General features: G+C 41.1%; 3 protein-coding genes and 1 pseudogene across 5 annotated transcripts; 1 reads left to right on the plus strand and 3 right to left on the minus strand.

The window, feature by feature from the left end:
- Positions 1–328: 328 nt before the first annotated feature.
- ZNF432 (zinc finger protein 432) lies at positions 329–18,100 on the minus strand. Its single transcript, XM_014794308.2, has 5 exons — positions 17,958–18,100; positions 16,526–16,713; positions 11,131–11,273; positions 9,850–9,945; positions 329–4,393 (listed from the first exon to the last, which is right to left on the minus strand). Exons 2-5 carry the CDS (start codon positions 16,531–16,533, stop codon positions 2,676–2,678), a joined length of 1,965 nt encoding a protein of 654 aa, XP_014649794.2. The 5' UTR covers positions 16,534–16,713; positions 17,958–18,100; the 3' UTR covers positions 329–2,675.
- Positions 18,101–19,070: 970 nt separating this feature from the next.
- On the minus strand, positions 19,071–32,136 carry LOC101392393 (uncharacterized; annotated as a pseudogene). The gene is made up of 4 exons (XR_015549626.1): positions 32,047–32,136; positions 25,536–25,648; positions 25,161–25,255; positions 19,071–23,382 (listed from the first exon to the last, which is right to left on the minus strand). The product of XR_015549626.1 is annotated as an uncharacterized LOC101392393 (transcript).
- Positions 19,071–47,268, minus strand: LOC101392126 (uncharacterized). Its single transcript, XM_004439148.3, is given in 9 exon segments — positions 19,071–23,382; positions 25,161–25,255; positions 25,536–32,361; positions 32,364–33,962; positions 39,147–39,239; positions 39,522–39,648; positions 41,878–42,085; positions 46,555–46,682; positions 47,180–47,268. Coding segments are annotated over 5 exon segments (1,959 nt in total). The 5' UTR covers positions 41,893–42,085; positions 46,555–46,682; positions 47,180–47,268; the 3' UTR covers positions 19,071–23,382; positions 25,161–25,255; positions 25,536–32,236.
- Positions 47,269–51,472: 4,204 nt separating this feature from the next.
- LOC101391875 (uncharacterized) lies at positions 51,473–64,526 on the plus strand. 2 transcript variants are annotated; one of them, XM_087422048.1, is made up of 5 exons: positions 51,473–52,064; positions 54,463–54,646; positions 58,722–58,848; positions 59,139–59,231; positions 59,821–64,526. In XM_087422048.1, the coding sequence occupies exons 2-5, from the start codon at positions 54,632–54,634 to the stop codon at positions 61,467–61,469; spliced, it is 1,884 nt and encodes a 627-aa protein (XP_087278174.1). In that variant the 5' UTR covers positions 51,473–52,064; positions 54,463–54,631; the 3' UTR covers positions 61,470–64,526. The 2 variants fall into 2 exon arrangements, with proteins under 2 accessions (XP_087278174.1, XP_087278173.1); XM_087422047.1 differs by lacking the exons at positions 51,473–52,064; positions 54,463–54,646 and having other exon boundaries at positions 57,170–58,848.
- Positions 64,527–70,255: the final 5,729 nt, after the last annotated feature.

Here is a 70,255-nt window from a genome sequence, read left to right on the forward strand (position 1 = left end):
TGGTTGAAAGCAAAAATGATGACATTACCCAATGTGGTTCTCAATGTCCACAGAGGTGTTGAACATCATTTGCTGTTAGGGAAATGTAAGTCAAGGCCATCATTATATACTCCCACACACCTGACAGGATGGCTAGACTCAAATATGACAGTGCCAAGTGCTAGAAAGGATATGAACCAGTGAAGCATTCCTACACTGCTGGTGGGAATGTAAATTAGTACAGCCACTCTAGAAAAGTTTAGCAGTTTCTTATCAAGTTAAACACAAACTTAACATGTGACTCCTGGGTATTTAGCCCAGAGAAAGGAAAACTTACGTTCACACAAAATTGGGTACACAAATGTTTACAGCATCTTTATTCATAACAGTAAAACACTGGAAATAACCCAAATGTCTGTCATCAGTGAATGGACAAACCAACCATGGGACATCCATACCAAAGAATACCACTCAGTAACAAAAAGTAAATCTATATGCTCAACAAATTGGATAGATCTTAAGGGCCATTTGCTGAGTGAAAGAAAGCCTACCTCAAAGGTTACATACTGTATGATTCCATTTTAACAGTGTTCTTGAAATGACAAAATTTAGAGTGGTGGAGTACTCATCAGTGGTCACCATGGGTCAGGGTTGGGGGCAGAGTGTGACCATAACGGGGTAGCACGAGGATGTTTCTTCATGTTGGCACAACAATTCTGCATCCTGATTGTGGTGGGATTTACATAAATCTATATATGTGATAAAATTTCTTAGAACTCTACACCAAAAAACAAAACAGAAAAAACCTCACACAAATTAGTGCATGCAAAAACTAGTGAAATCCAAATAAGATCTATAGTTTACTTAACAGCATTGTACCAATGTCATATTATTGGTTTTGACTATGTAGTATGGTTATGTAAGAATATCACTGAAGAAGCTGAGCAAAGGTACTCAGCAACTTTGTATATTTTATAATTTCTTGTGAGTCTAAAATTATTTCAAAACAAATTTTAGAAAAATCATATTTAAAGTGCTTTTATAAACTACTTAATGCTACTTATAAACTTGGATAAATACATCCAAATATACTGAATTACATTTATGAATATACTTGTTTTTCTTTTGAAGTACATAGCAGACTGAAAGAGATGAATTTAGAGCCTAACAAATGCAAGAGCTAATCATATAATGATACGAGGTGAGCACAGAACACCCCTGCATCGTATATAACATTAAAATTTGGGGCCGGCCCCGTGGCTTAGTGGTTAAGTGTGTGCGCTCCACTACTGGCGGCCTGGGTCCGGATCCCGGGTGCGCACCAATGCACCTCTTGTTGGGCCGTGCTGAGGCGGCGTCCCACATAGAGCAACTAGAAGGATGTGCAACTATGACATACAACTATCTACTGGGGCTTTGGGGAGAAAAAAGGGAAAAAAAAAAAAAGGAGGAAGATTGGCAATAAATGTTAGCACAGGGCCAGTCTTCCTCAGCAAACAAAAGAGACGGATTGGCATGGATGTTAGCTCAAGGCTGATCTTCCTCACAAAAAAAAAAAAAAATTCAATCAGTGTTGAGAATAGGCTACTTTAAAATTATGGAATCATTGAGAATTTGGTTCAAGGTATCCTGTCCCAAAATGGATATCAGGTGATATCCTGGTAATAAAAAACTCAAGTATACATCATTTTCACAAGGCTTCTTTCCTTCAGAATTCTATGCTATTTTGCTGAAGTTATGCCACATTGAGTATGTTCATACAGTTTTATTTCTGTATGAATTCATGAGAAATGATGAGACAGAATGTATCACTGAATTCCTGGCATATTGATTGCCATCTGAAAATGTTTCTCTAGCATGAATATCAGGCAACTATTGGGGTTTTATTTCTAGGCAAAGGCTTTCCCATGATCATCTACTGTGTATGAGCTCACTGGTGATGTCTTAGGATCACTGATGAGATAGGCTCTTTATTTCCATAGAAGGCTTTCCTGCTCTCTCCCTTCATAAGATTTATCCTAGTATATACTTTTCAGACATCTAATTACCTAGAAATGTTTCTTCAAGCCTTTTCTGCATTGAATGTTTCAGTTTTTCTCTACGTAAATTTTAACATACAACATGAGGTAATTGATCACTGAAGGCACTAGCACATTCTCTGCATTCAATAAATTTCACTCCTATGCAAATTCCATAATTTCCCAAGGGTGAAAAATCTAGCAACAGGCTAATCTACACTGACCATATTCAAGTAGGCTAGGAGCATACTGATGTTTAATGAGTTCACTGAACCATCATGGTTTGTCCCCTGCAAGAGTTCACTTGTATGGAATGAGTTCAGATTCTCTGCAATGGATTATGTACCTTGATTTATACATTTCTCATATGTATTGTCATATTTTTATCAAGGCTTAACAAATGAGAGAAAGGTTACCTCCAATCGCTGAATCCATAGGGTCTCTCTCTTTAGTAAGTTCTTTGATGGGTGCTGAATTCACGTTGAAGTCTTTTTCACATTGATTACATACATACCATTTGTCTCCTGGGTAAATTCCCTGCTGGGTAATGAGACCAATACTGTAGGAACAGGATTTTCCACAGTCAGTACATATAAAGGAAGTCTATCCTCTGTGAAATCTCTGGTGTTACACAAGGTGTATTTTCTTCCTGAAGGTGTAACCATATTCATTGCATGGTTAGGGTTTGTTTCCATTATGAGTTCTCTGATGTACAAGGAGATTTCTCTTTGAGGAGAAGCCTTTTCCACATTCGCTGCATATAAAAGGTTTCTCTCCTGTATGAGTTCGCTGATGAACGATTAGACGGCTTTTCACAGTGAAGCCTTTACCACATTCATTGCATGCATAAGGTTTCTCTCCAGTATGAATCTGCTGATGTAAAATGAGCTCATTTTCCATGGCAAAGCCTTTTCCACATTCACTGCATATATAGGATTTCTCTTCTGTATGAATTTGCTGATGTACGATGAGATAGCGTTTCATGGTGAAGCCTTTCCCACATTCACTGCACATAAAGGGCTTCTCTCCAGTATGAGTTCGTTGATGTACCACAAGATTGCTCTTAAAGGCAAAACCTTTCCCGCATTTCTTGCATATATAGGGTTTCTCTCCAGTGTGAGTTCGCTGATGTAACATCAGTCCACTATTCACGATGAAACCTTTCCCACATTCACTGCATCTGTAAGGTTTCTCTCCAGTATGCGTTCGCTGATGTACAACCAGCCGACTCTTCAAGGGGAAGCCTTTCCCACATTCACTGCAGATGTAGGGTTTCTCTCCAGTATGAGTTCGCTGATGTATGATGAGCATGCTCTTCACAGTGAAGCCTTTTCCACATTCACTACATACGTAGGATTTGTCTACTGTATGATTTCTCTGATGTACAATGAGATTGCTCTTCCTGGGAAAGCCTTTTCCACATTCACTGCATACATAGGGTTTCTCTCCTGTATGAGTTCGCTGATGTTCAGTCAGGCGACTCTTCATGGTGAAACCCTTCCCACATTCACTGCATATATACGGTTTCTCTCCTGTATGATTTCGCTGATGTATGATGACATAGTGCTTTGTGGTGAAGCCTTTCCCACATTCACTGCAGATGTAGGGTTTCTCTCCTGTATGAGTTCGCTGATGTATGATGAGCATGCTCTTCCCAGTGAAGCCTTTTCCACAGTCACTACACACATAGCATTTCTCTCCAGTATGATTTCGCTGGTGTACAATGAGATTACGCTTCCCTGGGAAGCCTTTTCCACATTCACTGCATACATAGGGTTTCTCTCCAGTGTGAGTTCGCTGGTGTTCAATCAGACGGCTCTTCATGGTGAAGACTTTTCCACAATCACTGCATATAAGGGATTTCTCTCTTTTATGAATTCTCTGATGTTCGTTGAGCCTGGACTTTCTGGAGAATACTTTCGCACACAGATTGCATCCGTAAGGTTTCTCTCCTGTATGAACTCTCTGATGATCAGTGAGCTGAGACTTCTTAAAGAAGGCTTTCCCACATTCACTGCATACATTAGCTTTCTGTATTTCATGAGTTCTCTGATGCTTAATGACTTGGGACTTATTGCTAATGGGTTTTGCACTTACAGGGAATTTAACTGGAGAATGAAAATCTTCATGCTTTCCAGGAAGAAATAAGATCCCATCTCCATTAAATTTAATAGAGTTCTTCATTTCATAGCTTTTGCTCTGGTTGACTAAACTTAAATTTGATTTCAAAGTTTTTATATAGAACTTGAACCTATGATTTTGCCTGACAGGAAAATGACTTTTGCTTTGAGGAACAATATTTCCAAATGCATTGTCTTTGTGGTGTTGTTCCATACCTTTCAGCATTCTTTGACTTTCCCAGCAACCCTGCAGATGATTATCAACTTTGCCAGTTTCTACGAAAGAAGAAAACAATGAATGCTTTCATAATCTTGTTTAGAATAAAAATGTTTAAAAAATTCCTTGGTGTTTTAAAAAGAATGGCACTTCAGGGGGCTGGCCCAGTGGCGCAAGCGGTTAAGTGCCCACGCTCTGCTGCGGTGGCCTGGGGTTTGCCGGTTCAGATCCCGGGTGCGCACCGACACACCGATTGGCAAGCCATGCTGTGGTGGTGTCCCATATAAAGTGGAGGAAGATGGGCGTGGTGTTAGCCCAGGGCCAGTCTTGCTCAGCAAAAAGAGGAGGATTGGCAGATGTTAGCTCAGGGCCGATCTTCCTCACAAAAAAAAAAAGAATGGCACTTCAGTGACAACCCTATGATAACAGTATAAAAGAAATGCCACGTATAAATGTTCCTTATTTCTTACACATTGGTAAAAACACAATAATATCAACAAACACAAAGTAAAAGGCAGTTGGTGTACCAATTACCTATAAGGCTACACAGTTGACAATCTAAGTAGATTTGGCTGCTTTCTAAATAGGAACTTGCAAAACGTGCAGGGACAGTAAAATACAAGCAAGTCACTGTTCACAGCAAATGACAGGGTTTGGAGGAAACCATTCGACAGAACTTGGAAAGACACTAGATCAGAGGTGGCAGAGAGAACTGATCCAACATGACGGGGCTTGCATTTGTTCACTCCAACACTATACATTGAATGGTTCCCGTGTACAAGGCACTATGCTGGTGTTTGGAATATATAAAATATGCCCTACTTTCATTGATCTTAAATCTAGTTTGGAAAAACCGAATCAAGAAGAAGGAAAGAAAAAAAAGAAGGGAGTTGGAGATTGTTAAATGTGGTTTGAAGGAGCAATGGAGATGATGGAAAGTGGAGGAAATCAGGATATATCCGCATAAAGAAAAGACAAGGTTGAATAATGGGTTCAGTGGGGAGAGTGGTTAATGAAACTAAGGAATCCAGGATTACTCCGCCAACTAGATGACTTGAGCCACTGGGTGGGTGGAAGCATCTCAAATTGAGATGAGGAATATTACTGAAACCCAGAATGTGTAGAAAAAAGTACGCATCGTGGAACATAAACTTGGAGATGATTATTACATATGGAGTACAGACATCAAGATCCAGTTGGAGGTACAAATGGAGATAAAATGTGGAAATAATCAATATATACCTAATATTCAAGAAAAGAGGACTGGGTGATATGTTGGGAGGGCATGTAGAATGAAAGATTATGAAGATATAGAACCAAGGTTTTAGACAGTCCAACATTTAGAGTTTTGGGATTCTTTAAGTCCACTTAGAGGAACCAAATTTCAGATGATAGAGATCAGGGAAATATGCATATTGAGGTATATTGAATAAATATATTTGTGACCTAGCAGGTTAGAATGTATTTGAATTAAAGTGAGCTGAGACAGACTCTTGCATCATAATCCTGTTCCTAAATTTGCCCTTCTGTAGACCACCATCACACTAACTTTGCAAAACATCAGTCATTTTTAGTGGACAACTCCTATAATCAACACACCAACCTTTAGTCTAGCTGTGTGATGTTATCTTATGTTCCATTCATAATGAAATATGGCAACGATTGTTAGTAAATTTTGCAGCTGGCCAGTGTACCCTGCAGTCATCTTCAGAAGCCAATGTGCTGCTGCATGGGATATAGAAACTGTCACCTTTTTCAATCAAATTCTGCATTCATAGAGAAGTCACATCCAAATTTTTCCCATTTCAAGGTCCCTGATATACTGTTCCCTCACTTGCCACCAGCGGCATCTACTTTAGGAATTCTACATTTATGTCTCCGTTGGCAACAGTTAGGTTGTACAAAAGGATCAACTTCCTCCTTTAAGACCGAGGTAGTGTCAGCTTTACCTTCAGTTTTTCTTAGAGCATCTGGCTGTTCCTTATTATTGCTATACTACCACTGCCCAGGTGAAAGGTAGGACAACCTAGAGCTACAAAAATACAAAACCAAGCCACCCTCCACCATGCCACCTCAATTATTCACAAGTCAGATCCAAACAGTCATCCTGGCAGCACAAGTGGACATCACCATGAATACTCCACTTGTCTGTGTTTCCACTCCACTTCTCCTGTGACACATTCTAACACTGGCTTCCATTTGGCTGACTTCAGGCCACTCTTGAGAGTCAACCCCATGGCCTTGCTCATTTCCTGTTTCATGCCTTCTTTCCTAATTCATGGCACCATCTTCCTAATTCAAAATGTGGATATACCTCGTACATATCATGCTGTCACTCCCATTCTTACTATACAACCATAAGCTCTATTTCCTCTATATTTCTAAGTTAATCCCTTTATTGTTCATTTTCACAGTCACCTTCAGTGAAGATTTAACCTCACCCAAAGAGACGTCTGGCCCTAGCACTTGGCTACTGGGAGGTGATCTCTAGGCCCCTGGAATGTCTTGCCTGATAGGAGTGTCTTTGTTTGCCCAGGAGCTTTTGCCACCAGACAGTCTAACAGTGTGATTTATGACGGAGGCTTTGGGCCATGCTGTATCAGTTCCGACCTCTGGACCTTCGGAGGAACCAGGTAGTCTGACTTCAGGAGGGGCTAGAAACTAAAAGTCAGCCATGTGGGCAATATGTGATTGAGCCCCAATAAAAACTCTGGACACCAAAGACTCAAGTGAGTTTCCCTGCTTGGCAATACTCTGTGCGTACTGTCACACATCTTGGCTGGGAGGAGATAATGCTGACCCTGAGTCTAGAAGCACCATGTGTGAACCCTTCCTGGACTCCACATGACCCAAGAATTCCACTTCTAGGTATATACCCAAGAAAAATGAAAAGACATGTTCACAAAAAACTTATACACCAATGTTCACAGTAGCATAATTCATACAAGCCAAAAAGTGGAAACAATCCAAATGTCCATCAATAGATGAATGAGTAAATAAAATGTGGTCTCACGGCCAGCCCCATGGCATAGTGGTTAAGTTCGGCATGCTGGGGGCCGGCCCCATGGCGTAGCGGGTAAGTGCTCGCGCTCTGCTGCTGGTGGCCTGGGTTCGGATCCCAGGCGCACACTGACACACCGTTTGTCAGGCCATGCTGTGGCAGCGTCCCATATAAAGTGGAGGAAGATGGGCACGGATGTTAGCCCAGGGCCAGTCTTCCTCAGCAAAAAAAGAGGATTGGCATGGATGTTAGCTCAGGGCTGATCTTCCTCTCACTCACACACACACACACACACACTAAATAAATAAATTAATTAAAAAAAAAAGTTCACCATGCTCTGCTTCAGTGGCCCAGGGTTCACGGGTTTGGATCCTGAGCACGGACCTACACCACTCATCAGCCATGCTGTGGCAGCAACCCACATACAAAATAGAGGAAGATCGGCACAGATGTTAGCTCAGGGCTAATCCTCCTCAAGCAAAAGAAGAGGAAGATCAGCAACAGATGTTAGCTTAGGGCAAATCTTCCTCACCAAAAAAATAGTAAAATAAAATAAAATAAAATAAAATGTGGTATCTCCATACAATGGAATATTATTTGGCAATAAAAAGGAATGAAGTACTGATACATGCTACAACATGGAAGAACGTCACAAACATTATGCTAAATTAAAGAAGCCAGACACAAAAGACCACATATTTTATGATTCTATTATGTGAAATGTCCAGAACAGGCAAATCTACAGAGATAGAAAGTACATGAGCGGCTGCCTAGGGCTGGGGCTTGGGAAGAAACATACTTTGTGTGTGTGTGTGAGGAGGATTAGCTCTGAGCTAACATCTGTTGCCAATCCTCCTCTATTTGCTCAGGAAGACTGGCCCTGGGATAACATCCCTGCCATCTTCCTCTACTTTATAAATGGGACACCTGCCACAGCATGGCTTGGTAAGCGATGCGTAGGTCTGCACCCGGGATCTGAACCTGTGAACCCCGGGCCACCGAAGTGGAGCACATGAACATAACCACTATGCCACCGGGCCAGCCCCAGAAACATATTTTTTTAAGTGATGAAAATCTTCCAAAATCGCTTGTGGTGATGGTTACATAACTCAGTTAATATACTACAAAACACTGAATTGTTTGCTCTGAGTTGGCAAATTGTAAGGTATGTGAATTATCTCAATAAAGCTGTTAAAAAAAATAACAAGAATATAATGAGACAAACAAATGATTTATGGAAATGAATACAATGCTAAAACCTAAGATGAACCAAAGGAAAATCAGAAATATCAAATGTATGAAGGAAGTAAACTGAAGAAGAGATAAGCTATGATTTAGGCTAGAACTGATGTAGGATGTAAAACAGTCTTTTCTAGTTAAACAGTCAACAGAAAGAGCCCAGACCTTTAAGACAAGAACTCTGTAGGTAAAGAACATTCGAGATAACACCAGTGTGGACAGGATAAGAGATACAGTACTAAAGGAGAATCTAACATTAAAATAGGATGGTGGAAAGGGTTTTTTGTGGAGGGAAGATGATTCCTATTGCCTTACTCAGGAACTGGGAAATCTTAGGCCAGTAAAATATCTAGAACTAAAAGTGTATGCTCGACAGTATTAAGGAAGATATCAATTGGGAGTCTCATCCAGAGAACAGAAAGAGGTTAATTCATGACACTGAAGGAAAATTTTAAGGATTAGGAATACAGTAGAGAAAATGGAAAACAAAACCACTGAAGAACCTGAGAGTGGGGGAAAAAGAGAAACTAAGGAACCGGATTGATGAACAGTATGAGACTAGGTTACTGTGACAGCACAACACACAAGGAAGAGTTGGATGTTAGGAAGGGAAATCAGTATTTCTTTCTTTTCTTTTTTTTTTGAGGAAGATTAGCCCTGAGCTAACATCTGCCGCCAATCCTCCTCTTTTTTGCTGAGGAAGATTGGATAACATCTGTGCCCATCTTCCTCTACTTTATATGGGATGCTGCCACAGCATGGCTTGATGAGCGGTGCGTAGGTCCACACCAGGGATCCAAACCTGTGAACCCCAGGCCGCTGAAGCAGAGCACATGAACTTAACCACTACGCCACTGGGCCAGCCCCACAGTATTTCTCATTGGAGTGGGAAAGTGCAACAGTCAGAAAACAGTGATGAGTTCAGAGATCTCTCTTTAGAGTGAGGCCTGGAAGGTGGAATTGCATAGCTAGGGCAGTGGAAGTAATAGGGACAGACACTGTGACAGGTACAAAGAAGGGGTAGGTGACAGAACCCCAGGAAGGAGAAAACTAGGCACACAAACAAAAATCAAGATGTAAAATAAAATAAGCAAGGATCAGATCTCAGAAGAGAAAAAAGGGGTATATTTCCCTCCAGAGACCTACAGAAAAAGTTCTGCTGTGGGAAGAGATACCATGGAGGCACTGTCTCTGCATACTCAAACACCCTCCCAGCCTTCTCTGACTAGAATACGACCTCTTCAGCGCCCGCCCTGCTGGTTCTCTCTCACTCACCTGGACAGGTTCGGCTATGGATTTCATCTTCTATTGTCCACGGTTCTTCCCCTCGTTCCAACCTGGAGAGTGCATCTGGTTTGCTGGCTTGATACCCTGCTCATGAGAAATGAAGGAAGACTTGGACATATTGAATTGGGCTGGGATATGTCAAGATGGGAGATTATTACATTTAAGGGACTAGAAAGTTTTCACATTTGCAAAGAGGAGGCTTTTTTCTCAGGAGAGGGCACATGTGACATGGTGATATATATTTGGTCTTTGTCCATAGTACCTGGCACAGAGCTCCTAAAACCCTTGTAATTTCCTAAGTGAAAGGCAGGATAGGAGCATCTTATGTTAAAGTAGTTGGTCTAAGTTCCAGTTTCTGACACAAGAACTAACACCCTTGGACTCTCGGAGTGCTACATGTCTTCTGTGTCCTAATGAAATGACTGGTGGCTGGGCGCTCCTAGGTAGCTTCAGGATGGGGGCTGGTCACCAGAAAGATCAGGGCATGATTAGAGGGTTGGAACCTTCAGCTCTAACTTCCCTCCACCACAGGGAGGAAAGGGGCTGGAGATTGAGTTAATCACCAATGGCCAATGATTTCAGCCATCATGCCTACATAATGAAATTTCCATAAAAATCCCTACAACAACCGGGTTGGGAGAGCTCCCAAGTTGGTGAACACATCGAGGTGCTGGGAGGGTGACATGCCTGAAGCTCCATACCCCTTCCCCCACATCTTCCCCTGTGCATCTTTTCCATGTGGCTGTTCCTGAGTTTTATCCTTTATAATAAACTGGTAATGGTAAGTAAAGTGCTTTCCTGAGTTCTGTGAACCATTCTAGCAAACTATCAAACCTGAGGGGAAGTTATGGGAACACCCAATTTATAAACATGTCAGACAGAAGTGTGGGTACCATGGGCACCCAAGACTTGCAACTGGTGTCTGGAGTGAGGGCAGCCCTGTGGTACTGAGCCCTTACACCTGTGGAGTCTGACGCTAACTCTGGGTAGTTAGTGTCAGAATTGAACTGAATTGCAGGCCACCCAGTTGGTACCTGGAGAGCTGGAGAATTGGTTCTTGGTGTAAAAAAAAAAAACCCACACATTTGGTGTCAGTTGTGTTGGTAGTAAAAACAGTTCATAGCACATTATACCCTTTTATCAGGAGCCAGAGGAAGCACTGAGAATCTGCCATTCAGAGCGCTATAGTGGCTTCGAAGTGTAAGCAGCTGAGAAAGGAAAGGCCACTGACTGGGGACCCTCTGAGTGACACAGGGGAGCTGTCCTCACCCAGTGACACCAGATTGCTGTAGTTCTCCAACATCACGTGCCGGTACAGGTCCTTCTGAGCAGGGGCCAGGAGCTGCCACTCCTCCCAGGTGAAGTCCACAGCCACATCCTTGAATGACAGGGTTTCCTGTAATAATAGAGTCCTGTTTAATGTGAGTGTTTCCCTTTTATTGATTCATAAGGAACATAAAGGAAGTTGTCCTGCTCATATTAACTACGACTCTGATACCAGTTCTGATGTGTGTGTTTTTTTAACACATCACCAAGCAATTCTCTGACACCAGCTGGATGTCCTACAATTCAACTCAGTTCTGACACTATCCACCTGGAGATAGCCTCCGATCCCACAAGTTAAGTATTCAGTCCCACAAGACTGCCCTCCCATCCCCACTTCAGACACCAAATGCAAGTCCAGGTTGTCGCCTGTGCTTCCGACTAACCAGCTATACATTGGAGGTTCCAAAAACACCCTCCTTGGGTTTGATTAATTTGCTAGAGCAGCTCAGAGAACTCAGGAAAACAGTTTATTTACTGTTTACCAGATTATTATAAAAGGGTATGATAAAGAATACAGATTTCATCCAGATGGAAGAGATGCATAGGGCAAGGTATGTGGCAAGGAGTGTGCCAGTCTGCCAGCACTGCACATGTTCACCAACCCAGAAGCTCTCTAAACCCCGTACCTTTGGGATTTTATGGAGGCTTCATCACGTAGGCATGATTGATCATTAACTCTATTTCTAGCCCCTCTCCCCTCTCTGGTTAATGGGGGATAGGGCTGAAAGTTCCAAGCTTCTGATCATGGCTTGGTCTTGGCGACCAGCCCCACTCAAGGAGCCCACCACGAGTCACCTCATTAGAACAAAAGACAGTGCTATCACCCAGGAAATTCCAAGGGATTTAGGAACTCAGTGTCAGAAATCAGTGTCAAAGACCAAATATTAGAACATAGATGCTCCTAGTGTTCTAATCACTTAGGAAATTAAAAGAGTTTTAGGGGCTCTCTGCCAGGACTGGGATCAAAAACCAGAAGCTTCTCCCAGCCCCTCTATTTACAAGGGTTTTAGAAGCCCTACGTCAGGAACTGGGGGCAGAGACCAATGTATACATTTCTTATTATTTCACAAAAGGTTAACATATTAGATACACTGAAGAGATAATTAGTGAACTGGAATCTGCATTTTAAAAAATAACCAAAAAATAAAGCAGCCACACAAAGAGATGGGAAATATAAAGAAGAGTTTAATAAATATGAAGGATAGGGTGAGGTCTAACATATACCTATACATAGTTTTTGAAAGACATTATAGAAAAACAGAGAAGCAAGAGGAAGACCTCAGGAGGAGAAAATATCAGAACTGAGTCAACATCCTATAACTCAGACTTAGTAAGTCAGCAAAGCCAAACAGGAAATCTGCCTCTAGACACGTCAGATTGCAATTATGGAACACCAGTTGCATTAGTCAGATTATGAAAACAACCAGAAAGAAAAGACTCATTCCCATCAACAGAAAGACAAAACTGACTGAAATAAAAACAACAGAAGCCCTCAGAATATTGTGATAAATATATATTTGGTCTTTGTCCCTGGTTCCTGGCACACAGTTCCTAAAACCCTTAGAATCTCCACAGTGATAAGAGTGTCTTCTGTGGGCTAAGGAGATAACTGGTGGCTGGGGGCCCCTAGATAGCTTCAGGATGGGGGCCGGTCACCAGAAAGACCCCCAATCTCCAGGGAGGGAAGAGGGACTAGAGGTTGAGTTCAATCACCAATGGCCCGTGATTTAATCAATCCTGCCAATGTAATGAAGCCTCCATAAAAACCCCTAAACAATAGGTCTGGAGAGCTTCCGGGTTAGTGAACACATTGAGGTGCTGGCAGGGTGGTGCTCCTTGAGAAGACTTCCGCACCCTTTCCCCCAGCATCTCTACCATTTGGCTATTCCTGAGTTGTAGCCTTTATGATAAACCAGTAAACGTAAGTAAAGCACTTTCCAGAGTTCTGTGAGAATGTGAGCCATTTGGCAAATTACCAAACTAGACAAGGGGGCTGTGGGAACCTCCAAATTTAGAGCTGGTCACCAGAAGTACAGGTGACAACCTGGGACTTTTGACTGCCACTTAAAAGTAGGGGCAGTCTTGTGGGAGTGAACTCTTAATTTGTGGAATCTGAGGCTAACTGTAGTTTTGTCAGAATTGAGTTGAATTGTAGGACACCCAGTTGGTGTCTGGAGAGTTGAGGATTAGTAGGTGTGAGGAAAATACCCACACATTTGGTGTCAGAAGTCCTGTGAATAAAAACAGTTCAGAAGCGTGGAATATCTTCAATGTCCTGATCTTGTGGCCACGCAGCCAGGGCCCGAATGCCACCAAGGAATGAACTGAGACTTGCTTATCAACTGAACTTCCAGATCAGGGAAAAACTGATGGAATAACCTCTCCCCATGTTACTGCAGAGATTACTACAGAGAGAACACAGCAGACTTGGTAAATTCTTAACACTGCTGATCTTATCACATTCTGCATTATTTCCTATGAGATATAGATCCATTTGGAAAAACGAAAACTTAGGTTACTATCTCATGTCACACTCAAAAATACCTTTTCCTGTTTAAAGTCCCAACCATAAAACAATCTATAAAAGCAATAGAGGCAAATATGAAGTATATTCATGTTACAAGCCAAAAACTATTAAAAAAATAACAGGGCCGGCCCCGTGGCTTAGCGGTTAAGTGCGCGCGCTCCACTGCTGGCGGCCCGGGTTCGGATCCCGGGATCGCACCGACGCACCGCTTCTCCGGCCATGCTGAGGCTGCGTCCCACATACAGCAACTAGAAGGATGTGCAGATATGACAGACAACTATCTACTGGGGCGTTGGGGGAAAAATAAATAAATAAAATCTTTAAAAAAAAATAAATAAATTTTGTGAGAGGAAAATTAAAACATCTGCTTTGGAAAAGATATCATGGACAAAGCTAAGAGAAAAGTAACAAGCTTGGAAAATATTTTTTATAAACAAAAGAAAGGATCAACATCAAGTGGATATAAATAACTCCTATTAATCATTAAGAAAAAAATAGTTTTTTTAATGTAAAAATGATAAGGATAGGTATTTTGCAGGAGCAAATCCAACTGGCCAACAAATCTACAAGAAGGATTTCAACCCTGCCTGTGATGAGGAAAATGCAAAATAAGGAAAAAGAACATTGGACCATTCAGACTGTTGAAAATTATGCAATTCGATAATGTCCTGTTATTAAGTACTGGCAAAGATTTAAGGCATGGATGATCCCACACATCATTTACTATGTAGCAGGCACTCATCTAAATGCTTTACATAGTTTAACTTATTTTTCTGCATAGGACTAGAGACAAGTGGAATTTTATATAATTAATATTCATCAATCAACTGCAGTCATTATTCCTTTAGGTGCTTTAATTATACCATCTTAGGCCAACAGGGTATGTTCTTTGGAGTATGATTCCTCTGATGCACAAAATGTCATAATAAATGTGTTCGTGTACACAGATATGTAAATAAATCCACAGAGAGTTGTCAGTAGACACCCATATACACATGCACACACAGATTCAGTGACAGCAAGAACATACTACCTGGGCCGGCCCCGTGGCTTGGTGGTTAAGTGCGTGCGCTCCGCTGCCGGCGGCCCGGGTTCGGATCCCGGGTGCGCACCGAGGCACCACTCCTCCAGCCATGCTGAGGCCGCGTCCCACATACAGCAACTAGAAGGATGTGCAGCTATGACATGCAACTATGTACTGGGGCTTTGGGGAAAAATAAATAAATAAAATCTAAAAAAAAAAAAAAAAAAAGAACATACTACCAAACATTTGTTAAAGCAGTATGAGCAGATGAGCAAGAACGTTATGTAGAAGGAATTTACATTTTGCCCATGTGCACTCCATCATTGGAAATTTTTTCTTTAAAATGTATCCAGGAATAATTTGTATAGTTACAGAAAATAAAAGCAATAAAAGAAGAGCAGGTAAGAACTGGCTTTGAAAATGGGGTAAGACTCTGCAGTTCCTGAAATGACGGGAAGTTATAAAGCAAACACCCCAGAACCCAATAACTCAAGCCCTTACCAGACAAAATTTCTTGCAATTGTCTAATGCCAAATCTGTACTTTAACGCCTGTTCAGGAAGGACCACCTGAAAGCCAGGTGATCCTTCCATTTACCTAGACCATTTAGGTTTTATTCCTGGCTAAACCCAGACAGACACAAGGCTGAGTCCTCTGAGTGACTCTGCATTGGTCCCCTGAGAAATCGTGTCCACTGAGTTTGTTGGTCTATTCCCACAGGGGTCTCTGAGAAACCCTGTAATAAACAGCAGTAGGCAATCTGCTCCTGCCTTTATTAGGAGGCTACTGTTCAAAACACTGTCTATCCCATCACCTCTAGAAAGAATATAAAAATTTTTCTGAGACCCAAGTGCCATAAAATATTGACATCCCCTGAGGAACCTGTCTGCTTTCTCCTCACAGTCATTGCATATCATGTAACTTAGCATGATCCTATTGTTGTGTTGGCTGTCACAGATATTCAGTGCAAACTGACAGCTAACATAATCCAGCAGATCCTTCAGTGACACATTATGTTCCAATATTAGTCATTTACTAGAAATCATATGAGCACTATATATATATATATTTTTTTTTTCATGAGGAAGATCAGCCCTGAGCTAACATCCATGGCAATCCTTCTCTTTTTTTTTTTTTTTTTTGCTGAGGAAGACCGGCTGTGAGCTAACATCTATTGCCAATCCTCCTCCTTTTTTTTTTCCCCCCAAAGCCCCAGTAGGTAGTTGTATGTCATAGTTGCACATCCTTCTAGTTGCTGTATGTGGGACGCCACCTCAGCATGGCCAGAGAAGCGGTGTGTCGGTGCACACCTGGGATCTGAACCTGGGCCACCAGTAGCGGAGTGCGCACACTTGACCACTAAGCCATGGGGCCGGCCCCTGAGCACTATATTCTTGATCCTTCTTTGCCATGATGCTGGAGTTAGATTCAAAGTTTTGTTTTGTTTTTTTGGGGAGGAAGATTGGACCTAAGCTAACACCCGTTGCCAATCTTTCTCTTTTTGCCGAGGAAGACTAGCCCTGAGCCAACATCTGTGCCCATCCTCCTCCACTTCGTACATGGGACGCCGCCACAGCTTGGCTTGATGAGTGGTGCATAAGTCTGTCCCCGGGATCCGAACCCGCCAAGCCCAGGCCGCCGCAGCGGAGCGGCGCCCTTAACCACTACGCCACTGGGCTGGCCCCCAGATTCAAAGTTTATTTCTTTCTAGATACTGAACTGATTTTTCACAAGCCTCTACAAATCCATTAGAGAATAAAGGACAGAATAAAACAAGACAAGAGTCACCTGGGCATTGCTCATTTTCTTCTGTTTTGGGAAATGGCCAGCAACTGGGATGCTCTTCTGGATATGCCCTAAATTTGTAGTTAGAAATCTCAGTCGCCAGTCACAAGTGTCCCCAGAAATGACAATATCTAGGTCTTGGGACCTCCTCTTTCTTCATTCTTTTCTTGTCTCTGGCCAGGACCTGTGGGCTGAAGAGCAAAATTACTTTCATGGGTACATTCCCTCTTGCTGTACACTCACCTGTACACGTGGTCCCCAGTATTTCTGTCTCTTTATTTGTTTCCCCAGAGGATCACACCTCAGGCTAATGAAACATCAGATGCTGAACGTGTGAAAGCAGCATGAATGTGAAAGCAAAAGTGGCAAAGGAGAATGTGCACAGCACTGTGCCTCAGTGGCAGGTGATTTTCACAACAATTATAGAAATGAGGCCATATGGATAGTGAGGAACTGTAGATTTTTCTTTTAAATTCTGTTGCTCTCAGACCTTATTAAAAGTCTTTATATATCCTATTTATATACACACTTCAACATGACCAACAATGAGCACACCAAAAAAAAGGAGAGAGAAGGAATATGAGCTATAATTATAAATTTGAAAAACAATTCAAAAATATAAATGCTGGGAAAATAGCAGCCTTTATATACTCACATATAGAACCTGAAAGAAAATATGCAGTGAACTTGCAGAAGGAAAGATAAAAATAGAAACTTAAATAAAAAGCTTATTAATTTTAAACATGCTGAATCGTTCATCTCCCCAAAAACTTTCATTTCTGCGGGTTCAAAAGGATGAGATGATGTGGGGAGCCGAAAGGAATTAGAAAATTCGTCGTGAAGGAGGGATTTGGACCTGAAACTTTTGGGAAAGGTTAACGTTCAGTAAGTCTGTTCCAGCAGCCAAAGTCTGAGTTCAACACACGTACCAGCCAGGACTTCTGAGCCTCCAAGCCTTCTGCTGCCACACATCTCTGCACAAAAGACAGTGGCCTCTACCCCCCTGATTAATACCAAAACCAGACCAGATACACAGGTACACTGCCCTCCCTTAACGGTTCCTCTATGATTGAGCTCCAAATTATTCCAGAACCCGAACCAGATGCCATATTCAATGACAAACACCACCCCACCAGTTGTCAATCACCTACAAGAACAGTGACCCGCGAAGACCCTAAATCCTGACCTCGGGACTCTCGGTAGTTGATCTGTTCAGACCTCTAATTACCGGCCACCAGAGCCCCCCATGATTGACCCCAAAGACACCCAGATCACAGACACCGAGTACAGACTCCTTCATGCTCCTCTCCAAAAAAAAGAAAAAAAACACCCGCTCTGCGCTACCTTCATCGACTCATAGGAGCCACAATCTACGTGGGTGCCAACAGATCGCCCCCTCTCCCCGCCGTTTCTACAGACAGACCCACAAACTGACCTGATTCCCTCCTGAACCTGCATCGACCTCTTCTGACCCAAACTTACTTCCCTACACCTCTTTCAATTCTTGTTTTCTCGCCCACCCCTCTCTCCCGAAAAACGTCGGAGGACGTTCATCTGCGTTTCTGCCGCGTTTCTATGGAGAACGGAATACGGGCTTCCGGCTTGTACTTACAAGGTAATATATCCGCGCCGCCGTCGCCTCGGCGCTCTGGGGGCCGCCATCTTTCGGTGCTTAACGTACAGAAGGCAGGGCGGTCGCTTTTGCGACAGTGACGTGACGGTGAGAGCGCGCTGCTGAAACTGGCCGGTTTCTCCGCACCTGAGCCCTTATAGGGAAATGGAGAGATTTTTCAGGGACTCGAGCTCACGCAAGGCAAACATGACGTGGCGATAACCTTGAATGGACGGGGCCGCCTCGTACGGGTCGGTGAACAGCTCAAAATTTTCAAACGCCAGAGCCCATCTCGGCCAAAAGGACACAGCGTATATTCTGAGCGACTTTTAAAGCTGTGACGTCTATGCTCGGTGGGAAATTAAAATAACTTCTGAATTCCTCAATCACTAGTCTAAATGCGAAAAGATTTAGAAGTCGTAAAAAAACTTCAGCTTACTTGAGCCATACAGCGTTTGCGCCGTTAGGCAGGAGCACCATGGGCGCGGCCATCTTTGAGGAGGGGCGGTGGCCGTACGGAACAAACGCTGTCTGGGCAGCTCAGCGTGCACCTGCAGGTGGCAGTGCCTTTGGAAGACCAACAAGGTTTGGAAAAGCGAGATGGTATGGGGGATGCAGCGATCACAAAGTGAGTACAAACAATGAACGTTGTGAGCTTCTTTCCAGCCTCATCCCAACCATGCCCCTCACCTGGTCCCAGTACAAAACATGCTACATGCTGGGCACGATGAACCGGCTTCTGTCACTATAGATTAGTTTGCGTTTTATGAATAGAACCTTGCAGTATGTATTTTTTTTAATCTGGCTTCTTTCACACAGCATCAATGTTTTGACATTCATCACTGTTTTTACATATCAATATGTAACCAGACTGAAAAGTCTGATAGCGCAGGTTCTTGGTCAGTGTGAGAGGAATTCAGACACCGACACAACGGCAATAGCAAGCAAGCAAAGATTTATTAGAGGAAAGGTCAGACACACTCCAAGTGAAGAGCGGGCAGTGCCAGAGAACGCCTCTGCCCCCTTTCTTGAGTTAGTTTTATTTCTATTTGGGCTGCTTAGAAGGGAATTAGCATTGCATGGTTATTCACCAATAATGTTCTTTCCTCCACTCACACATTGGGAGGGGGAGTTCTTGACCTTCTAGGGGAATCTCCGGAACTGTCATGGCAGTCATCCCCCCCGCCCCGAGGAAGGGGGGGCTAATGCATATGGAACTTGTATGTAAATTAAAGGCCAATATCCTCTAGAGGTGTATAGCAGAAGGTTTTGTATGTGTTGTTTGTGCCCCCATTATTTTTATCGTCACAGTTGATGGCCTCAGGCTCCAGTGGTGGTGCCAGGCGGGTCTCAGTTCCCCTCTAGCTGCATCTTGTAGGATGCCAGCAAGACACTTCACTGATGCAGCAAGGTCACCAGCCATGACCCCCCGCTCATGTCTGGATGCCAGTAAGACCCTCCACTGATGCAGCAAGGTCTCCAACTATGATCCCCTGCTCATGTCTACCTAGCTACCTATCTCAAATAGTTCATTCCTTTTTGTTACTTAGTATCCCACTGGATGAGTATTCTAAAACGTGTTTAATCATTTACCAGTTGGTGGACCTTTGGGTTGTTTCCAGTGTTTTGGATATTGCAACTGGAACTACAGTGAACGTTCATGTGCAAAAAATAAAATGACCTCAAAGAACTGGATTTCCCATAGTTCTGCATCTGCATCACCTCACCAAGAGGTCTTGGCCAGCCATTTGCAGGCTTACTACCCATTTCTAGCCCTGCTCCAGCTCCTATTCTCCTCCTTCCCCTACCCCAGCCCTGAGCTAGAAGGCTCACTCACCCTGAGGAACCAGAGATCTTGAGAACACAGGCTGTGGCACAGATGCCAAGTTCACCTACTGTTCGCATTATGTTCAATCCCATAAGCCATTATAATTCTCAGAATGCACCTCATAAAATCACGTAACCACAGGTCAAAGCAGGAAGTCAATTCCATCCTTCCTCACTCTTCCATCATTACTATGCTGGCCCAATCTCTCACCTGAGAAACTAGAATTGTCCCTGCTTGCACCCTTGGCCTTTACTATCTCGTCTTCACACAGAAGGCAAGGTGTCCTTATAAAACAAATCAATCATGAAATGTTCCTGTTATCACTTATCTAATGACTGCATTACAGAATAAAATCTCAAGTACTGAGATGGCCAAGGTTAGGTGCTTAAAAACATATATTGGAGTGAATATATGTTTTTATATTATAATATAAAATAATTAGATCCAATAATCCAGGATCTTTGATGGAAATGTAAGACAGCTACTGCATAGCAAATTTCCACTTCTTGTTCTCTAAACAGGACTCAAATTTTACCAGGATATCTTTATTGGACCAAGGGAAAGACTCTGGAGAGAGGCCAAGAGCCCCACTCTTAAGAGTAAGAAGGAATGAAAAAGATAAGGAAAATCACATGTCCAATTAAGCGAGTCACAAAGGAGATGGGATCTCTGAAATGATAGCAACTGTCCAAGATGACGGGCCTGTGAACAAATAAATAGGTTTCTTCTCCAGTACACCCCCAGCGGATCTTACCTCCTTTCATCTCCTATACTTTCCTTCATGTTAGCCAAGGTTCTCATGTTTTTTATTTTACTTATCCTGAGGATCCTATTCCTTTTCTGCTCTCCTCCATTTATATTCAGACAGACATTGAGTCTCTCTAATAACACAGACACACAAAACATTTTTTGAACAACACCGTTCTTTAGAACTGCCTTCCAATTGCTCATTCTCTACAATGACAAAATACTTTTTCCTTTAGTCCATTCACCTTCATCCTCCAAATCAATATATAGTTATTTTAATTTTCCTACGTCATGAGGAATATATGATTCTATAAACCAGCACCATTCAACAGACTGTTCCGTGGTGATGGAAATGTTCTACCAATATGGTAGTCACTAGCCACATATGATTACTGAGCTCTTGAAATGTGGCCAGTGATACTGAAGAACTAAACTTTTAATTTATAATTAATTTCCATTTAAATAGCCACATGTGGCTAGTAGCTACTGAATTAGTGCAGAACTATCAGGGAATGTATAATCAACATGGGGAGATAAGACATGGACATTTTTTTAAAAAGCATTTATATCCTGGATTACTTACACATTGTTAATAGGAGTCCTTCCCCCCTCTCCATCTCAAATAAATAATACTCTCCTCAGGGAAAAATTTATTTTAGGATTTTTCTAACCCTACCTCATTCTAAATACAAATCCCTTGATCCAATTACTCCATGTCCATTTCACCTAATGTACAGTTTACATACTCTGAGTGTGTTAGATAGAGTCTGAAGATACCACTTACATATAATTCAGCTAACTCAATGCTCATTCAGGAGGGCAATGACATTTCTGTTTCTTTCACCACTGTGTCCTCAGTCCTCAGGTGCAAAGGAGGTACATACTTGATAAATATTCATTGAATGAACAACTAGATTCAGCATAAGGCTATTGTTTCTTAGGTACCTCTCAATGATATAAAGTACTGGTTTTCAATTAATACTTCACACTGTCGTTGGGAAACTGAACTGGTATTATGTATGTGCCCCAAACTCCATCAATCAAATACTGCTTTTTCGGACCAACCACTTATAAAGTTTTCCATTTCTAGCAACATCCAGATCCAATTGACTTACCTCTTTTCATAATCACAGTAATGTTTTGCTTCACTTAAAAGATCTCGGCATTCCAGAAATGAGCTGGCAAAATTGAGCAATCAGGATGTATGGGCCCCGGGGTTAACATCAGATCCTCTCTCTATATCAATGAATATATTTAATGTAGGATGAATTTATCAGGCCTTTCCAGTGTCTGCATTCATATGATTTCTATCAGTACACACTTATCAACTATGTAACGAGCTAGAATTTTTTTGCTCAATTTTTTTCTACATTGAGTGTAACTGAGTTTCTTTCCTATGGGTTGAGACATAAAATGTGATGGAACTGATCACTGAAGGCACTACCACATTTGCTACATTTATAAGGGTTTTTTTCCCCCATGCAAATTCTCTGCTATCTCCTAAGGGTGCACATGTAGCACAAGGCTGTTCTGAAAGGACCATGTTTCTATTTGCCAGGAACCCACAGATATTTAATGATGTCTGAGGGGTTACAGAAGGTGTTTACATAATCACCAAGTTAACAGGGTTTCACTTGTATATAAGGAGCTGTGACTCTCTGCAGGATTTTCCACCTTCACTGTGTCTTTGGTTTCTCCCAGGTGTGTATTTTCTTATGTTTAATAAGGCAAGACTACTAGGCAAAAGCTTTCTCACACTCAGTGCATTCAAAGGATCTGTCTCCCGTATGAGTTCTTCAATGGACAATGAACTGATGCTTCGTGGTGAAGGCTTCCCACATCCCTACATTTATGAGGCTTTCTCTCCTGTGTGAATTTTCTGATGTTTAATGAGATCCTGACTTCTGAGAACAGGATTTTCCACAGTCACTACATTGAAAGGGAGTCTTGCCTGTATGAACACCCTGGTGTGATATGAGGCCGAAGCTTTGTCCGCATTCACGGCATATATAAGGTTTCTCTCCAGTATGAGTTCACCAATGCACAATGAAACTGACCTGGGTAAAGCCCTTTCCACAATTATTCCACATATAGGGTTTCTCTCCAGTATGAATTTTCTGATGCAAAATGAGACACGAGTCAGCACATATATAAAGTTTCTCTCCTGTATGAATTTTCCAGTGTTCAGTGAGCCTGAACTTTGTGGTATATGCTTTCCCACATAATATTACATCCATGAGGTTTCTCTCCCGGGTGAATTCTCTGATGTTTAGTGGGCTGAGACTTCCTGATGAAGGATTCCCTACATTCACTGCATACATGGGGTTTCTCAATTTTGTGAGCTCTCTGAGGCGTAATAAATTGACCCTTAGTGCTGATGGGTTTTCCAATTTCAGGCAATTTTAGTATGAATTTGCTCATGCTTTGTAAGGAGAAAGGATTTCCCATCTCCATTACACTCAACAGGGTTCTTTATTTCACAGCTTCTGTTCTGATTGACTAAACTTAAAATTGATTTCAGAGTTTTTCCATGATTTTGCCTTAAAGGAAAATGATGTTGGTCTGGATGAACAATATTTTCAAAGGCATTATGCTCAAAGCATTGTTCTATTCTCTTTAGACATCTTTGGTTATGCAAGTGTCCCCACAGATGATCATCGACTTTCTCGACTTCTAGGAAAGAAGGGACCAATGAATGCCTAGGTGTGCATTGGCTCTTTCATGTTGACTGCATGATCTCAGTACAAAAGAAACTTTAATAATATTCCTTATTTCTTGGACATTGGTAAAAACACAATACACAAAAATCAAGTGGCAAAAACAGTAAGTATACAAACAAGCTTAGATAATTCACAATGAATAAATATAGATTTGGCTGCTTTCTAAAAAGTGCCTTGCAAAACATGCAGAGATAGTACACAACAAGAAAGTCACTGTTACAAGAGAAAATAGAGGTGGAAGGAAAACCTGATTCTACGTAGAGCTAGAAAGCATCCAACCCTCCTTCCACCATCCACCATGCTCTCTCAGTTACTAATACATAAATTCCAAACAGTCAGCCCGGCAATAAAAGTTAAGGCTGCCTTGATTACTCCATTTACCCATGTTTCCATTCCACCAGTTCCCCCACAAATACTATCTAGGATTAGCCTTCACATGGCTGGGCTCAGGCCAAGCTTTTGGCAGTCTCTCTCTCTAGTTAGAAGACTATGAATTTAAGGATCTCTGTTTGGAGTGAGGGCTGGACGGTGGAATTTCATAGCAAGGGAGATGGAAGAAATAGACAGAGACACTGCGACAGTGGACAAAAAAGGAGGAGATGTGAGAAACCTAGGAAGATGTTAAGGAAATACCTTTTTTCCTTCCTATGTGTTTCTTTCCTGTGAGTCTCTTTAACTACTGACACAGAACATTTTACTTCTGACACTTCTGGTCACCAAATGTGTGGAGGTTTTTCCCCACAACAGGCAATTCTCCAGACACCAGCTGGGTGTCCTACAGTTCAACTCAATTCTATCTACCTGGAGATAGCATCAGATCCCACAGGTTAAGGACTCAATCCCACAAGACTGCCCCTCTACACATACACACACACATTTCAGATGCCAGTCATAAGCCCAGGTTATCATCTGTGCTTCTGACCAACCTGCTATAGACTAGAAGTTCCAAAGACACCCTCCCCCCACCTTGGGTTCTATTAATTTGCTAGAGCAGCTCACAGAGCTCAGTGAAACACTTATGTTCATCAGTTTATTATATAATAAAGGATACAGATGAACAGCCAGATGAAGAGATACATACAGCGAGGTCTGGGAGAGTCCTGAGCACAGAAGCTTCTGTCCCAAGGGAGTTAAGCTGTGTCAACCTCCCAGTGTGGGTATGTTTGCCAACCTGGAAGCTCCCTGAACCCCATGCTTTTGATTTTATGGAGGCTTCATCATGTGGGCATGATTGATCATTAACTCCATTTTCAGCCCTTCTCCAAGAGAATAGGGGACAGGGCTGAAAATTCCAAGCTTCTAATCATAGCTTGGTCTTTCCAGTGACCAGTCCCTACCCAGGAGCCATCCAGGAGCCCACCCAGAGCTGCCTCATTAGAACAAAAGACACTCCTATCGCCCAGGAAATTACAAGGTTTTCAGGAGCCCTGTGCCGGGAACCAGGGGCAGAGACCAATAGACATATTTTCTGTTATCTCACAGAACACAACTAGGCAAACAAGAAAAAAAATCAAAATGTACATAAAATAAACAGGGATCAGATCTCAGAAAAAGAAAAAAGGGTAAATTTTCCTCTAAACTCCTACAAAGAAAAAGCTCTCATATGGGAAGAAGGATATGAGGAACTGCTGTGCAAATAGCCTCTGACACTCTCACAGCCACGGCACCTTCTCTGACTGATTAGAATCTGACTTTCTCGGCCGCCCACCTTGCTGGTTCTCACCCCCTCACCTGGACAGGTTCGAGTGTGGGTTTCATCTTCCATTGTTCATGGTTCTTCCCCTTGCTCCAACCTGGACAGTGCATCTGGCTGCTGGATTGATACTCTGTTCATGGGAAATGACAGAAGACTTAGACACATTGAATTGGGCTGGGACGTCAAGATGGGAGAATGTTACATGTTAGGGACTATACAGTTTCACATCTGCAAAGTAGTGGTTTTTCCCTCAGGAGAGGGAACTATATATATGCATTCTTGTCTGGTGCCGGAGAAGGGTCTGAGAATCTACCACTTAAAGGACTGTAGAGACTCTGAAGCATTAAGCAGCTGAGAGGAAAGGCCACTGATGAGGCAGCCTCTGAGTGACACAGGGGAGCTGTCCTCACCCACTGACACCAGGTTGCTCTAGTTCTCCAATATCACATCCCGGTACAGGTCCTGAGCAGGGGCCTCCACAGCCACATCTTCCAACATGAGCGACTCCTGTAATAATCCAGTCCTATTTAACATGAAGTATTTCCCTTTTATTGATACATAAGGAATGGTAAGGAAGTTATTCTGCTTATTTTTACCATATAGGCTGCATCAATACAAGCAGTTTTTAAAAAAAAAAAAAAAACTTTGTAGTAGAAGGAAAATACCACTGGAATATTCTGCAATTATACATTCATTATTCCATTTATTCAACAAATTAGAAATTTCTATAATGTGTAGCCATTAAATCCTCTTACTAACCAAGAATCATATATATATATGAGCACTTATTTGCCAAACACTATACACATTTGGGTGACGTCAAGATTAATAAAACATATTATTACATTCATCAAGGGCCTTCCCAAACTTGGTGGATCAGAATTAACCATGTAGAGACAACAGATGCCAGAGTTACAAGATACAACATGTTTAATAGTGTGTTTAAAATGTTGTAGGGAACAAAGTATTGTCTAAAGAACAGAAAACTATAAAGACACAGGCAGAGTTGAGAAAAAAGTATTTCTGAAAAAAGCAACAAACGCACATGCACGTGCGCGCACACACACACACGGGTGCATGCATATGTTAAAAGCATATTAGAGGCTTTGAAGGGACAATTAGTGAGCTAGAAATTACCCAAAATGCAGCACAGAGCTACTGGAGTTAGGGAGAATATTCCATAAAACCATGATAATTCACTAGAGGGACTGAGAACTCATCAAAAGCTCACGGTTACAGTTCATTACAGTTAAAGGATAGAGATTAACATCAACTAAGAGAAGAGGCACAAAGGGCAGAGTCCAGGAAAGTTCCAAACCTGGAGCTCCCAATTGTCGTCCCCCAGTGGACTCATGGGCAGTGTTCCTTTCTCTGCATGTGTGACAGCAGGCTGGGAGTACTGCCCACCAGGGAAGCTCACCTGAGCCTTGATGTCAAGAGTCTTTACTGGGGCTTGTCACGCCAGTCTGGTAGGACACCCAGGTGTCTGACTTCAGTCTCCAGCCCCTCCAGAGGTCCACTGACACCACGTGATCCATAGCCCCCACCCTCAATCACAGTGTGGGTGTGGTCTAAAGCCCCCACACTAAACACATTGTTCACATTTGGCTTGGCCCAAGGCCCCCACCCTAAACCACACTGTGGGTTTGGTTTTTCCTTTTTCCTTTGCTGATTTTAATCTCTATCCTTTCTATAATAAACAGAACCTTGAGTATGACAAGTTTTCTGAGTACTGTGAGTCCTCCTAGCAAATTATCAAACCTAATGGTGGTCTTGGGGAGCCCCAACACAAAAGGGAACTTGTTTGGTAAATATATCTATCTATATAAATATTAAATATATACATATAGGGGCCGGCCCAGTGGCATAGTGGTTAAGTTTGCGCACTCCGCTTTGGTGGCCTGGGGTTCGCAGGTTCAGATCCTGGGCGAGGACCTAGGCTGCTCATCAAGCCATGCTGTGGTGGTGTCCCACATACAACATAGAAGAAGACGGGCACAAGATGTTAGCTCAGGGCCAATCTTCCTCAAGCAAAAAAAAAAAAAAAAATTAGTGCTAAATATATGCATACATATGTTGCCTTTACTTTTTAAAAAATTGACCTACTTGATTCATGGATACATTTTAAAGATAAAAAATTCAAATGATTATATATATATTTCATATATATGCTAAAAGACTCAAATGATTATATATATATATTTTAATGAATAATCAATTATCAACTCAATCTCTAGGCCCTCTCCCTTCCCCAGAGTACAGGGGATGGGGTTGAAAGTTCCAAGCTTCTAATCATGCCTTGGTCTTTCTGGTGACCAGCCCCCATCCAGGAGCCATCCAGGAGCCCACAGAGAGTCACTTTCTCAGAAGAAAAGAAGCTCCTATCACCCAATTCCAAGGGATTTAACAGCTTTGTGTAAAACACTCCTATCAACCCATCAATCAGGAGATTACAAGAGTTTTAGGGGCTCCGTGTCAGGAACCAGGAGCAGAGAATAAATACATATTTCTCATTATGTCACACTAAGACTTCGGGATTAAATATCTTGCTCAGGAACACTCTGTGTTAGAGCTACAATTTGACCCCAGCTCTGCCTGTCTCCAAGCACATGACTTTAACAACAGTTGCATTCCCTTACCAGATACCCTCATAATAAAACTTAGCTCTCTGCTACTACCTTGTAGGAGTTTACCACCCAGAGTCCCCTTGGAGGATGGCCATATAGTCACAGACACAAGACTTGAGCCTCTGAAGTCATCTCTTACAATACTCAGTGGCACATGAAACACCATAAACATAGAAACACACAAACGGCAAGCTCCATGCTTGCCCCCAAAGCAGCAGATCCGACATCAGCACTCCCATGGCTTTCTACAATCCAAACTCGGGAGCTTGGGTGAAAGACTCCCAGGATAAACCACCGACTTCTTGGATCTTCTTGATCTCATCTTCCACCATTCACGGCCACAAACCATTCTCTGATGAGCTTTCTAGGACTCTCCTGCATCCTCTAAACTCATCTCTCATCCTGTATCTCAAATATCAGGGCAATTTGGTTAAGGCCCCAGAATCTTCATATTTGACTCCGTAACACCATCAGAGGAAAAGGTACACAGCCCAAATGCAGTGATACTCAGGGGCAGAAATCAGTGAATGCAACTTCTTAGAGGCATCCAGGGTATATTCCTTCAAAAGTCAACTCTCCTTTCCCCACAAGCATCCATGGTCCTCCACTGAGGGACGGCTGAAGAGCTTCCACTTCATTCTTCAGCCTAAAGCACTTTCAATATAATGGAATCTCTCCTCTCACCTGTGGTGGCTGCCTTAACATTGTCCCCAAAGGGACCAACTGCTTTTGCAGGAAATATGTGTTTGTGTGTATAATATATGTATGGGTGTGTGTGTGTGTTTGTGTATACAGTCATGCACCACATCACCTGTTTCAGTCAATGACAGGCTGCATATATGACAGTGGTCCCATAAGACTAGTACCATACAGCCTAGGTGTGTAGTAGGCTATACCCTCTAGGTCTGTGTGAGTACACTCTATGATGTTTGCTCAATGACAAAATCACCTAATGACACATTTCTCAGAAGGTATCCTCGTTATTATGCAATGCATGACTGTATACATAAATAGTCCTTGAAGAGGGATTTAGACTTATCTGAAGGACTAAGGGGAAACTAACATTCAACAGGTCTGTCCCAGCAGCTCAGAGGTCCTAGGTCTACAAAGCTTCAGCCTCTAAACCACAAACACACATGGGCCTCCTCAGATACTAACCATATGACTATCTTAATTGTCAAACCTAGAAAAGACACCACCATTTACTGACAACCTGCCAGCTCCATCAGTTAGCCCAATATAAACTTCCGAACTTGAACAGCATTCACTGAAAAGCAGCACTGTCATGGGCTGAATTGTGTTCCCCCAAAATCTATATGTTCAAGTCATAGCCTCCAGTACCTCAGAATGTGACTGTATTTGGAGATAGGGTCTTTAAAGAGGTAATTAAGTTAAAGTAAGGTCATTAGGGTGGGCCCTAATCCAATATAATTGGTGTCCATGTAAGCAGAGAAAACTTGGACATAGATACACACAGAGGGAAGACCATGTGAAGACACAGGAGGAAGACCCTCTACAAGCCAAGGAGCGAGACCTCAGAAGAAGCTAACCCTGCTGACACCTTGATCTCAGACTTCAAGCCTCCAGAATTGTGAGACAAAAATGTCTGTTGTTTAAGCCACCCAGTCTGTGATACTTTGTTATGACAGCCCTAGCAAACTAATACAATCACCCCTCAAATCCAGTTCTCCATCACTGAGCCATACAAGGCAGAGTGACCCTCTGAGACCCCAAACCCTGATCTCAGTACTCTCAGTTCTTAGCCATGTACAACTGCATACAGTATGTGGTTACCTGTACTAAGGAGAAAGGAACGAGGCTTCAAACATATATAAATGTTTCTCTAAAATACATGAAGATGGAAATGGAGCATTTGAGAGTACTAAATAACTAATTATTATAATGCAGTTAACATTTGGCAAAGAGCACACTTAATAAATGTTAGCAATTTTTTTTTTTTTTTGGTGAGGAAGATTAGCCCTGAGCTAACATCTGTTGCCAATCCTCCTCTTTTTTGCTGAGGAAGATTGGCCCTGGCCTAACATCTGTGCCCACTTTGCTCTATTTTATATGGGACACTGCCACAGCATGGCTTGACAAGTGGTGCATCGGTCCGCGCCTGGGATCCGAACCTGCGAACCCCGGGCCACCAAAGTGAAGCTCGCGAACTTAACCGCTACACCACTGGGCTGGCCACAGCAATAATTTTTATGAAGGCGAGGGAGTGGAGCAGTACAAGGTATAAGTTGGTACGGCTTTCTTAAAGAAGGCGAGCTGGAATTGTCTACCCCATTAACATTTTTTATTTACCTGGAATGCCAATGTCTGAAAGGTGAGTTCAGCACTTGGTCCTCAGGGGTTAGGGCAGGCCTGGGCACTCCATTCGGGGACCCTGACTGAAGGTTTCAGTGAGAAAGACACTACGCCTGCTATGATAGGATGTGCAGATTCACAAGACAAGAAGTGGAGTGGATCTGAAGTCTGAGTTGAAGAAGAATCCATTTCTGATTCTCTGCTGAAGAGCATCTGTCTCAAATCCATCCTTTTAGAGGCCATTACTTTGCGTGGTTACCAGTGTGAGCTGTGTCTACGACACTGACTGGCACAGTACAGATGCTCAAAAAAAATTTGTTGTAGTGAATTACTCAAAAACCCAGAGTTTGGAATTCAATTATGAGACAACCATTCCATAGCAAATTTCCACTTTTTTTCCTTATAAGCAGTAGTCACTGTTTTTAAGCTGGATTTTTCTTTATTGAAGCAAGGGAAAGAACCCTGTGTATAAAAGAGGACAAGGGCCCCATTCCCAGGAGAGTGAGAAGGAATGATGAGGCTAAATCACGTCTCAATTCATCATGTCACAGAGGAGCCAGGATATATGAAATGGTGGCAAGTCTAAAAGGTGACAGACCTGTGGACAAATGTAAGGGTTCTTCTCCAAGACATCTGAAAGGATCTCACCTTCACCAATCTCACATGCTGCCCTTCATTTTTAATGTTATTTTCTTCCATTAATTGGGCTTATTCTGTGGATCCTATTCCTTCTCTGATCTGTCCCTTTTATATTCTGACAGGAGCCTCTATTCAGGAATTTTTTTTGAATGTTTCTTGGAATAACACTGATCCTTAGAATTTCTTTTCAGTAGCTCCTTTCCTCCAGTGACAAAAATAATTTTGATTGACTACTCCATTATGTCATTCACTCATCTTTCAATGCTACACATAATTCATTTCTATTTTTCTGTGTGCTGGGGAATATACAATCTATAAACTATCAAAGAATTTATAATCTAGGTAGAGAGATAAGACACAAAACATTTTTTTTAAAGTATCCATACCCTATTTTATGTAAGTAAAATTAAGTGAATCCTTTCATTCTCTCCCTCCAAATAATATGCCCCACGAACAAGAAATTATCAGGACACTTTGTTCCTTATACTGTATGTCCCTTTCAACAAATGTAGGTGCATACATCCTTTGATTACATTTGCTAGAGGGCAAAATTGCTATATGCATGAAATCTAGCTTTAAAAAAGTTGCTAGCTCACAGGTAGAAAGGACTTTTTGTTTAGTTCATCACTGTCATCATTCATAGATCCTAGACAGTAGCAGGTAAAGGAAATAGTTGTTAAAGTTTTTCTGAGTGGTGTGTGTGCCGGATGGGAACTGTCTTCCAGGGTAAGAGCTTGGCTACTAGGTTACTCATGAGTTTTCAGCTTTGTTCCTTGGGGTAATAGTCATAAAGTTAAGCAGATCCAAAGATGCTATGTTACATTATTGAACTAAATGTATTCAGTTTCTTTTGAAGGACTTCTAGTCTGAAATAAATTGAATAAATTTAGAACCAAAGAAATGCAAGAGCTAACCATATAATGATGTTGAGTGGAAAAAGACTCATGCCCAAAAAAAGGGAGGGAGGGTGCGCTGTGTTATAACCTTAACCAATGATCTGCAACACAGACAACCTCCTTTGAATTAAGGAGACACTGACATATCAACTAGGAGTTTGATTCAAGGGATATTGTCCTAAAATGTACACTATGTATTTTATCTGATGTATGTTAGAATTTTGACAGAAATCTCTAAAATATTCTTCATTTTCACAGGGCTTATTTGCTTCATGCATTTTTTCTGATATTTTGCTGAAGGTTTCACAGTTGGTGTGTTCAGTTTTATTTCTATATGATTTCCTCTGCCAAGTGATGAGGCAGAATGTAACACTGACAACCCTGCCACATTCAGTGCCTTCAAAGGTCCCAGAGTTTCCCTCCTGTGTGAACTCTCTGACACCTACTGATGTCTTATTTCTGGCGAAGGACTTTTCCACGGTCATTACAGTTCTACCAAACAGGAGCTCACTGATGATATGTGACCTATGAAGCATTGAGGTCTATCTTTCCCCAAAAGGCTTTCCCATTCTCTGTATTCACACCATGTCTCTCAGTATATACTTATCAGCCATATAATGAGCTAAAAGCTTTTATTCAAGGGTTTTCCACCTTGACTGTACCACAGTTTATTCCTGAGTGTTTTTTGTGACATAAAATATGACGTAACTGATCACAGAAGGCACTACCACATTCACTGCATTCATAAGGTTTCTCTGTGCCAATTCCTTATCTGCTGACGATGGACATCTGGCATCTGGCTGTCCCACAATGGCTACCTTCCTATCTGCTAGGAGCCCACTGACATGGAATGAAGTCTGAGCTGCCACAGGAGGTGTTTGCCCATTCACCGTATTAACAGGGTTTTTCTCCTGTATGAGTTCACTTGAATATGAGGAGCTGTGACTCTTTAAGAAAGGATTCTCCAACTTGACTGAACCTACAGGTTTCTCTCTTGCATGAAGCATTCCCTTATGATAAACAAGGCATGACAAGTGGGAGAAGGCTTTCCCACAGTCGGAGCACCCATAGGGTCTCTCTCCTGTATGAGTTCTCCGATGTCTATTGAGGCATGACTTATCTCTAAAAGCTTTCCCACAGTCACTGCATGTATAGGGTTTCTCTCCTGTGTGAATTCTCTGATGATTAATGAGACCAGACTTGTGTGAACAGGATTTTCCACATTCAGTACATACAAAGGGAGTCTTTCCAGTGTGGAATCTCTGATGTGATATGAGGCATGTCTTCTGGCTGAAGCCTTTCCCACATTCAGTGCATACATATGGTTTCTCTCCAGTGTGAGTTCGTTGATGTATAAGGAGATTGCCCTTCTGAATGAAACCTTTTCCACATTCACTGCATATATAAGGTTTCTCTCCAGTGTGAGTTCGCTGATGTACAATGAGATTGCCCTTCTGAATGAAGCCTTTTCCACACTCACTGCATACATATGATTTCTCTCCCGTATGAGCTTTCTGATGTGCATTAAGCTGTGATTTCCAGCGGAATGTTTTGTCACATTCAGTGCATTCATATGGTTTTTCTCCCGTATGAGTTCTCTGATGCTCAATGAGCCTGGACTTTCTGGAGAATGCCCTGTCACACAGACTGCATCCATGAGGTTTCTCTCCTGTGTGAACTCTCTGATGATTAATGAGCCAAGACTTCTTCATGAAGCCTTTTCCACATTCATTGCATACATGGGGTTTCTCTCCTGTATGAATTTTCTGATGAATAAGTAGCCGTGATTTCTTGGGGAAGACTTTGTCACATTCAGTGCATTCATACTGTTTCTTTCCTACATGAGTCTTCTGATGTTCATTGAGCTTGGACCTTCTGGAGAAGGCTTTCCCACATATACTACATCCATGAGGTTTCTCACCTGTATGGACTCTCTGATGATCGATGAGGCGAGACTTCTTGATGAAGGCTTTCCCACATTCAGTGCATACATGGGGTTTATCTACCTTTTGAGTTCCTTGATGCTTAATGAATTGTGAATTTGCATTCATAGAATTTCCACATTCAGGTAATTTAATTTCAGTACGAAATTGCTCATGCTTTGCATGGAGGAAGGATTTTGCATTTCCATTAACTTCAACAAGGTTCTTTACTGCATAGATTCTGTTTTTGTTGACTAAACTTAAATTTGATTTCAAAGTTTTCCCGCGTAAGTCAGATATATCTTTTTGCCATGAAGGAAAATTACTTGTACTCTGATGAACGTTTCCACATGCTTTATGTTTATGGCATTGTTCCATTCTCTTTAGACATCTTCGATTGTGCAAGTGCACCTGTTGATGACCATCATCTTTCTTGATTTCTAGGAAAGAAGAGAAGAATGAATCTTCCCATGAGCTTGGTAGAGAATAAAATTATTTCACAAACAACTTTGTGTAGGTTGGTTTTATTGACAACACTATGACCTCAGTTTAAAGAAACTCCAAGTAAATATGTTCGTTATCACTTGGACAAAAGTAAAACACAATAATAGAAACAAAGAATAATAGAAATTAAAAATATATAAACAAAATAAAAGGTAAAAACAGTCAGTGTATAAACAAAGTTAGATCATTCAAAATGAGTAAATACAGATTTGGCTGCTTTCTAAATGTGACCTTATGAAGCATGCAGAGATAGTAAAATAAAATCAAGTTACTATTAGCACTAGATGACAGAAGAAAAAGGGATATTTGTTTGAAAATTATGTGGGACACATTCATATGTCCAGAAATCCTTATTAAATTATGACTATCTACTAAAAGCATTGTACTAGTGATCAGGATATAGAAACATATTCCTTATTTTCACTGAGCATATGTTCAAGTTAGGGAAAACTGAACAAGAAAGCAGGGATAAAGGCGGCAGGTACAAACTGCGAAAAGTGGTTTGAGGAAGCAATGGAGAGCAAAGTGCAGGAAATCAGGATATAATCTGGAGAGAGAAAAGACAAGGCTCACTCATGGTTTCAACATGGGGGGATTAACAAATGTGAGGAATCAAGTATTATTCCTAATTATTTGACCTAGGCCACTAGATAGGTGGGTTGTGGCTTTAATGAGATGGGAAATATTACTGAGGTTTGGAATATGAGGAAATTAAGTGTACGTTTCAAAGCATATCAACCTTCAGATGGGTTTTAGATATCCAACACAGACATGAAGAACTCAATTGGATATATAAATCTTGAGAAAGGTCTTAACCACAGATAACAATGTGGAAATCATTAGTATATAAATATTATATAAGGACAGAGGACTGGATAAGATCATGTTTGGAAAAATGTGTAAACTGAAAGAAGATGAAGGCATGGGACCAAGTTTATAGATACTGTAGCAATAAGAGTTTGGGTTTTAAAAAGCCCACTGAGGAGAACCAAACACTCTATACTGATATGGGAAATAAACACTCCTATACTAAGGAAACTACAGTCATGTGTGGTTTAACAACAGGGATACTTTCTGAGAAATGCATCCTTAGGTGATTGTGTGAACATCATAGAGTGTACTTACGCAAACCTAGATGGTATAGCCTACTACACACCTAGGCTATATGGTACTAATCTTCTGGGACCACAGTTGTATAGGCATATTTGGTCCGTTGTGGACCAAAGCATTGTTATGCAGCACATGACTGTACCAGGGTTTTAGGAGCTCTGTGCCACCAGGAACCAGGGCCAATGACCAAATATATATTTCTTATATCACAATATCACACTAGGGAACTGTCACCTTTTTCAGTCACATTTTGTACTTGTACACATGTAATATTTAAACTGCTCCCATTTCAATGTAATGATCCCCAAACCCACATCTTGCCATTAACAGCATCTTCTTTCAAAATCCTACATAGACATCTTGGTTTCCATCATTTAAGGGGTCCTAAAAGATCACACTTCTGATCCCAGAACAAGACTCTTAGCAGTTTTGCCTTCTATTTTTCTTAGAAACTCCTCAATGTACTTTACTATTGCTATACTGTTGCCACCCAGTTAAAGGGTAAGACTACATATCCAAGGAAAATACAAATCCAACTTACAACGCCATTGTTCTACCACAATTACTAACAAGGTCCACAAAAGTCAGCCTGGAAATAAAAGTTATGTTACCAAAGATCACCCCATTTATCCACATTCACACTCTACTCGTTGCACAACAAATACCTTCTAACATTGGCCTTTGTGTGACTGGCTTCAGACCAATCTTTTTTTTTTGACAGTCCCCACATGGGCTTGCCCATTTCCAACTTCACACCTTCATTCTTTGCCCTTCATCATCTTTATTCAAATCCTAGATATGCCTCCTCTCCATCATTCCCCCATTCTACATCACTCTAACCTCTGTTTCCCCTAAATTTCTAAAGAATTCCCCAACTTTACTGTTCATTTTGACAATTAACTTCACACAGCCCTGAACTGTAGCAAAAGATGCCTCATTTGAAAGCTAATCTTCTACATATTACACGTATATTTCTATTTGCTACTAAAATCTTATCTTAGACTGTATTGCTTTATTTCTCACTAAATTCAATCTCTTCTAGCACATATTAAGGTTGTGGTTCACCAACTGGACTCAAGAGGGCTTGCTTACAGCATTATATATAGACCAGCCCAGGCCATCACTCCAAATCTAACAAGAACACACTCTCAAAAGCAGAGGTCTTGATTCAAGCATTAGGAGACCATACATTTAACAAATTCTCATCTTTCTGACTGCTAGTTGTCCAAGGCTCTTCTCAATCTGTACTCATAGCATAGGAGATCTCACTCAGTCCATATTTCTATCTCTAGTCCTAAATTCTCCTTGAACTCCTCAGGTATATCCAAATGCAGCAGAGTGCTCCACTTGGATGTGAATAAGCTCATCTAAATTACAATGTGCAAAACAGAACTTATGATTTCACAACCCAACATCTCCTTCTCCACCTCAGGAAATGGCAACTCCACTCCTCCTGGGACTCATGCCAAAATCATCGTCCTTCATTTGTATTTTTCTTTCATACCCTATACCTACTTCAATAGGAAATTCCTTCTGTCCTCCTTTATAAACATGTTCAAAAGCTGACCAACCCTCACCCCCTCTACCCAGGCGGAAGACAAGCATTCTGTCTGCACTACAGCAATAGGCTCCCAACTGGATTTCAGGCTTCAACCTCTGACTGCTACTGTCTCTTTCCTACAAAGTAGCCAAAGTGATTGTTTTAAATATAAATTATTTCATGTCACTCCTCTACTGAAAACTCCCTGATGTTTTCTCATCTCATTATTTTAAAAAAATCAAGTCCTTGAAATGCCCTTGAAAGGTCCTATGTGACCTGTCCACTCCAAACTCTAGCTATCGCCACACCGACCTTATCTCCATCCACTGCCCTTCTTGCTCATTCCACTGTATTCACACTAGCTTCCTTGAAGTTCTTCAAACACACTCCTGCCTTGGGCCCTTGAACTTACTATTTTGTCTACTCTGGAACACAATTCACCTAAAGGACCTACTCACATCCCTCATATAGCTGCTTAAAAGCATTCCACCAGAGAGGCATTCCCATTCCTAGAGGACCTAAGATCACAGTGCCTACACTAGATTCCTAGCTGCTAAGAGCTGCTCCTGGCCCCCTCACACACTATTCCATTTTGCAGTTTTATTGATCTTCCTGGCACTTTCACCACAAGACATTGTATTTATATATTTATTTTGATGAATTTTGTGTCTCCTCCTTTTAGAACGTAACTCCAAGAAGAATTTTTTTGTTGTTCTTCACAACTGTCAGTGCCAGTGTGTGACAGGCTATCAAAAAACATTTAAGGTAATCAAACAATATTTAAAGCAATGAGCCAAGGAAAGATTCTCATGTATGGAACACACTGGAGAGACTCCTTTAAAGATAGTTGACTTTGAGTTTAGAAAAAGGAAAGCAAACTCTGTATAAGTGAGATGATACCATATCATGGAGGTCGCTGACAGAAGAGAAATTTCCATTTTACATGATTGGTAATATGATTAACTGGGACTTAATGTCATCAGACTATCATAAGGAAAAGGAAAGCTTCAAGGGAATGAATCCAGCCCACCAGTATCATTTAAGATAAACTAAAATAATGACCAGAACTAACAATTACACAAGGAAGTTAAAGCACAGCAGACATGAGGTTTAATGATGTGGTTTGAATTAGTAACAGAGAATGAGAAATTTTAAGAAATGAACAGAAATAGAAAAGAAACGAGCTGAGGAGGTAGGGAAGCATCTAGGAAAAATCACACTTCACTCGCCCCCGGTTTCTGACACTGTGCAACTAAAACCCTTGCAATTTCCTGGGTGATAGAAGTGTCTTTTGTTCTGATGAGGTGAATCTTGGTGATGATCAGAAGCTTGGACTTTTCAGCCCAACCTCCATTCTCTGAAGCAGGCAGAAGGGGTGGAAATGGAGCTAATGGTCAATTGTGCCTACATGATGAAGCCTCCGCACAGTCCCAAAAGTATGGAGTTCGGGGAGCTTCTAGGTTGTTGAACACATGGAGATTCGTGGAGAATGGTGGGCCCGGAAAGGGCATGAAAGCTCCAAACCCCTTCTCACATACTTTGCCCTATGCATCTCTTCCATCTGGCTGTTCCTGAGTTATATCCTTTTATAATAAACCAGTCATCTAGTCAGTAAAATGTTTTTCTGAGTTCTGTGAGTCACTCTAGCAAATTAATCAAACCCAGAGAGGGGGCTGTGGGAACCTCTGATCTATACCCAGTCGGTCAGAGGCACAGGTGACCACCTGGACTTCTGATTGGTGTCTGAAGTGGAGGTGTGGGCAGTCTTGCCAGGCTGAGCCCTTAACCTTGGGATCTGATGCTGTCTACAGGCAGCTAGTGTCCGAATTGAATTAAATTGTAGGACACCCAGCTGGTGTCACAGAGAATTGCTCATTGTGGGGAAAAACCCACACATCTGGTGTCAGAAGTGTTGTGAGTGTGGTAGTGGTGTGAGAGTGAAGGAGAAACACAGATGGAGGACTGTTTACCTACACAGGCAGGATACGTGATGTAAATAACAGAAGGTACTACAGACTCAAAGTTTATGTCCCCTACTAAATTTACATGTAGAAATCCTAACCCCTAATCCAAGACAGGGCAGATGTTAGGGAGGGAAATCAACATTATCCAAAGGAGCAGGAAGGTGCAGCAGCCATAAGACAGTGCTAACATCAAATATCTCTCACTGGAGAGAGGCGGAAGGTGGAATTCCATAGCAAGAAAAGTAGAAGGAATAGGTAGTGATATAGTGAAGAAGGGGGAAGAAGGATAGTAAGATTTGAGAATTCTAAGAGGAAAACAAATTGAGACCTAGATGAAATAATAAGAGGTGAAATCCTCTAAACACCTAAAGGAAAAAGAGCTCTTCTATGGGAGATTTGTGGAGGCTCAGTTTACATGTCCTCAGACACTCTCACAGCTGTGACACCTCTGAATAACTAGAATATGACTTCCTCAGCACCCTCCTTGCTGGTTCTCTCTCACTCACCTGGACAGGTTTGACTGTGGATTTCATCTTCCATTGTCCATGGTTCCCCTCGTTCCAATCTGGAGAGTGCATCTGGTTTGCTGCCTTGATACCCTGTTCGTGGGAAATGACAGAAGGGGTAGGCTCTTTGAATTGGGCTGTGGCCTGCCAACATGGAAGAGTGCTATATTTTAGGAACTATGCAATTTGCAGGTTGGCAAAGTAAAGGCTTTTCTCTCAGGAGAGGGCACATTATACTCTCTAATCTGGGACCAGAGAGGAGACTGAGAATCTACCACTTCAGAGTACCACAGACACTCCAGAACTTTCAGAAGCTGAGAATGGAAAGGCCATTGACTGGGGACCCTCTGAGTGACACAGGGAAGCTGTCCTCACCCACTGACACTAGGTTGCTGTAGTTCTCCAACATCACGTCCCGGTATAGGTCCTTCTGAGCAGGGGCCAGGAGCTGCCACTCCTCCCTAGTGAAGTCCACAGCCACATCCTCCAGTGTCAGCAATTCCTGTAATAACACGGTCCTGTTTAATATGAGTGTTTCTCTAGTTACTGAAATAGAAAGAATGTGAAGGAAGTTGTTCTGCTCATTTTCACCATATAGGTTGCAGCATCTATATACTTAGGTGTTTTGATTTTTTTAAACTACATTGTTAAAGAAGCCAAATCTATCCATGTTCGAACCTACGTCTAGAAAAATATTCTGTAATTGTGCGGCCAACCATCATTCAACAAATCAGAAGTGTCTGTAATTAGCATTAAATCCTCTTGCTAAACTAGAAACATCTGCAATATATATATTTGAAGCATTTGCTATATATATATTTTTTTGAAGCAAGCAAATATTTGGTAGCCATTAAATATATTCTAGTGATATCAGGATGAATAAAACACATTCCTGTATTCACCATGAATCTTCATAACCATTATCAGAATCAACCATGAAGAAACTCCAGACACAATAATTACAAGATAGTATATATTAAATAAGTGTGTTATATGTTAGGAGGAATAAAAGCATCTTCCCAAAACATGTCCAAAGAACCAGAGACTACTAAAGAACATTAAGCAAGCTAAGAAAATAAACAGCATCCTTCAAAAAACATATAAATACATATACACATATAATTTATATTTACATTACCAGGCAGGTTCACAGCATATCAGATACATTGAAGAGATAATGAACTGGAAGGTAAATCTGAAGAAATTACTCAAAATGCAGCACAAGGATGAGCCAGCCCTGAGGGCCTAGCAGTTCAAGTTCGGTGCACTCTGCTTCAGCAGCCTGGGTTCTATTCCCAGGCGTGGGACCACACCACTCATCTGTCAATAGCCATGCTGTGGCGGCAGCTCACATAGAAGAACCAGAAGAACTTACAACTATACATAACCATGTACTGGGGCTTTGGTGGGGGCGGGGGGGAGGAAGGAGGAAAACTGGCAACAGATGTTAGATTAGGGCGAATCTTTCCCCGTGGAAAAAAAAAAACTTCCTGCTCAATTGTTGGTAATAGAAAACCTCATGCTGCACAATGGAGCTTATATTAAAAAAAAATGCAGCACAAGAACAAAATAATGGAATATAGAAAAGAGAGAATAATAAATATAGAGGATACAGTAAGGTCTAACGTTTCCCAATTCAGTTTATGAAAGAGCAAATACAATAATGGAAAGGCACTACCCAAAGATCTAAGGGCTGAGACAGATGCATCTGTCAATATCTATACAGACATAGATGGACACACAGTACAGTGACAGGAAGTACACACTACTGTCCATTTGTTCAGCCACACTAGAGGACTAGAAAAGAAGTGTATGACGAGGAATTTTACTTTTTTGCTCTATGAACTTTGTAATCCCTGGAGTTTTAAAAATGAATCCAGGCACATTTGTATGATTACATTTTTAAAAGGCAATAGAAGATGAGCAGTAGGGTTGGCTTTGATTACAGGTAAGGAGAGTGTACTATCTTAGATAGGGAGAAGTTCTACAGCAAATCCTCTGGGATGCCAACAACTTTAACAGACAACAGCACTTTCAACTCCTCACTGCCAAATCTGAACTCAAATACCGGGTCAGCCACCTGTTCATACAGGACCTTTGAAAGTCATGCAATTCTTCCCTTTTCTTAGGTCATCTAGGTTTTATTCCTAGATTAACCCTGACCACCACAAGGCTGGATCCACGGGTCACCTTATGGTCCCATGAAGAACTGTGCCTACTGAGTTCTCTTGGTCTGTTCACAAAGGGGTCTCTGAGGAACGTGGCTCTTGCATTTACGAGAAGGTTGAAGTTAAGGACATTGTCTACCATATCACCTCTAGGAAGAATCCTTTTTAAAAAGTCCTGAGACCTAAGTGCCATGAATTACACAGTGACATCCTCTGAGGAACTGGTCTGCTTTCTCCCCAGAGTCAGTGCATATTCTGTGATCATCATAATTCCCACAGGATGTGATGGCTGTCAGAGAAATCAGACATAAGTTGACAGCTAATACAACCCGTAAGATTCTTTAGTCACACATGATGTGCCAACATTAGTCACTTAGTGTAGATCCTATGAACTATATACCCACGATCCTACTTTGCCTTATGTTGAAGTTAGAGTCTAAATTTATTTCTGCACCAATCCTACTTTACCAATTTATACTCTTCCAATTAATTCAATTGACTTTTAAAGTCCTCCAGAAATCAACCACAGAATGAAGGAAAGAATAAAACAAATCAGAAGTCACCTGGTCCTTGATCATTTTCTTCTGTTATTGGGAAATGGCCAGTAACTCGGATGCTGTGTCTCTAGTCTTTTCTTGAACTGCCCTAAATTTCAGGTTAGAAATCTTAGTCTCTGGTCAATGGTGTCCCCACAAATGATGATATCCAGGTCTTGAAATCTCCTCCTCACTTCACTTGACGTATCTTGCTCCTGGATCCGGGACCTGTGGGCTGAAAAGTAAATTCACTTTGAGTGTACAGTTCCTCTGGCCCCAGATGTTGTCACTGCTACTGTCACTCACCTGATTTGAAGGCCATCTGTCCCTTTATTCGGAGCCCCAGAGACTATTATACTCTGGAGCAATAACACATAAGATTCTGAATCTGTCTTCTTTCTGTGAAGTGGAAGTGGGGTGACCGTGAGAGGGGAGATGGAAAAGGAGAACTAGCACAGCACGATGCGCCCGCCGCAGGGGGCTTCCCACACAGAGCAGTTTTGGGGAAGAGAACATATAAAAGGTGAGGATCTGGACATCTATTCCTTTATTTTTTATTTTTTTGCTGAGGAAGATTAGCCCTGGGCTAACATCCGTGCCCATCTTCCTCTACTTTATATGGGGACGCCGCCACAGCATGGCTTGACAAGCAGTGCGTCGGTCCGCACCCAGGATCTGAACCTGCGAACTCTGGGCAGCCCGAAGCGGAGCACACAAACTTAATTGCTATGCCACCAGGCTGGCCCCAGGACATCTATTTCTTTAGAACCAGGTGTGCTCATGTACCTGTTCAGAAGTCTTTGTACACCTAATGTGTAGACGCACCTCAGTTTGAAGACAAATTTACTAAGCAAAGCATTATCTAACAGACCATCTTCACTAATCATTATGTGAAAGAAACAAAGGAAAACTAATAGAAAAAAAATTAAAACATATAGAACAAAACTATCATTTGTGCATATACACGTTTAGTAAACGTGAAAAACCATGCATTATATAAAACAAGTTCAAGAAAGCGGTTATTTCTGGGGAGGGAAGAAGGAGATGGATGACAGGATATAACTTAAGTTGCATTTGTATCAGTTTCTTTCTTTAAAAAAGTGCCAATGACAAAAAACAATCAAGCACATCATGGAGGAAAATCTCACTGAGTGAAAATGGCAGAGTAGGAAGTTCCAAGGGCTCATCCCTCCAGAGAAACATCAAAATATCAAGTAAAAACTGTCAGAACGCTGAAAAACAGTCAAAGTGTTCATAGCAACAGAGTGAACTCTGAATGAAGAAAAAGGCAACTTAAAAATGGTAGGAAAGGGGCCGGCCCAGTGGTGTCGTGGTTAAGTTCGCGCTCCACTTCAGTGGCTGGGGTTCGCAGGTTCAGATCCCAGGCGCGGACCTACACACTGCCCATCCAGCCATGCTGTGGCGGCATCCCACACACAAAAAATAGAGGAAGACTGGCAGAGATGTTAGCTCAGGTCCAATCTTCCTCATCAAAAAAAAAAAAAAAAGAATGGTAGGAAAGCCCTGTGCCATTTTGATTTGCCTTTTCTTCACCCCCTCCCCAGTTTGGTGGTGGTCTTGGAGATGGCAGCCGGCCTTCCCAGAGTGAGACCCTGGTTAGGTCCTAGAAGGAGCAGAGCAGACCTTATTCGAAAAGAAAGGTGTTTGTCTCTTCTAACCTGTCTTGGGCCTACCTGAAGGATGGATGCAACATGCTCATCCCTGTTTCACCTAATTTGGAATTCACTCAGGGAGGAAAAGCAGCAGGCATTTCTCAAAAACCTTCTAAGGCAGACGAACAACCTGTAGCTGCCTGGAACAAAAGATTATAGTTGAGGCACAGCTGAAAGGCTGGGAAGAAGAGAGTTTCTTTGGGAAATTAGGCTATTCAAAAGCACCAGTGTACACTGGGGAATTCATAAAGCCACGTACACACACAGGGCAACGCCTGCTCAGAAAAGACCTGAGAAGATCCTAAGCTTTCCCTCTGGCTGATCTCTATGTTCAGTGTAAGCAGGAAATGAAGGCTAAGACAGGGTTGTAAATGGCCTAGCTAAGCACCAAAAGAGTACCCCAGGACATAACATACAACTAGGAAAACAGTATGCCAAGTGAGTGAAAGAAGCCAGACACAAGGGTCACATATTATATGATTCCATGTGTACGCAATATCCAGAATAGGTAAATCCATAGAGACAGAAGGCAGATTGGTGGTTGCCAGGGTCTGGGGAAGGCGGGGATGTGGAGTGACTGCTTAATGGGTACAAGATTTCCTTTTGGGGCGATAAAAATGTTCTGGAACTAGATAGAAGTGGGTAGTTGTACAATACTGTGAATGCACTAAAAGCCGACTTCAAAATGGTTAATTTTATGCTTTGTGGATTTTGCCTTAATTTAAAAAAAAATCAAATACATCCTACAAACGTCCAGTGAAACAATATAAGTACTTTGTCTAAAGCCAAAAGCAAGGCAAGGATGAGCAGTATCGCCACCATTATCTATAACTATTCTGGAAATGCTACCCAGTTAATTTGATAAAGAATCAAGTAAAATTAGTCAATATTAGATAACAGGGAGCAATTATAAGAAGTTCCCCCAATATGATTGAGCAAGAGTCAGAGTTTCAGAGATTCGAGTCAACATAGATCAAAAATAAGTTTTAGTCAGATGGCTAATTATAGAATTTATATCTAAAAACTGATAGCATTTCAAAACTCACACTTCTTATAGCAGTGTTGCATGACTGAATATTTTTGGAAAATAGTTTAACACTTTGTATTGAATACTTTCAACAGAGTTATTACTAGAATCCAAAAATCTACTCCTAGGAATTTTTGCAAAGGAAATAATGGCACATACATGCAAAGTTGATGTGAAGGTATTATTTAAGTCTACTAATAAAGGATTAATTGAATAAGTACAAGTACACACAACCAGTGAAATACTATGCAGTTATTAAAAATGCTAACAATACATATTTAGTGAAAAGATATGTACTTCAAAGTTACGTATAGCATAAGCACATGAAAAGATGCTCAACATCATTGGTCTTCAGAGAAATGCAAATAAAAACCACAGATACCGCTTCACACCCACTAGGATGGCTATAATAAGAACATGAAAATAACAAGTGGTGGTGAGTATGCAGAGGATCTGGAACCTTCATACACTGCTGGTGGGAATGTAAAATGGCGCAGCCACTTTGGAAAACAGTCTGTATTTCCTCAAACAATTAAACATATTTACTCCATGCCCCAGCAATTCTACTCCAGGTTTATACCCAAGAGAAGTAAAAACATGTCCACATGACAGCTCACACACAAATGTTTTATAGCAACATTATTTATAATAGCCAAAATGTGGAAACAAGCCAAACAGCCATCAGCTGACGAAAGGAAAACACAATGTGCTGGATCCACACAATGGAATATTATTCAGGTATAAGAAGGAATGAAGTACATATACGTGCTACCACAGATAAACCTCAAAAACAAGAAGCCAATCACAAAAGACCACATGTTATGTGAAATGTCCAGAATAGGCAAATCCATAGAGACAGAAAGTAGATTTGTGGTTGCTTGGAGGTGAGGGGAATAGAAGGATAAGGGGTGGTAACTAGAGGGTTTCTTTTTGAAGTGATGAAATTGTTCTAAAATTGACTGTAGCGATGGTTGCACATAACTGTGAATATACTAAAACCCACAGAATTGGACACTTTAAACGGATGAATTTTATCATATGTGAATAATAAAGCTATTACTAGAAAAAAGCTATGAGTAGAACTCTAATTATAAGCTTAAGGAAGTATTTGGGGGAAATGTATGAATGTTTTCAACTTATGTTGAAATACACTAAAAAATGTAAAAAGATAGACTAAAGACAAGTAGAGGAGTAACATATGGATAGATATGTGATAAAGGAAACACAATAAAATCATGATGATAAAATCTAGGTGATAGGGATACAGATATTCAAATGTAAAATTCTTTAAACTTTGCTATGTGTTTGAAAATTTTCAGAATAAAGTCATGAGGAACCGGGAAGCTCATAACAAAAAGAGTTCAGAAACAAAATAAATATTTTTAATGCAATTGCTCTTCTATGTAATAGTAAATTGAAAGAAGAGAAAAAAAAGGTCAAAGGTAAAAAAGACGCCATTCACAATGGCAAAAAAATTAAAAATTAAGGTGGAGATGAGAGACAGGGAACCACACCCCTGAGTAAATGCAGAATCATAACCTGCTCCCAATAGTGATAACTTAAGTACTTAAGTGATAATCTTAAGTACTTAAATTCTATCTAAACGAATGCACATATTGAGTGATTCCGCTCATAATGGCACGGTTTGCCTCTTAGTATACTGTTACAGAAATTTACAAAAAAAATTTTTTTAAAGAAAAAATTTTATTATATCAATATTTATGATATGAAATTAAATGGACAAGGCTAATTTTACCAATATTTCAGCAGTTTATTGGAATTGTGAAAATCAAGCATAGAAAAATGAAGACTAAAAGGGAAATATATGAAAAATTTAACAAATGTTACCATTGGGGAACAGAACTGGGTAAAAGACGTTATTTTACTTGTATTAGAATGATGCTGAAATATGTACAAGAGTGTGTGTGTGTGCGCGCGCGCGCGTGTATACACACAGTAAACTTGCAGGAAAGACAAAATCCTCATTATTAGTAGAAACCTTACCACTTTAGATGTGCTTAATCCTCGATCTCCAACAAAGCTGTCATATCTACACAGTGGAGAGGAAGAGATGTGGGAAGCCAAAGGCGATTTGCAAACTAGGCCATGAAGAGGGGCTGGGACCTGAAGGACTGAGGGAGAAAGGAACGTTGGAACTTCAACCCACCCACCAACCAGCTTCAGCCCTCCCAGTGACTGACACACCTGGACCTCCTCAAGCAGCAGTCACACCCCTTAGGAATAATCCTGAAACCTGGACCAGACACCGGCGTGTACTGACCATGAGCCCCTCCTCCTGTCACCGAGCCTCATATTTAATCCCGAATCCAACCACTCACAGCTTTCACTGACAAAACTACTCCCCACCCCAGTCCTCAATCACTACACTACAGACAGTACACCAAACTCTCCCCACGGACTTAAAATCGTCGATCTCCACCGGCCTTTAATCCCTGACCACCAGAATCTTTCAGGACTGACCCCAAAGGCACCCCAACCAGACACCCCAGCCGCCAACTCCCACTTGCTTCCTCTCCGCCCACGGACTCCACGGTCCTCTACCCTACCCGGACACTCACAGACGCCTTGGCCCTCTCACCCTGTTCCACCGAGACAGCCACACACTGACCTGATCTTCTCGTGACCCCAACGCGACCTCCTAGAAGCCGCACTTCCGTGAATTCTTACTCAACTCCGCCCTCGCCCAGCCTCCGCGCCGGCCTACGGCGGCCGACGAGGGTCTCAGGCGTTGGTACGGAACACGGACACCTGGATTTCCGGCTTCGCCTTAGGGGGTAATATGTCCGCGCCCAACTCGCCGCGGACGCTGGGGGCGGCCATCTTGCAATGTTTGACGTACAGAAGGGGAAGTGGCAGCCTCCGACCGATGAGAAGCCACTGAGACTACCCCATTTCTCAGCACTTTAAACCCTGCGCCGCAAACTGTACCGATTTTCAGAAGCTCGAGGTTACATGAGACAAACATGGAGTGGGCTATGTCCACCTCAACGGGCTGGGGAGAAAAGTAATCCACATTGCACAAAGGAGGAGTTGGGACCGAAACAGTGGGCGCAGCCATCTTAGAAATTAGTGTCCGTACAAAATGCCTTTTCAGCGCGGGAAAAAGAGCAAACCTACACGCCGAAAGGCAAATTCCTCCGAACGCTTCTGGCTGAATGTGAAGGGCAGGAGGAAGATTCTGAGGACGGAAAAGAGCCTGGAGAAGCACTCCCGGTAGGGGCATACTGATAAGGCCATCAAAGGAAGTGAAGAACTGCGATTGAAAGAAACCTAGCTTAACTTTGGGGGGTAGGACGTGGTTACCAGCGAATAAAGGTGAGGGGAGCAGTCAGGAGCCAATGGGGAGAGAGAATCCGATGAGAGGTGGGAGTTTCTCCACACGTGGTGCCAGGCTTCTCCTGTGCCATGGGTGAAGCCAATATCAAGGGCGGGGCTTCCTCAGAACCAAAGGCCAGAATTTGTGGAAGGAATAAATAAGAACACCAGGGAGATTAAAAGGTTGTGCAAAAAAGGAAAAGTGAACATAGTATTTGTAGACTGAAATAAAGAGTCTGGGTAAAGGTTAATTAAGGGAGACTGTTTGATAATCAAAGTGAGGAATTCCAATCCCAGGAAATAGTCCAACAGAGGATTCTGAGGAACTGCTCCAAGGTCCACAGATAACGAGTGTAGTTTATACACCTTTTTTAACAAAGCAGTGTATGTGCCAAAGAGGGCTCACACATTTAGTACCTCCATACTTTAAAGATAACATAAACAAGAGCTTTTTGGTTATACATCCAACAAGGCTTGGAGTGTTGGTGTTATCTATGTGTGGAAGGAGGCAAGGGCCAGGGTCCTTACTTTTTCTCTCAGTTTCTAAGACATGCAGCTGGGAAGCGTGAGAGCGAGGTAGCGTTTATCATTTCCTGTGTGGATCTGTCCACCTGGAATCTTCAGTCATGAGGGGTGGGGTTGCAAGATCATTCTAACACAAGCTTCACATGGCCTGCACGGCTGCTTCACAGTACAGCATGGATTTTTATACTGACTTTACCTACGTGGCTTGCTTGCTAGATTCACCTGTTAGACCAGGGAGAGGGGTCCCAGTTTCCTTTACATATACTACATGATGAGCTATAAATAGTATTTACATAGTCATCATAATGTAAACACTAAATCTCATGCAACCAAAATTCACAAATAACTGTATTGGAAGAAAGGGAAAAGGAAATGCATGAGTGTGGAGGACTGTGTTTGTAGGAGAGTTGTTTTGACCCTTCCTTCATGACAAATCTATACACAGTGCCCCCAAATGAAAAATCCATTATCAGTATATCCATGTTACTTAAAATATCAAAATCTTTGAAAGAGTAAAAAACTTTACAAAACTACCTCCTAAACTTTTGAATTGCAAAATAAAACTGAGAACCCTATGAGGCAGCAATTCCACTCCTAGATATTTACTCAAGAATACTGAAATATAATCTCACAAAGACTTACACAAGAATGTTCATAGCACCTTTATTCATAATAGCCCCAAACAAGAAACAATCCAGGTGTCCATCAATATACGAATGGGTAAGCAAACTGTGGTATAATCATACAATGGAATACAGATGCATGCAACAACATAGATAAATCTCAAAAACATCACACTGAGGAAAAGAAGCCAAACAGGAAAAGTACAAACTAAATGATTTCATTTATATGAAAAAACAAGTGTTGGTGAGCATGTTGAAGAATTGGAAACCTTATAAACTGACGAAATGCAAAATGTTGCAGTTGCAAAGTCATTTTGACACAGGCTGAAGGTGACCTGCACGGCTGCTTCACAGTACAGCAAGGATTTTATTGTACTGACTTAAAGTCTATGCAATTTGCTTGCTAGATTCACCTGTTAGACCAGGGAGAGGGGCCAAAAATCTGTCCACAGTTTATATTCAAGAGAAATGAAAACATATGTCCACACAAAAACTTCTACACAAATGTTTATAACAGAATTGCTTATAACAGCCAAAAGTGGAAACCATTCAAATATCCATTAACTGGAGGGAAAAATAAAAAGTGCTATATCCATACAATGGAGTATTATTCAGGTATAAAAAGTAATTAAGTACAGAAACATGCTATAGCATGGATGAACCTTGAAAACATTATGCCAAATGAAAGAAGCCAGTCATAAAAACTACATGTTATAGGATTGCACTTATAAAATATCCAGAATAGGCAAATCTATAGAGACAGAAGTAGACTAGTGGTTGCTTAGAGATGGGGAGAATGGGGGTACAATTAATAGGTATAAATATCCACAACACGATTAAGAAAAAGACATCAACCAAAATAGAATAAAAAGGAAGGAAATAAAGAAGCAATTTATAAAATAATAAAACTAAAATAAGATTTTTATTCATCCTTAAGATGGGCAAAGATTAAAAGATTGATGAGGTGGTGAGGAAACAGGCATTCTGATAGCCTTTCTTTTTTTATTTTGTAAAGTGACAATAATATTCATGTCCACCATCTATAGCTTTCAGAGTATTAAAATAATGTAATTATTACACTTGAAATCGTTCCCTGTTTAAAATCTTATACACTTGAGGCTGGCCCAGTGGTGTAGTGGTTAAGTTCATGCACTCCGCTTTGGCGGCCTGGGGTTCGTGGGTTCGGATCCCGGGTGCAGACCTACACACCACTCATCGAGCCATGCTGTGGCAGTGTCCCACATACAAAATAGAGGAAGACTGGCACAGATGTTAGCTCAGGGACAATCTCCCTCAAGCAAAAAGAAGAAGATTGGCAACAGATGTTAGCTCAGGGCCAATCTTCCTCACAAAAAAAATAAATAAATAAGAAAAACTGTGTATATACTTAATAAAAATTAGCTATGTGAACAAAATCTGGGACCCTCTCCCTGGTCTCATAGGTAAATCTAACAAACAAACTGCATAGGCTTAAGTCAGTACAAGAATCCATGTTGTACTGTGAAGCAGCCATGCAGGCCTGTCTAAGAATGTATTTTATAATTCCTGACCTCATGATTGAGGACGCCAGCTGGAGACATCAGCAACAAGGGTAGATAAAGGGTACCTATTTCCTACATACCCAGCTGCATTTCTTAGAGATTGAAAGAATAGTTAATGACCCTGGTCCTTGCCTCCCTCCATACATAGATAACATCAGCATCCTAGGCCTTGTTTGAGGCCAAGAAATTCTTGTTTAGGTTATGTTTAATGTATAATCTAGAGAAAAACCAGATGTACTCTATCACTTTTGACATAAATGAAAATTAGTTGTAAGGTTTTTTTCTTTTTCGCACGTACACTGTTTGTAAAAGAGATATAAGCTGGACTTAAACCCAGACACCTTGGAGCAGTTCCATCAGTGCACTCTGTTGAACTGTTTCCCAGAACTCGAACTCCTCACACTGATTATTGAATAAACTCCTTCACTAATATTATCTGGACTCTTTATTTCAGTCAACAGCCATTAGTTTTAAGTTGGAGTTCTTGGGGGAGGAAAGATAGCAGCCAGTAAAGTATTAATTAATAGAACATTTTTGGACAACAATCTGTAATTACCCAATTAAAATTTTTCATTCTCTTTGACTCCACGACTCCACATTTCCAATTCTAATAATTTCTTCACTAGAAATTATATGTGAAAACATTTGAGCTGAGATAAAGCCTGCACAAAAATTTCTACCATTTCTGGGCTTCTATTTTTTCCCATTTCACCACTCTCCACCTTGGTTAAAAGTATAGCCCCGCCGTGTCTATTAGCTCTACCCTCCCACTAGCTCTTTCCCTTCACCTTTCGCCCTGGTGATGTCACCTAAACCCCACTACCAATCCTGGTTGGAGAAGATCTTTTCCTTCAACTAAATTTGCTTACTCTTTGCCCACAGTGAGGCATGCTGCGTTCTCCGTACCACCTTGGCTTCTTCAAACCCTATACTGTTCTCCAGAAGCATTCCCCGCGTTAGCTCCACCTGCTCCCAACCCGCTTCGGTCGACTTCCTTTCCTGTACGGATATGTGCACCTTTTCCAAGATGGCCGCGCCCACTGTAAAGTTGGGCTGCTTCGCACCTACCAGCGGCAAAGCGCAGACGGACATCTTTGGGCTTGGTGCGCCTTGCTGAAGGGCATGGAACCCTGGTCACGCATAGACGGGCACGCACATCCCCATTTGGGGCGCTAGTGATTGACGTAACGCGGACAAGAAACGTTTTCTTCGGCAGGAAAAGGGAGTGTACGGACGGCCTTCCAAGATGGCGGCTCCCGCATAAATCCGCTAACAGGGTGCCGCCATACTCTCTCATAGTGTCTTTTGTCTAAAGGACCCGAAAGCTGAACCGAATCTTCGTCTGTGGAAGGACACCCCGGGGTGGTGGTTGGCAGCCTGCAGACTCGGGTGCTGCAGAGGTTAAACTTGACCAGTGAGGTGGAACAGCAGGGTTTCTTGAGTCTGAAGCGGAAGTGATGGACCGTGGCTCTTTCTACCCACCCAGCTGGTGCGCGAAGACTCTGTTAAGGGGTCTCATTTTCCCGTTTTGGGAGCGGAATCAGGTTGAGCTGGGTTTGTGGAGATTTGTGGTTTGTGGTAGGGGAGGGCTGTGAGGAGTCCCTGAGACGAGCAAGCCGCTGTGGGGCGGGGATGCCTTCCGTGACTGAGGGAGAGGAATGGTCAGGGATTGGAGTGGCCTGGAGAAAGATTGGAGTGGCTTCGGGTAGCCTCTGGAGGGGGTGAGTGACCTGGGCGGTCTTGGAGGCAAATCAGTGATTGGCGTGACCTAGGGGGTGGGTCAGTGATTGAGATGCACTTAGGAGATAGGTCGATGGTTGGAGCCTCTTTCAGGGGAAGGTCAGTGAAGGGGGGCGAATGACAGGAGGTCAGTGATTGGGGTGTCCTTGAAGGAAGTCAGGAACTGGGGTGTCTTTGAGGGTGTGTCAGTGCCTGAAAAAGTCTTCTGGGGGAAGATCAGTTCTTATGACGGCCTTGGGGGGGATGTCAGCGACTGGAGCATTCCTGGAAGAAGGTTAGTGACCGTCAGTGATAGGGACGTCCGTGGGAGGGTTTACTAATGGGAGTGTCCATGAAGGGAAGTCAGTGACTGAAACATCCTTGGTGGGTAGTTCAGTGTTTTTGATGTTTTTGGCTTAGGTCAGTGTTTGGGAAAGGAAGTCAGTGATTGGGGGGCCATTGAGGGTGGTCAGTAAATAGGGGGGCCTTGTGCTGTTGATAGCTGCCTGGGCAGCTTTATTTCTTGTGTTTAAGGGTCTCCAATGGTCACTGAGAGTCATGGGGGTCTGAGTGTTTGGGTCTGGGTCTGAATAGGCCAGTGATAATCTGATGGAACTCATGAAGTATGAACTGAAGTAGCCGGTGGCCCATATTTTGGGTATGTTAAGCATTGACACCTGAGAGATTTATGGGAGTTGGAGCTTGACAAGTGTCTGCATTTTGGGGTTTTAAGGCTCATTGACTTCTCATAGGTTATATTAGTGCCTTCTTCAAAACTTGCTTTCTAACTTCCTCTGTCCTCTAAATCACCTCTTCCTTTCACTGTCTCCACAGTAATGAAAAATGCTTTGCAATGATCAAGGTCTAAACAAATCTAAGGTAAAATGTTTATTATGAAAGATGTGGTGTCAGGCCCTCTGGTCTCCAAATTTACTGCATATTTCTCTGGGATCTTCCCTTTTTGGTCCTTACATACATGAGAGGACATTCCCACATCCAAAATCCTGATATTCAGAGATACACATTTTAAAAATTTTGGTATATTTCCTTTTCTATGACTCATTTTATTACAAAGATATGATAACACTGCATATGTAGTTTGTAATATGTAGTTTGTAATTTGCTTCTTAAAAGAAACAGCCTTGTATGATGAAATTGTTCTAGTATTACTGACTTTTGGTACAAAGTCTTGTTGGTAGCTGCATAGTATTCAATGTTGTGGATCTCCTTGCAACGTTGACTGAAGTTTTGCAATAATTTGGATAGACATGACATGTTAAAATATTCATATAGGTCTGGACATTGCTTGTTAGGTTTATTTCTTAGAGCCTATGTATGTTTGCTACCCTTGTAAATAGCTTCTCTTTCCCTTGAACTTTTTATTATTTTTTATTTTCTGGTGGGTATAAAAGGAGCTAATTTTAAAAACATTTTATCTTTCATTTCTGAGCATTTTATCTTTCATTTCATTACTGAACTCTTATTTTCTAATGTGTTTCACTTGATTCTTGTAGGTTTTCCAGGTAAGCAGTCAGAACACCTGCAGGTAAGTTTAGCTCAGAGAAAAGAGTATGGACTTTGGATATGGGCAGGTTTTTATCCATATTCTGCCACTTCCTGTGTGAAGTTGGGCAAGTTTCTCAACCTCTCTGAGATTCTTTTCCCATTTGTTTAAAAAAAATAGTCAGTACTAATTATTCAGACAGTTAGTGTACCTAGCACATAGCAGGTACCCAAGACAGGTTAGCAAGCATTATTCCAGTATTTATATCTGTTTTTCTGGATTTTTTTGGCTTTTAAAAACTTCTCATTTGACTTTTTCCCCCCTATTTCTTTATAACAGTCTTTCTCTAAATGTAGATTTAGGTTTGAGTACAATTTTGGTAAAATTACATAATATAATGAAGAAAGCTTTGTATTTCTTTATTATGAACTAATTATATGTTTATTGTAAAATAAACCATCAGGCAATATGTATTACTTTTTTTTCTTTAGCATATCATATTAGCCTACCCCCTGAAGAAAACACAGTTAAATTTTAGATATTTATATATGTGTGTATATTTAAAATACATACACACATACAAATAAAGACTCACACAACTCAAAAAAATCTGTTGTGCTCACAGTTACAGTTTATTACAGCAGTGAATTTCTGTCCTCCCCAGGTCCTGGCTTCCTGGGATAAAATAGTTCCTATGAGGGAAGAAAGTGAAAGTACCAAGATCAACACTATATCCTTGACCAGAGACCTTGAACTAGAGCTTCAGAGAAGAGCCCAGAATCAACAACAGAGCAGATATTAGAGTTTCTGGCTGTGTCCAAGGGCTCCAGAAAATGTTCAAGTCCCAAGTGAGTTGTCTCTCTATACGTTTATTTTCCATTTGGCTTTCCAGTAGGTTTGAGGAGGTTTAATAATACATATATTAAAAGAATATGTTTGGGGCCGGCCTGGTGGCGCAGTGGTTAAGTGCACATGCTCTGCTGTGGTGGCCCGGGGTTCGCAGGTTCGGATCCTGAGCGCGCAGCAACACACCGCTTGTTAAGCCATGCTGTGGCAGCATCCCATATAAAGTAGAGGAAGACAGGCACAGATGTTAGCCCAGGGCCAATCTTCCTCAAGAAAAAAGGGGAGGATTGGTGTCGGATGTTAGCTCAGGGCTAGTCCTCCTCGCTAAATAAATAAATAAATAAATAAATAAATAAATAAAAGAATATGTTTATTCAATATTTATGAATACTACTCTATACCAGATACAGCATGAAAAGATAAATGTCAGAATTCAGGAAGAAATATTGAGACAAAAGATCAACTTCACAGCCAGGTTGCAATGAGAATGCATATGTGTATACAATCATTTAAAGTTAGAACATAGATTATATCCTGTGAGGTTCTAAATAGTTAATAAAATTGAGCTGCAAACTCGTCTCTAGTATTCGTTGTTCCAGTTATCTATTGCTACATAACAAGCCACTCCAAAGCCTAGTGGTGAAAATTTATTGTCCTCATCCTCATGGATTCAGTGGGTCAGGAAGTGAGCCACATGGTGATGTCTTGGATATTTTTGGGTTCCCAAGACCACCTTCAGGGTCAGTGATTTGCTAGAAGAACTGACAGTACTCAGCAATGTTGTTATAGTCATGATTATAGTTTATTACAGCAAAAGGATACAGATTAAAATCAGCAACAGAGAAAGGTGCATAAGGCCAGGTCCAGGAGACACCAGGTGAAAGTTTCCAATTGTTCTCTCTCAGTGGAGTCTTGTAGACAGTGTTTAATTTTCCCAGCAGTGATGTGTAACGACACACATTGAGTATTGCTTTAGTGTCCAGAGTTTTTATTTGTGGTCAGTCACATAGGCAAAGCTGATTACATGAATGGCTGACCTTAGTCTCCACCCCTTTCAGAAGTCAAGCTGCTACAGTGTGGCCCAAGGCCCCCACCATAAATCATATTGATAGCGTAGACTATCTGGTGTGGCCCAAGGCTCGCAGGTAAACAAAGATATTTCAAGGGCTTAGAGGTTACTTCCCACAAACAGGCAAGTGCCAGACCTTTCTTTGGCATGTGCTAGGTGTGGACAACCCAGACTCGCTGTGTTAATCTTTTACTGCAAGCTTGTCTCTACATCATGATGTCTGGAACCTCAGCTTGGAAACTTAAAAGTATGGGGACTAGAATCATCTGGAGGCTTCTTCATTCCCATGTCTGCTATTCAAGATGGCATGACTCAAATGCTAGGCTAAACTGAGGCTGTTGACCAGACTACTTATGCATGACCTCCCCATGTGGTGTGGGCTTCTCACAGCATTATGCTGGATTCTGAGAGAACCAGACTGAAGGTGCACAGCCTTTTCTGTCTTTGCCTTGGAAGTTATGACTTGTCACTCTTGCTGCATTCTGTTGGTTATGAGCAAGTCTCTAAGACCAGCCAGATTCAAGGAGAGGGGAATAGGCTCCATCTCTTGATGGAGGTGTGGCAGAAGGTTTGCAGAAGGTTTTTTGGAATGGGAAATACTATTGTGGTCATCTTTGGGAAATATAATCTACCACATGGCCATAATAAAAAATCATTGGTGATTTGCTTTGCCTTAAGGAGAAAGGTCCTCTAGGAAAGTAAATAGTTCATGTCATTTGAGTAGGAAGAAATTTCTGTGATGGATCATTATTTAGATCATGTAGTGCTCAGTGCCCTCAATAGCAAACCACTAATAAATAAAGTGATAACTTTCCTTTGGTTATTTCTCAGTAGTCCTCAGATAAACCAGTGGTGTCATACCAAAGCCACATTTAGTGATCAGCGTGCTTCAGGGTTTCAAAACAGTATTGCCCAAATTAGAGCCTCTTGGTGGTCCAACTTTATCCAGGGATAAAACCTGGATTATCAAGAAGAATGGATGGATTCTATGACCATCAAATGGTCTTCCACACACAGCCCTCAAAATTCAGTTTTTTATTTAAATCAGTGGTTCTCATTTGGGGATGATTTTGTTCCCCCAGGGGACATTGGACAATGTATGGAGACATTTTTGATTGTCACAACTGGGGAGGGATGCTAATGGGATCTAGTGAATAGAGGCCAGGAATGCTGCTAAACCTCCTACAATGCACAGTACGGGCCTCCACCACAAAGAATTATCCAGCCCAAAATGTCAATAGTGCTGAGGTTGAGAAATTCCAATTTATATTGATTAGCAAAGAATTCCAAGTTAGATTTACTAGTAAAATCTTAGAATATCCCCTTCATAATCTCTTCACACCCAAAAATGCAGCATCAACTCTCAGTACATAGTCAATACTTACCTATTTCTTCTATTTAAAAAAATTTCCAATTATATTATTGAAGCTTAGAGTATTCTCAATGTCAAAGTTTCAAATAGTACAGAAGTTAAAGAGCAAAACCTAAAAGTTCCCCATCAATCCTTTTCCACCACCCTCAAGGTAAACAATCTAAGAACTTTTATGTGTTTTCTTCTGACTTCACTTCTCAGCATTTATATATGTAAATGTGAATTTGTATGAATTTGAGCTGAGAGTCCCTGGCCTATCCTCAGTTTCAGTGATTCTCTAGGACTCAACTCACAGGACTCAAAAAAGCTTTTATACTCACAGTTATGGATTATTACAGTGAAAAGATACAGATTAAAATCAGCAAAGGCAAAGACACGTAGAGTCCAGGAGAGACGAGGCATGAGCTTCCGCTTACTCATCTGGAGGCTTCCAGTAGCATGAACACCACTTAATTCTCCCAGCAATGATGTGTGACAACAGGTGCAAAGTGTTGCCAACCAAAGAAGCTCTCCTGAGCCTTGGTGTCCAGGGATTTTATTGGGAGTCAGTCAACACAGGCATTCAGCATACATGACTGACCTTAGCTACTCAGTCTGCAGCCCTCCAGAAGTCAAACTGATACAGCATAGCCCAGGGCCTCAGGAATATGAAAACCCTTTTATCAGGCTGGATATTACAGGGGTTTAGAGGTTCTCTCCCAGGAGCAAGTCAAGGGCTAGTCTTCTTGAAGAGAGGCCTTTCTTTGGAACGTGCAGGGCATGGGCATGCCAGGGCTGCTGGATTAACCCTTTACTGAACAGAAGCTAAAAATCTACATTGTCATAATCGAGGTTACAGTTTATGTACTTTTCTGTAACTTATATGCGCTTAATCCTGTACCTTGGAAATCTCTCCATATCAGCATATAAATAACAAATAATAATAAGTGAAAATTTTGAGTGCCTACAATGTGCACTACCTGCTCTAAATTCAGTCATTTAATTTCACAACAACTTCAGAAGAAACATTTGCAGTGTTCTGAATGCTCATTGTTTCATTGTGCTGTTGTTCATGTTACTTCTTTCTGGAATGCTATGCCACCTCTCCCCTCTGCAACTCATTGTAAAACATAAAGTTGATCTCAAGAATTAGCTCCAAATTCACCTCAGTGAAGTTTAACCTTTATAATTTTCTTCCTTCCCATTGGCGCCCACATGGCATATATTTCTTACTTGCCCCGTAAAAGTGTATTGTACTCTTATGCACTTACATTTCTCTCTTTGCAAACTAATATGCTCCTTCGGGGTAGGAGTGAGTCTTATTCATAAAGGATTGCCTAATACAATGTCTGACATATAGGTGCATATACATGGGTTGTAAATGGTTTCTAGATTAAAGGATTTAAGAATGCTATATTCTGTTTTGCTTTTGTGAATGAATGAACATGTGAGTCAGTGAATGATTGGATGGAAGCACAGAGATAGGATGTTTTAACTAAAAAATTAGTATTTTGTACAAAGTATAATGCAAAACTGGTTATACAGAAGGCAGTCAAATACTTACCATGGGAAAAATTATTATAAGAAATTCCCATTTATCTTTATAGTATTAACCAATGATAATCCCTTTAGAATGAATAGGAATGTTCTGTTACAGGGGTCACTGTCATTCAAGGATGTGGCTGTGGTTTTCACCCAGGAGGAGTGGCAGCTCCTGGACCCCGTTCAGAAGAACCTGTATCAAGATGTGATGTTGGAAAATTATAGCAACCTAGTATCAGTGGGTAAGCAGAGCTTTCCTGGGGTAATGTAGGGAATCAATTGCCTTTCCTTTCTCAATGATGAAGGGATGGAGCCTTACAAGAGCCGTACTTTTTAGACTTGTGTTTAATACATCATAGATTTTAGTACATCTCTGGCTAACAGTATTTTTCTCTCACTTCCAAAGAAAAAGGCCTTTACTTGGCCAAGATTCAAAGTATTCAGCCCCTTAAATGTAATCTTCCCCATTTTTCAGAGGCCTTGTAGCCCAAGTATTTGGGCCCATAGGTTGTCTATAATTTTCCTTGAGTAGGGTATCAAGTTACCAAAGCAGAGGCATTCTACCAGATGGAGCAAGGAACGCCATGGATAATAGAGGAAGAAATCCAGACTCAGATTCATCCAGGTGAGTGAAAAACCAGCCATGGGGAATAAATGGAAGTAAAATCTCAGTTGGTCAGAAATAGGGAGGCACCTCTGAAATGTCATTTAGAGTAATCTTGACGTTTTTAAGCTCTAAATGTGACTCAGAACAGTTGACATGAGCTTCCACATACCTTAATATTGACTCGACTTTTTAATCTCTCCATATTAAGACTCTTTTGCTTGGTTTTTGAAAGAATACATTTCCTTCTTTTATGTATTCTAATCAGATCCCTCCTTAGTTCACCTTGGAACTTGCTCTCCTAGTTAATCTTTCTCCCTGGCATCCTCAGTTTACCTGCCTTCTCCTTCTCTCCATCTCCCTAGTCCATGGTTATAGCTCTCTTTTCTTACATACTCAGGCATTCATAAATTCTCCCCTCTTCTTCTCATTTTGTGTATCTCCCATACCTCTTGTAGTTTATCCATTTTTTTCCTCCTTCCACTTATAAATGTCTCAGACTTTCATTATATACCCACAGTCTCATTTCCTCTTCTCTCCTTGGCCTTTTCTATGAGATTCTACTCCTTCTATTACATGGTCATTGTGGATTCATTGGTCTCCTTTCTAGACAACACCTGGCAAGTTAATAATCAGATAGACTGGCACCAAGAAAACCAAGGCAACCCTGAAACTCTGGGGAGTCACCACAAAAATAATGCATTTGGAAAAACATCTTCTCTGAGCTTAAACCTTGATGTGCCTTTAGCACAAAGATCTCATACCTTTGACATACTTGGGAAACATTTGAAACCTAATCTTGAGTACATTACTCAGAATAGAAGCTATGAAAGAAATGAAGTTGAACTTAATGGATATAAAAAATTATTTCTTTATACTAGGCATGAGAAAATTTATACCACAGAAAAATACAATGCATATAATGAATGTGTAAAGGCTTTCAGACATAAAACACAGCTTATTAAACATTGGAAAACTCAGACAGAAGAGAAACACTATAACTGCAGTGACTGTGGGAAAGCCTTTTCCCAGAAGTCAGACCTCATTAAGCATCAGAGAACACACACGGGAGAGAAACCCTATGGTTGCAGTAGATGTCAGAAAACCTTCAGCCGAAAGTCCCACCTCATTTTACACCAGAGAACCCATACAGGAGAGAAACCTTATGAATGTAATAAATGTGGGAAAGCTTTTACTGATAAGTCAAGCCTTAATAAGCATCAGAGAACTCACACAGGAGAGAAACGGTTTGAGTGTCGCATATGTCAGAAGGGCTTCAGTGATAAGTCACAACTCACTTTACATCAAAGAACTCATACAGGAGAGAAACCCTATGCTTGTGGAGAATGTCCGAAAAGCTTCAGCAACAAGTCACAGCTCATTATTCATCAGAGATCTCACACGGGAGAGAAACCCTATGGTTGTGATGAATGTGGGAAAACCTTCCCCCTTAAGTTTAGCCTCATTTTACATCAAAAGACTCATACAGGGGAAAAACCCTATGGATGCAAGGAATGTGGGAAAGGCTTCATCCAGAGATCTGAGCTCATTAGACATCAGAGAACTCACACAGGAGAGAAACCTTATAACTGCAGTGAATGTGGGAAAGGCTTTAGTGTAAAGTCACTCCTCAATACTCACTGGAGAACTCATACAGGAGAGAAACCCTATGGATGCAGTGAATGTGGGAAAACGTTCTCCATCAAGTTTAGTCTCATCCTACACCAAAGAACTCACACAGGTGAGAAACCCTATGAATGCAGTCAGTGTCGGAAAGCTTTCACCCAAAAGTCACACCTCACTATTCATCAGAGGTCTCACACTGGAGAGAAACCTTATGAATGCAGTGAATGCCACAAAGCCTTCAGCCGGAAGTCATATCTCCTTATTCACCGGAGAATTCACTCGGGAGAGAAACCTTATGAATGCCTCGAATGTGGGAAAACTTTCTCTCACAAGTTTAGCCTCATTATTCATCGGAGAATCCATACAGGAGAGAAACCCTATGGATGCAGTGAATGTGGGAAAACTTTTCCTATCAAGTTTAGCCTCGTTTTACATCAGAAGACACACACCGGAGAGAAACCCTATGAATGCAGCGAATGTCAGAAATCTTTCGCCCAGAAGTCACATCTTATTATACATCAAAGAACTCACACAGGTGAGAAACCTTATGGATGCAGTCACTGTTGGAAAACTTTCTCCCACAAATTCAGCCTCATTTTACATCAGAAAACTCATAGAAGAGAGAAATCATGAATGAAGTAAATATCCAAAAGTTGTCATTGAGAGTGAATAGCTCATTACACCAGAGTTTACATAGGAGTGAAACTTTGAGACTGCAGCAGATGTGGACATGCTTTCTTTTCAAATTCACACCTCATTACTTATCAGAGAATGGTACTGGCTAGAATGCCAGACAGGAGGAAATACCTTTCCCAATAAACGTCAACTGAATGCAGCCCAGAGGGAACAAATAGGAAGGAACATCTCTGTATGTATTGATTGTGGGGATGTTGTTGTGAAATTCAGCTACATTGGTATCAGAGAATTGACAATAAGGAAAAAATTCTATGCTTTAAAGAATCTGGGGAATCATGCTTTCATGGATATCATTTTGTAAGGGAAGTCATTTTCTGCAATTATGACATAATAAGCAGCATTATAGAAAGTCTTAAATATGTAAATAAATATTATATCAGAACTATGTGATAATAAGTGTTTTGTGTCTATTTTTGTTATAAAGATGATTGTTCATATTTGGGAATTGCATGTATTAGCATAACAATTGTGACTCCTTGGTCCATGTGCTTAAATGTCCATAAACCTTTTCCATAGAATATCTGCATTGAGTCTTTGTGTCATTATAATGCTACATAAATTGTAACTGAACTACACGGTTCACTATTTCAGTAAGAAATCTTAATAAAATCCTGAATATCTGCCCCCGCCCTCCTCCCGCTCCACTGTTTGCTGGTATTAGTAAATGGGCCTGGAAGATTTTGAGCCTTTCTTGAGTAAAACATTTTCATTGACTCTAAGAGGGAAATTTTGTCCCATATATAAACAATGCTGTTAAAATGCTGCATACAGTTGATGACTTAACATATGTAAATGGAGAACTTGGCACTTAAAATAACAGTGCATCAAACAACCAAAAGTATCTTAGATGAGATGAAATAAGTAGAAGTCATCTTCTTTTTATAAAGAGTTTTGTTTCTTCTAAACCAGCCAGATATTTAGGACTTGAAATTAATGACACTTCACAGGTTTTATACCCCTTTGAATTCTAAACAGTTGCGAGATAGCCCCTGCTATCAGAAGATGGAAATTTAGTATTAGCTTTAGTCCTAGTATTGCTTGATTGGACAATGTGGCTTGTTCCTAAGGCCAAATAAAACAAGCTTCTGTTTCCCCCATACTGCACAAGGTGTGCTTCCCTTTGAAAGAGGCTGTGCCAAGATTTATTTTTATTTATTTATTAATTTCCTTTTTTTTGTCTATGTGAGGAAGATCAGCCCTGAGCTAACATCCATGCCAATCATCCTCTTTTTTTTGCTGAGGAAGACTGGCCCTCAGCTAACATCCATGCCCATCCTCCTCCACTTTATGTGGGATGCCGCCACAGCATGGCCTGACAAGTGGTGCATCCGTGTGCGCCTGGGATCTAAACCTGGGCCGCCAGCAGCAGAGCGCATGCACTTAACCGTTATGCCATGGGGCCAGACCTTGCCAAAATTTAGAGATGTGTTTTTTTCTTTTTCTGAGGAAGATTTGCCCTGAGATAACATCTGTGGTCAATCCTCCTCTTTTTTGGCTTGAGGAAGATTAGCCCTGAGCTAATATCTGTGCCAGTCTTCCTCTATTTTGTATGTGGGTTGCTGCCATGGCATGGCTGATGAGTGGTGTAGGTCTGCACCTGGCATCCGAACCCACGAACCCGGGCCACTGAAGCAGAGTGCACCGAACTCAACCACTAGGCCACGAGGCTGGCCTCTGGAGATGTTTTTATTAATCCCTTTCTAGAGTGTAGCTGGAAAGTCTCATAAATTCTTTTCTTAAATGAAGATTAAACTCTAACATATGATGGGCTTCATTTTAATTTTACAAAAATAAGTTTCCTTTTTGCATTAAAATGGGGGAACTGCAACCACAGCAGTCACCACTTTAAGGTGATTGACTGGACTCCTGAGACTCCATGGGTTACACTTACATAAACTTGAAAAAAGACAAAAACTACAATGCAGCATGAGAGAAACAACAATAAAATAAAACACAGGAAAACATCAAAGTGTTCTGCAGCATGCAGGCACAGATTGCAGGGACCTTCTTCAGTCACATAGAACACTACTCGTCTCCAAATCACAAGCCACCAAAATATATGTGCAGTATCTCAGTTTCAGGGGAACCAAGGCATAAGTTGGCTGAGAGGTCTTTTATGCTCACTGGTCACATCGCCAAAACCAGCCTTTGTGAAGAAGCGTAAATCATCTATCTCCATATTTTCAGTAAGCAATGTAGACAAGCTGGTATATGCACCTTAAGCAATACAATATAGCATGAGAAAAAAAAAAAAACAGAAATAAGAAGGGCTAACATTAATCCCAGGGACACTGACAGACTTTACATTCCAAACCCAGAAACCAACAGTCTTGCATATGGGGAGGGTTTGAGAATCTTGGGGGTATGAGGGGTGATAATGAAATCTCAAGTACAGTGTGACATATTGGTTAGCAAAAGACTAGAGATTTTAAGTAGTTTTTAGGGATATCTAAACACTCCTGTTCTGTCTGCATTTCCAAAGGATTTGTTTAGGAGTGACTGGGAGCTCTCCATTGTCTTGAGTGTAAAGCCCAGGAAGTTGACTAGGGCACTGTACTATTGAAGACAGAGACTCTTACCTGTGAGCAGCTAAATCATTTTAGTGTATCAGGAGTCTTCGCACACCTTGTCCCTCACCAGCTCCCACCCCAAACCACTTTCCAACAAGAAAGTCACTGTACCTACAGTGAGATAAGTACTTCTCAACTTCCCCTTGACATGTTCATAATAAGAAAAGGGGTCTCAGTGGGAAGAACTTTTCCACTGGAAAGGTGGAAAATATCTGATTCATCTTCTTTCCTCATCCTTGCTCACTCTCCATCTCTCACATTCGCCCTCAAACCCTATTTGCAGGGAAGTAACTGCTATAGGATAACAATGAAGTGTTATCCTACTCTCTCCAGGTTACATTTTAATTCTAAACCTAAACTCACTCAAATATTTAAAGTCTCTACTTGATCTTGTGAGATTGACTGTTAAATAAACTACCTCTTGCTTGGCAAACTCATTGGCCTTCTGTCATTTGTAACTCAATCCTGTTTCACTGTGATGTGAGACTGGTAGCTAATGATCAATCATATTGCTGACCCCATCAGGTCTCTCCTTAGTAGCTATGGCCTGTCTGGAGTGCAAGGAAGAGATAACAATGAGAAGACTATTATGAGTTACAGAATCTTAACCTTTTTTCACCTTATGCTGACTATCAGCAGTGTGGGAGCTGGTGGAAAAGCATGCCAAGGCCATGTCACAAGGAATAAATATTTTAAAGTTTTCTATGATTTTTTTATCACTACGTGGTACAGGCCCCTCCAAGTTTACCTCCCCATCCTATCATAACAGGTAACAACCCTAAAATTGGCAGTGGGTTTTCAGGAGAACTGGCATGTTGAAGATGTATCTGTAGAGGATTTATCTGGTGATGGTCTCCTTGATAGTCTCCACAACAATGGCCCAATCCATTGTTGAATGGATTCAGGTGATCTTGGCATTTTGCCATCAAGACTTGTCCTACACTCAGCATCAGATTACATAAACCCAAGGATCACTGGTTTATCTCATAATCCCTCAATCACAAAAATACTCTTGATGAATAGAAGGGATGATATTGATGCTGGGTGGTGGGTACACAGGAATTAAGAATTCTTTCTATTTTTTATATGACTCGAATGAAAATGAAATTTTTGTAATGAAAAATAAAAACAAGGAACATTTACTTGATCCCAGAGAGCTGTAGAAACACTACCGGAAGACAAAAGGCAAAGGTACACATTTGATTTTGCTGATTAAACCTCCATCCCTTGAGCCAGATATCCAGGTTGGCTCACCCAGTGTGAGTGAGGCTACCCCATGTATGTGGGTTCAGATGTTGCAAAATATTGTGTTAAAATCAATGACTTGTCCTTTAATCCAGCAATTTAACCATAACATCCCTGCTTTTGTCAGTGTAACTACAGATGTGTTTCCAACACCTGTCAGACCCTCTGATTTAAGTGCTAGTAAACTTTCTGTGACCTGCAGCCCTGTGCACAATTGTACCTCCATTCCTGCTGCCATTTTCATTTCCATACTCCCAATAGTTCAGTCTTTGTGAAGTGCTGTCTTAGTCATTAGGGCTGTTCATAAATATTCCAGACCTTTCTTCTTCTGGGTACATAGAAGGATCATATTTCTCCATCCATTTGAAGTTACATATCACTGTATGATTTGCTTTGGTCAATGAAGTGAGAGGGGAAGTGATTGTCACTTCTCAATAGAAGCCTTAGGAGCCAGAGTGTAGTCTTCTATGTTCTGGTTCCATCTCTCTTAGTAACCAGTAATATTCCAGGTAGGGGTTGCTCCTTCTACCTGGGTCCTGATTTATGGCAATGATGATGTAGGGCAGAACTCCCAGACAGCCCACATGCACATGTAATATGAGTGAGAAGTAAATCTTTGTTGTTTTAAGCCACCGATATTTTGTGGTTGGTTTTATTATAACATAACCTAACCTAACAGGTGCTTACTCAATCTGGAAATCCTGTTCATAAATTCATTTCCAACTCTCTATGGACTTAAAAAAAAAAAGGTCCAATCTCCTTAATATGGTATGCAAGAACCTTGTTTTAATTATCTATTGCTGTGTAACCAAAAAACATCTCAACATGGCTTTTGATAATCCTAGACAGGCCAGTCCTAAAATTCTCATAGGAGACAAATAGCCAAGAAAATTTCAAGCAATTCTAACAAAGAAATACGATAGGGATTTTTCTCTAGTTCATAACAAAGAAGACTTACTATAAATCTATAGTAATTAATATATTGCGATATTAGGTACAGGGATAGACATATTTCAAATCGTAAAAGACAGCTCAGAATTGATCTATATATATGGAAATTGGATATCTAACTGAGATATCTAACTTACAAGTCAGTGCAAAAAGGGTTCTTATATGGAGTTAGCCAAAATTGAGGTTAAGAGCACTGTCCTAAATTCACCCACCACCTGCAAGTTCAGGGGTTGCCAGGGCCACCCTCACTTCTGACCAAGTGGCTACAAATTTAGGAGTTCCCATGTCCACCCTCAGGTTCCATAGACCCCTTCCTCAGGTGAGAAAAACTCACAGCACTCACCAAAAGTCCTATTATTATAATAACAGTTTTATTATAGCATAAGGATACAAATTGGAATGAGCCAAAACAAGAGACACAGAGAGAGAAATCTGGGAGGGTTCTGAACCTGAATCTTTTGTCATCCTCAGTGATACATTACCCTCCCAGCATTGGGGTATGACAATACTCAAAAGAGAATTGCCAACCAGAGAACTTCACCTGAGCTTCCTATCCAGAGTTTTTATTTAGGTTTTATTACATAGACATGATTGATTTGGGGTTGAACTCAATCTCCAGCCTCCTCTACACCCTGGAAGTCAGACTGCTATCATGGTTCAAAGCTCCAACCTTCTAATCACATGGTTGGTCTTCCTGGCTGGCCAGCTCCTATCCTGAGCCATCTTCTTAGCAGAAACTACTTGTGGTTTGAGGGCCCTTCCATGAATAACAAAGACACTTGTTTTTATTGATGTCTTAATAGTTTATAACATTGTGAAATTTTAGTTGTACATTATTGTTTGTCAGTCACCACATAAATGCATCCCTTCACCCCTTATGCCCACCCCCCAACCCTCTTGCCCCTGGTAACCACCAAACAGTTCTCTCTGTCCATGTGTTAGTTTATCTTCCACATATGAGTGAAATCATGTGGTGTTTGTCTTTCTCTGGCTTATTTTCCTTAACATAATATCCTCCAGGTCCATCCATGTTGTTGCAAATGGGATAATTTTATCTTTTTATGGCTGAGTAGTATTCCATTGTATATATATACCACATCTTCTTTATCCAATCATCAGTCAAGGGACATTTGGGTTGCTTCCACTTCTTGGCTATAGTAAGTAATGCTGCAATGAACATAGGGGTGCATAAGCCTCTTTGGATTGTTGATTTCAGGTTCGTTGGATACATACCCAGTAGTGGGATAGCTGGATCATAAGGTATTTCTTTTTCTTTTCTTTTTTTTTTTTTTTGTGAGGAAGATCAGCCCTGAGCTAACATCAGTGCTAATCCTCCTCTTTTTGCTGAGGAAGACTGGCTCTGAGCTAACATCTATTGCCAATCCTCCTCCTTTCCCCCCCCCCCAAAGCCCCAGTAGATAGTTGTATGTCACAGTTGCACATCCTTCTAGTTGCTGTTTGTGGGATGTGGCCTCAGCATGGCCGGAGAAGCGGTGCGTTGGTGCGTGCCCAGGATCTGAACCTGGGCCACCAGTAGCGGAGTGCGCACACTTAACCGCTAAGCCATGTGGCCGGCCCAGGTATTTCTATTTTTAATTTTTTGAGGAATCTCCATACTGTTTTCCATAGAGGCTGCACCAGTTTGCATTTCCACCAGAAGTGAATTAGGGTTCCTATTTCTCCACAACCTTTCCAACATTTGTTATTTTTTGTCTTGGTGATTATAGCCATTCTAATGGGTATAAGGTGATATCTTAGCATAGTTTTGATTTGCATTTCTCTGATGATTAGTGATGTTGAACATCTTTTCATGTGCCTGTTGGCCATCTGTATATCTTTCTTGGGGAAGTATATGTTCATATCCTCTGCCTATTTTTTGATCTGATTGTTTGTTTTTTTGTTGTTTAGTTGTGTGAGTTCTTTATATATTATGGAGATTGACCCCTTGTCAGATATATGATTTGCAAATATTTTCTCCCAGCTGGTTGGTTGTCTATTCATTTTGATCCTGGTTTCATTCGCCTTGGAGAAGTTCTTTAATCTCATGAAGTACAGCTTGTTTATTTTTTCTTTTGTTTCCCTTTCTGAGTAGACATGGAATTTGAAAAGATCCCTTTATGACCAATGTCAAATAGTGTATTGCCTATATTTTCTTCCAGAAGTTTTATAGTTTCAGGTCTCACCTTCAGGTCTTTGATCCATTTTGAGTTAATTTTTGTGTATGGTAAAAGAAGATGGTCTACTTTCATTCATTTGCATGTGGCTGTCCAGTTTTCCCAGCACCATTTATTGAAGAGATTTTCATTTCTCTACTGTATGTTCTTAGCTCCCATGTCGAAGATTAGCTGTCCATAGATGTGTGGTTTTATTTCTGGGCTTTCAGTTCTGTTCCATTGATCTGTGTGTCTGTTTTTGTACCAGTACCATGCTGTTTTGATTATTCTAGCTTTCTAGTATATTTTGAACCCAGAGATTTTGATGCCTCCAGCTATCAAAGACACTCTTATCACTCAGGAAATTCTAAGAGTTTAGTGGTTGCCTCTTTCTTAGAAACCAGGGACAGAGGCTAGCCAAACTCTTTATTAGAGTTATTTTTAAAAGGGTGCTAGGATAATTAGTTATCCTATGGAAAAGTAAATAAAATTAGGTGTCTACCTGACACTTTACACAAATCAATGCTATATGTATTAGACTCTAAAAATCAGCACTTATTTGTAGAGCCAGATAGTAAGTATTTTAGGCTTTGCAGACCACATACATTCTCTATTGATTTAACCTTTTGAAAATGTAAAAACCAATCTTAACTTAAGGGCAAAGCCAAACCTGCTGTGGGCTGGATTTCGTCCATGGGAGTTTGCTGAGCCCTGGAACCCTAAATATGAACAACAAAACTCGAAACGTTTTAGAAGAAAATATACAAGAATGAATTTATGATCTTAATGTGGGGAAGGATTTCTTTAAAAAGACTTATAATTGGAGTCAATACTCTATGGGAAGTCAATACTTACAACAATGAAAACGATTGTTAAATTTCAGCTACATTAAAATTAGATAATTTCGTATAACAGACATCAAAAACAGTAAAAATAAGCTGCAGACTGGGAGAATATATTCACAACACAACTGAAAAAGGAGGAAAATTTAGACTACATAAAAAACTCTTAGGAATCAATAAGAAAATGACAACAGAGTAAAAATCAATGGGCAAATATTCGCAGAAGAGGCAACTGTGAATAGCCAATTAACATGAAAAGATATTGAACTTCATTTTTATTTGGAAGCAGGCCAATTTGTGGATGGGCCAATTCTCAAATTTTCTCTTTTCAAAAAAATTATAGCAACTCCTATTCAATGGATAGTTTTAATAGCTTTTGGACATTTCCATAAAGTTATAGTTGACCAACTTATATTGTCTTAAAAGTTTTTAAGGAATATTTGATTTGTCTCTGCCACAGCTCACTGCTGCTACGGCTGGAGGGAGCTTGGCTTAAGGCACAGAGAGAGGGTAAAACGGCAGCAGAGTGGGGGAGGACATAAGAAAGTGACAAAACAGCACATAGATGCTCCAGAATCTTTGTCCAGTAACCTTAGTTGCAAGCGGAGGCTCTAAGGCTGTGATGACACTGCCCCGGAAGGAATGGTTGTGTGTGATTTCTTAAAAACCATTGGCACCACATTGCTGATGCTACGACAGCATCCTAGTGGCTTGTGTATCCAACCATTTCATAGACCACAATTTCAAACGTCAACACTTGGTGTTTTCCAAAGAGGCCTGAAACAAAGGCGACCTTAGCTATGAATTTATATTTTCATCCTCACTCACACCTTCTGAGTCTAACCTCAGTGGCTGAGGTGCGGGGACTTGTCACGTGCCCTTTTATTATCTAAGCTTAGCGTCTCGGGGCCGTGTTCTCTGCTGTACGGACACCTGAAATTCCTCTAAGATGGCCCAGCTCA

The sequence above is a fragment of the Ceratotherium simum genome, chromosome 33, assembly GCF_057802395.1.
Source record: "Ceratotherium simum simum isolate JZ-2026a chromosome 33, ASM5780239v1, whole genome shotgun sequence".
NCBI lineage: Eukaryota > Metazoa > Chordata > Mammalia > Perissodactyla > Rhinocerotidae > Ceratotherium > Ceratotherium simum.

What these genes read in the sequence shown, in the direction of transcription:
- LOC101391875 (XM_087422047.1), top strand. Translation starts at nt 58,590, where the DNA reads ATGCAAAACTGGTTATACAGAAGGCAGTCAAATACTTACCATGGGAAA. An exon ending in TAGCAACCTAGTATCAGTGG is followed by an intron (nt 58,849 to 59,138) that starts GTAAGCAGAGCT and finishes TTCCTTGAGTAG; the next exon opens with GGTATCAAGTTACCAAAGCA. An exon ending in CCAGACTCAGATTCATCCAG is followed by an intron (nt 59,232 to 59,820) that starts GTGAGTGAAAAA and finishes TCTCCTTTCTAG; the next exon opens with ACAACACCTGGCAAGTTAAT.
- ZNF432 (XM_014794308.2), bottom strand. An exon ending in CAGCAATCTGGTGTCACTGG is followed by an intron (nt 9,946 to 11,130) that starts GTGAGGACAGCT and finishes TCTCATGAGCAG; the next exon opens with GGTATCAAGCCAGCAAACCA. An exon ending in CCATAGCCGAACCTGTCCAG is followed by an intron (nt 4,394 to 9,849) that starts GTGAGTGAGAGA and finishes CTTCTTTCGTAG; the next exon opens with AAACTGGCAAAGTTGATAAT.